We start from the raw sequence: 67,320 nt of genomic DNA on the forward strand, positions 1-67,320 counted from the left end.
TTTTATTTCTATTAATTCCTTTTAACATTTCAAGAAGGAATTTACATCCAAAATGTAGTGAAAATTCCGTTTTTACATGCATTGACTAATTTAAATAATAAAATGATATTCTTTATTAATTTTGTTATTTGTAAAAAATAAACAATAACAAAATAAATAAATATTTTATACAATCAAATAAAAACTTTAAGAAAGATATATAATGATACTTGGCACTACTAATTTTACTCAAATCATAAATAACAAATAATACAAATAATGAAATAAAAGTGATAAAAATGAAAATAATGAAATGGTAATATGAAAAATGATGCCTAAGGAAACGGATAAAAAAAAATTAAAGAAAAAGTAATATAAAAAATAACAATAATCAAAATTTATGGACACTATTCACAATCCCAAAAAAAAAAAAAGAAAAAAAAAAAAATAAAAGCAGGGTCAAGGCTGGCGGCATTGGCTACAGTGCCAATGGCGCCAGGTTGACTCCGGAGTTTCTTGGCGCCTTCAGCAGGCTTCGTTCGGTATTTACTGTAGCATAAATAATATAAAATATTAATGGGTCCCATTTATTTTACAACTTTTTATAAAAATATATCTAAAATCATTTTAACATCCAAACATATTTTAAACTCACTTTAAGTGGACCCCACTAAACTCATTCAACAATCTCAACTCATTACTATTCATAAAAAACTCAACTCATTTCAACTCCTCTCAACATCCAAACGCAACCTAAGTTTGGTTTGAACAGTAAGATCATGAGATGAAATTATTTTAAATGAATTTAAAAAAATATTATTTTTTAATATTATTATTATTTTAAAATTTAAAAAGGTTAAATTATTTATTATATTTTATATTTTATATAAAAATTAAAAAAAAATATAATAATAAGATGAAATAAGATCGTTTTTCTATTTAAACAAACCTAAATCTAATTAATCACATGTTCCTATATAGAAAGGTTAAATAATCATGGAAAGGTGGTCCAATAGCCGGTGAAAGTGGTATCAAGGCATTAGCGGGATAAACAAAGATAAGTATGAGGCACCATAACTATGACTTTCTTATCAACTTTTGGATCACAATCTCCAATTTTATTATTTTCTTAACTAGTGTGGATCTCTCTCTTTAGTGGACGTTAACACGTTTTAATTTGGAAGTAAAAAACTAATAAAAGACGGAGAAATCAGATCCCACACTTTCTAGTTATAAACTCATTAATATTACAAAAACAGAACCAAAAGTGACATGATGATCTTCTGAGGATCTTGCTAAGCTTGCTTGGGTTTTGAGCTCAAATCTACTTCCTTTAAGATGCGAGATCTCCTCAATTTATCGTTTCCACTTGTAGTATATATAAGACTGATTTTCTTCTCAACTTGAGGTGATGATGAAAGGTGATATTAAGGATCAGACTTTGTTTCCCTAATTAACGTCGCACATGAAACCCAACGACCCAGAGCCCTGCTCGACAAAATTTGTCCAAAAGCGTAGTACTGGTGAAGTATTTTACTAAATGCATGGGCATTTCATAGTACATTCATATATACAAAGAAAATCTAAAGAAGAGATCAATACTCGTTGGACTTTTGTGGGTTTGGATCATGATCAGGTTTTCTATTGAAATTAAATACAAAGAGTGCTCAGCAAAAGCAAAACAATAATATATATATATATAGTACACAAATCCATGAACATTACATAGGAATTAAAATTGCATAATTTGACCCATTTAATCTTCATAATTATAGGTTCACTAATATCAGTGGATATAATATATAGTTTATATATATATATATATATATATATATAAGCAAGTTTCATTAGCTTAAAGCATAACATGAGATTTTGTAGCTGTTTAATCATACAATAATAGGGGATCTTTACCACTATGAAAATCTAAAACACATTGAGGAATCCAATTTAGGGGTATGCTTCCATACACTTGGTTAGAAGCTGTCCATTGCGCCAAGTTGTGCGCACATCGATTATGAGATTGATAAATTTTTTTTGTAGTCCACTAATCAAAGTTGCTTAGCAGGTGTTGAATGTCTCTAGTGGTTGACTGCATTGTCGAGTTTGTTGCAACTTAAGGATTGTTAATGGCTAGTATTGCTTGAGCCGAATCGCCTTCAATGATGATCCTCTTAAGACCTCTTTTTGCTCCCTCGTTTGCTGCCATTAGTGCCGCTAATGCTTCTCCTACATTGGGATTTGCATTGTGGATGAATTCTGCTTGTTCAAACATTGGAGTGCCCTTGTCAGATCTGCATAAGGTAGCTATGGAGCTTCCATTTTGCTGATAGCTACATCGAATGAGAGTGAGAAAACTCTTGCGGGTGGGGGTTGCCAATCAGGTTCCTGTTGGGCAAATTTTGTACTCCATGCTGTGAGGTGAATTTTTGTGACCTTTGTTACAAACCAGTTAATGGAGGGACAAGGAGCACTATGAGTGATTTGGTTCTTGAGGAACCAAAAATTATCCATGGCAAGGACAACAAAGATTTGAAAGGAATGGGTGTTTTTATGGGGTATTCCTAGCTTCTTTGTGGGGTTAAGGATGACTGAGACCCAGCTATGAATGAGAAGATTTGTAAAAATTGTGTTGTTTATTGGTCATCTAGCTTGTCTCCATAGTAATCTTGAAAAATGGCAATTGAAAAACAAGTGGGAAAGGTTTTCTTTCTCAGTTTTGCACAATGGACAGAGATCTTGATTTTCCTCCATTTGGATGAATCTTTTAAGATTTGCCTTTGTGGAGAGAATTTGATGCATGACTTTCCAGAGGAAATGTTTTAATCGATCTTGGATTTTTATTTTCCACAATTTTTTCCAAATTTCATCAGGGAAATCCATTTGATTGTGGTTTTGGGAGTGGACAAGAGCTGTATAAGCTAATTTAACTAAAAAATTTCCTGAAGAGTAATGAATCTATTTGATTTTGTCTTCAATGAAGGAGAAGTTGAAGGTAGAAAGTGGGATTTTTTGAATGGCATTGACTGAGTCAGGTGAGAAGAGAGCCTGGAGTAAAATTATGTTCAATCTTCTTGGCTCTTCTAAGGTTAATTTTGCCACTTTCATTTTAGGTTCCATGTTGGTGATGTTTGAATTAGAGAGAGGTGTAAGGGTTGGCAAACTTGGGATCTAAGGGTCAGTTCACACTCTTGTAGCTGTTCCATTATTGATTTGAATGCAGCTACTACTCTTAACAAAGTCTCTTTGTTTTAAGAGACCTTTCCAAAACCCGGAATCTGGGTTTAATTCTTGCTTCAAAGAATGAGGTGTTTTTCAAGTATTTACTGGTCAAGAAATTTTTTCATAGACTACTATTGTTGTCTAGCAGTGACCAGGCAAATTTGAAATGAGGGCTTTATTGAAGAAGGAGAACTTTTTGAGACCCAAACCTCCTAAGGATTTTGGCATCCATATAGAGCTCCAGGCTTTTGGGGTGAATTTTTGTGTGTTGTGATTATCGTGACCCCACCAGAAATTACGACAAGAGTTATCCATCTTTTTTGAGATTGAGGCAAGTATCCAAATAGTGGACATAGTGTAAGAGGGGATGGCATTTACCACTGAGCGGATGAGGGTAGTTTTACTTGCTTGAGAAAGGATTTTTTATTTCCAACCTTAGAGTCTTCTTTGTATTTTTTCTTGAATCTATTGAAAGAATTATTTTTTTCCACTCCAAAGTAAAGAGGAAGACTAAGATATCTCAGTTTGGGTGGAGAGACTTTGTAATTTAGGATCTCTTTTATTCCACGGATGGTGAGGCTTGTGGTATTACAGCTGAAGTGGATTAAGGATTTTCCATGGTTAATTCTTTGGCCAAACCAAGAAGTGTAAGTGTCAAGGTAATGTGCAAAAGCTTGGACATTTTGTGTGCTTGCCTTTCCAAAGAGGATACGATCTTTGGCAAAGAGGAGATGTGACACTGAAAGACCCCTTCTAGAGAAACTAATACCCTGAATATTATTAGTCATTTCTTCTCTAAGGATTAGTCTTGAAAGCACTTCACTTCCAAGTATAAATAGGAAAGGAGACAGGGTCGCCTTATCTTATTCCTCGTGAGGGACATAGGAAACTAGTGGGAGAGCCATTAATAATGATAGAGTAAGAGATTGTGGATATGCATTCTTTGATCCAATTGACCCATGTTTGATTGAAGCCAAGAGCCTTGAAGATTGCTAAAATGAAGGACCATTCCATGTAGCCGAAGGCCTTTTCCATATTTATTTTAATAGCCATTAGACTTTTTCTTCCTTGTTTATTTTTTAGGCTATGAAAAATTTCTTGGGCCATGATTGTATTCTCTTGATTTAGTCTACCAGGGATAAAAGCCATTTGGAAAGGAGATATTATGTTTGGCAGAATGGTTTTGAGTGTGTTAGCGAGGATCTTTGCAATTATTTTGTAATAGACATTCGAGAGGCTAATCGGACGGAAATGATGAGGGACAGTAGGGTTGTCAATTTTTGGGATGAGAATAATGTTAGTATGGTTCCATTCTTTAAGCAGTTTGCCCTGAGTAAAAAAATTATTTATGGCTGCCAGGATGTCCTTTTTTATCACTTCCTAGTATAATTTATAAAAGAGCCTTGTGAAACCATCTGGCCTCAGGGCTTTGGTGGGAGGGTTTGAGCAACTACACTCAGAATCTCTTCCTCAGAAGGAATTTTCAAGTTCTTCTGGAAAGTCAGGGTTTGAAGTTTTGAAAATTTTGTTGAAGTGGTCCTGAAAGGTTAGTTGAATGCTCTTGGGGTCCGAGGTCCATTGCCTTGGTCCTAGTTTGATGCAATCAATTTTATTTTTTCTCCTTCTTATGGAAGTTGAGGCATGAAAAATTTTTGGGTTAAGGTCTGTTGTGGTAAGCCAAGTGACCCTGAATTTTTGGCGCCAAAGAGATTCTTCTTTTCTCAAGAGCTCATCCAAGTTTTCCTATAGGTTCTCTTCCCTTATTATATTATTATGATCAGGGGGTTGGCTTTGAATTTTTGCAAGAGAGCTGTTGATTTGTTGATTTCTTTGATCCCAGTTTGGATGTGGCCAAAGCATGTTTTATTCCATTGTTTTAGGGCCAGTTTTGTAGCTTTCAACTTCTTTGTTAGGACATAGGCTGGGGTACCAATAACGTTCATATTTCAAACTCTTTTAACAACCTCAACACTGGAAGAATCTCTGATCCAAAATTCCTCAAATTTAAAAGACTTTGGATTGTTTTGAGAGCTACTAGTGTCAAGAATTATGGGAGAATGATCAGAGGCAAATCTTGTGAGAATTTTGATTGATGCATTGAGAAATAAATTGTTCCATTGGAGGTTCATGATGCCACTCCCTAGTCTTTCTCGTATGTTGTGGGAACCGTGTCTATTGTTGGACCAAGTAAATTTGGAACCCGAAAAACCCAAATCTATCAAACCATGATTATTCATATAAAGTTGAAGACCTGAAGGGTTTGATGTATTTGCTACGGGTCTTCCCCCTACCTTTTCAGATTGATTTAAGACAATTAAAATCCCCCATTGCTAATATTAGACCCGGGTAGGCTTCTATTATGGAGTTGAGTCTATCCCAGAAATGATTTTTTTTTAAAGTTTTGGGCAAGGCAATAAACTAGATTCAGCAACCAATGGTTGTGGTAAAGATCAGAATACACCAACATAGATAATATATTACAGGAAACAAGAACAACATCAATATCTATACCAGCACGCCATATGAACAAAAGACCTCCCTATTTCCCATATGGGGGAAAATGTACATACTGGGAAAAACCTAGTCTATTTACAATAGGGGTAGTATTAGCATGTGTCACTAGAGTTTCAGAAAGAAAAATTGCATTTGGATTGTGTGTCCTAATGCTGGCCTTCAAACTTCTTATTGCACGGGGCCGGCCTAAGCCTTGACAATTCCATGTGAGCAGCGTCATGGGTGAGCTAGTGGTAGATTGGACCCTACCACTTCGGCCATTGGATTAAGAGGGAACAAATTCATAGTCTGAGATGCAAAGTTGTTACTCGGGCTTTCGTGGTCTGTCTTCTTGTACGGGTTGAACCTGCTGCTCTTCAAGAAACGGATTGCAACTTTTTTTTTTTTTTCGCTTCTTTCTTCACTTTGCACGTTATTTCCGTGTTTTCCTGAGTCTCATTTTGCTTGCTCTCTGAATTGATTTCGCTTACTTGTGGGATTTGAAGCAGATTGACTGGGTTTTGGTCTTCTTCGGTTACACTCATTGCATAACTCAGTAGACATTTCTTGATGGGATTGGATGTAGCTCTAGCTCCAATTTCTTTAGATGATGAACTCTTCCTCTTTTTTTATTTTTGGAGTTTCAGTTTGTGGAATTTCTGAGGTGGGTGACGACGGAAGGGTTATTGGCTGTTTTTGTTTTTGGGTTAACTCGGTGAGGTCTTCGTTTGGACTGACGAAGGGGTTGACTAGTTGTTCCTGAGCTGGGTTTATGTCGTGTGTGAATGGACATGGTTGGAATGGTGGTGTGATGATTGTCGGTTGGTCATGTTTGGTATTTGTTGGATGGGTTGGAGTAGAGTTTTGAGGGATTGGGTTGAAAGCAAGACAGGCCCTACCCGATGGGCTCACAAGGAGGGAAACATTGTGTTTAAGGAGCTGAGTGTTTGTTGGGCTAGACTAGATTGGGTTGAGGATTGGGCCTGTGTTGGTTTGGAATTTGGTTATCATATGTTTAAAGATGGATGATTCTGGCTCTTTTGGTGGGGACACTTTAGTATTTTGCATAGGGCCTTGATAGTTGCCTAGAGTATTTAAATGTTTCAGAATGTAGGAATTGCTGCGGTGATTGAGAAATTTATATCAATTTTTTTCCTATTGCCTGTGCCACTTGTTCGAAGGGGATTGGGGTATTTACTGAGAGAGGGGAATTGATTTGACTCTGTGAAGTTTCTGAGTGCTGGCTGGATATTTGTAGGGCTTTAAGTGATGTGTCCACTTTTCGGCTTTCATTAAGATCTACAGGAAAATTTGTCTAGTACCTCATAAGGATGACACCTGTCCTTTCTGGTCTGCATGGAGAAATTTTTTTGCATGGTTGTGTTTCAGGAAAATGATGAACAGTATCCTCCCAGGTGTGTAAGCAATGACTACCACTGGTTAGTTGACTTGGAAAAAAGCTTTTGACAATGCTAGGTGGTTCACTGATTTTTTCTTTCCCTTTTGTTTGAGCTTCAGTTTCTTTTTCTGGATTTTTCCTGAGGTCCCTTTGCTCTCTGATTTTGATAAGGGGAAGGGAAGCTGGGGGTTGAAAAAGCTGTGGCTCAATTTGTGCAGGTGCTCCCATAACTTCATCAGCATTGTAGGTTCTCCTTGAGGATTGTCCTTAAGCTTTCATGCTTTGATCATAAGGTAGATCTGTGATATTTTCCGAATAGATGGTGCAGGATTGGTGGATGAGGCCTAGACACCCACACATGTAGCAAAATTTCGAGAGGTGTTTATATTTGAATGATATCTTTGTCGGAGTTCTGTGGGCTCTTGGCATCAAGAAGCCGTCGATAAGTGGCTTTGTGGTGTCTATTTTGACCCTAATCCTCAGAAACTTTTTAACTATGATGACATATGCTGTTATGGGGTCTATTTCCAGCAGCTTTCCCATTATACTGCCAATTTTTTCTGCATTGCGCCAAGACATTATTTCCAATGGCAAACTATGTATCTGCACCCAGAATGTTGAAAATTGGAGGTCTATTGCATTTAAGCTAAGACCTGGATGCCATTCTTTCAAAATCATATGGTATCCTTTGAAATTCTAAGGTCTTTGGGAGAACACTCGATTTTTGTCTTGTGGAGTTGGGAAGGTGAAAATGTAGGTATTGATGCCTAGATCTTCTATGATGTTATGAAACTCCAAACAACTTTTATGATGGTGTGGAATGTGTGCTTTTTCAATGGTTTTGAAACTATCAGTTTACCTATGAGAGCATAACTGGAGATTGTCTCTGCAACTTCTGTTGATGGTTCAAGAGTGATGTTGTCCCATGAGAGGGCCTATGTTTGGGATATAAGGAGATTGAGTTAGATGGGTCTTGTTTCATGATGGTGTCTTACGTTGAAAGATAGGGAAGGGTTGGACCGGTTGGTGTCTTACGTTGATAAGAGTTATGGTCTGGGAAGTTATGAGGGAGGGAGGAGGAAGATGGAAGGTAAGAGTTATGGTCTGGGAAGTTATGAGGGAGGGAGGAGGAAGATGGAAGGTAGGTAGGAGATGGGTCTAGAGAGAGGACTACAAAGAGGAGATAGAAACTCATCTAAAGAGAGAGCTAGTCTTATGTTGGTGGATAGAATATATAGTTAACCATAATAAAAGGCTTTACACACACACATATATACAAGCTTCATGTTTTTGCGTTTTTTTTTTTTTTTCCACATAATTAAGGGCTCATTTGGACATTTAAAATATTTCAGAATATCTGCGAATAGTAGTAAAATGATTTGAGTTAAGATGTTTTTTTATTGAGTTTTGGAAAATGAGAGAGAAAAAAAGTTTAATAAAAATATTATAAAGTTAAAAAATTATTTAAATCTTATTTTTTAATATTATTTTTGTTTTGAAATTTGAAAATTTTGTATTATTTTTTGTATTTTATTTAGAAATTTAGAAAAATTATAATGATTAGCTAATGATTAGATGAGAAAGTTGAATACATAGAATTGAAAAGTATTTTATGTTTGAGTGATATTGTTTGGAAATGAAATATTTGAGAATACCTAAAAATATGTCCTCTATTCCCAAACCAGCCCTAATTAGTTTCATATATATATATATATATATATATGCAACATACAGATAGATCACCATTAATTTAATATCGAGTTTAATTGTATTAGGAGAAGTTTTAGTCGTGGTTATACACGAATCACTAAGATTTCTTCTAAGATATAAAGTATACAAAACGCATCAGTACTTCAAATTAACGTTCTCTATTGCATTTTGATGAATTAAAAAAAAAATGCAAATTAATTGTTAGAGAAGAAAAAATGGATGCACGTATGAGCTGCATGTGTAGGTCATGACCAAAGTGTTTTACTGGAATTTCTTTCGTTTAATTTTTTCATAATATTTATAGGGATATTTGAATGTAAGGATAACTACCACTACATAATGATTTTGTATTAATAATTTTATATCAGATTAATTTGTTTTCCAAGTCTTTCATATTTATATCACATACCATTAATGTTTGCTGTGCTAATTGTCAGATATATATATATATATATATATATATATATTGTATTAGCAACGTCAGGATGTCATTTCATTAAAATACTGAAAATTTTAAATTAAAAACACAAAAAATAAAAATAAAAACTTTGAAACGAGATCGTTCAGATCATCTCCATATATAGGTCATGAGCTAATCATGATAATGACATGAAGGCAGCTTATAAGGCAGGGATCGGAGGGATAAGCTAGGGCGGGGCATGCATGCAGCATGCGACTCTCAGATTCTAGTCCAACCCTTCAAGTTTCTGAAGAGGCATATTTAAATGGGATTTCTCTACTTTAATTTGACAATCTTTGAGTCAATCTCATAGGATCCACTTCCATCTTTTTGTATAAATTTTTAAAGCATAAAGATCAAAGTGGTACAAAAACGATCTAGCTGGCCACCTGGGTGAGATTGATATACATATTTATCCTCAAATAAAAAAAAAAAAAAAAACAATATTATCACCCTCCTAATTCCAATGTGCAAACACTATATACATCCCCCAAAGGCCGAAGTCTCCAACCCACAGCACATAAGTTAATTTCTTCACCAACGTCAAACAAACCCTCATCTCTTCAATTCATTTTCTCTGATCTCAAATGGGTGCTCCTGATCTGCAGTTTTCTTCTCTTAGCTGTAAATTAAGTATCATTCAAGCAAAAAACGTGGAATTCAAGTCCAAGGGTACCCTCTTTGTTAGATGCTATCTTTCTGCAGGAAACAGCAAAAGAATTCGGCTTAACAGCCGAGAAATCTCCTGCAGGTCCTTCCTCTCTTGGAACGAGTCCTTTTTGTTGGATTGCTTTGGTACCCAAGACTCCATGGGAGACCTAATGCAAGAAAACTTGGTTTTCGAGCTCCGGTGGAGGAACAAAGTGCCTGTTCTTGGGAGAATCGTTAGATCCAAACTCTTGGGGAGGGGAGAGATTCCATGGAAAGAAGTCTTCAAGTCACCAATGATGGAAATGGAGAAGTTCTACTGGGTCACGATGATTCCCACGAGTGGAGAAGTGCTTGTTGAAGATGTCGAGCTACCTAAGTTGCAAGTGGGGATGAAAGTTCAAGTTACTGCAATGGCGGAAAAGGATAGAAGGAGAATAATCAATGGGAAGGCTAAGAAATGGGACGATTGTGGGTGTGGGTACAAAGATGGTCGCGGTTGTAGTTGTCGAGATTACGATGTTTTTGCACTAGCGGCTGCTTTGGAGGCGTTTTAGCCTATAATTTTAGGCGCAGTGGAAGTTGGCATGCAATAACAAATGTAAAGGGATTGGTGTCGACATTTGCATGGAATTTTGTACATAGAGATATCTATAATATTACAACTCTTGAAGAAAGGAAATGGAGTTGAGTGTTGTCATTTACTCTACTTTTTACAGGGCCAGGCAATTTCTTATGAGATTTGTCATCATACAATTCCTCCTTGTTCTGATTTTCTAGGCAATATATAACAAAAGAAAAAAAACATAAGGAGTTTTCATCTCCTACTATATATAATTGGTGCATGTCTTGTACAGTGGCCAAGGATATAATTATTCCAAAATTTTCATACTACGTACCTCGAAAGACCCGAAGAACAACGTCGTACAAATCACATATAATTCTTCATGTTGGCACGTTTGGATGTTAAATTAAGTTGAATTGAGTTGAGTTGAATTGAATTGAGATAAAAGTTGAATAAAATATTATTTTTATTTTAGTATTTGAAAATTTTGAATTGTTTATTATATTTTATATTAAAATTTAAAAAAATTATAATGATTAGTTGAGATGGATTTGACATCCAAATTCGTTATAAATCTAAAGTATATATAAAGCAGATCTCGTGACAGTCAAATATACAGCACTAACTTACCCGAAGTACGAAAAGAAAATGGAAATTATACAGTAAGTCGGCTAGAAATGTGCAATCAATACTTAAAAACAAGAGCAAAAAATTAACATCGGCAACAAAAGCTGCTTAATTTATTATACAGAGTTCTTCAAGTGAAATGAAAGAAATCAAGCCACATCAGAGCCACGTACAATTTTGGATCGATGGCACAACTTAAGCAGATAAGCAATCAAGTGTTGGCAAATAAATTATTTATTTTCTGTGTCTGAGTGCGGACGGTGGATACGGCATTAAGTGTACGTAGCCCAATACTGTTGTGACCAAGGGTCGTTTTAGATATATATATGGCCCCTTCAAGAATCTGGAGGTGGCCGTGTGTTAATTTGGTATGATCCTGACATGATCCCGTAAATTCATTTCATGCAATACAAAGCTTAAATATTTTTCTTTTTATATACTGTGCAGGATAAGGATCCCATGCAGTACAAAATATAGAGTATTTTAATGATCATTTTGTCAATATAATATGGAATCATGACCAAAATATATATTATTTTATACTAATATATAGTAAAATAGAGATCATCTTATTTCCAAAGCAAATGTAACTGCAGGTTGATCTAATCCATGGATCTACCACTGGTTTTAGTATGTTTTTTTAGTTCTTTTTTTATATAGATTTTTTTAATAATTTTAAATATTTTAAAAAAATAAAAAAATTCATAATATCATTAAAAAATACTTTTTTAATCACAAAGTAAAATAAAAAAAATTATTTTTTTACTTTACTTCGTGATTAAGGAATTATTTTTTAATAATTATTTTTTTATTTTATGATTAAGGAAGTATTTTTTAATAATGTTCTAAATTTATTTTATTTTTTTAAAATATTAAAAAATATTAAAAAATCTCTATAAAAAATAACTAAAAAAATATATATGTTAAAGCCAGCTACCAACGATGGCTCTAGCAGTACTCATATAAAAAAAAAAGAGAATATCAGAGTTGTTAGGCCTACAAAAAGGTAGTTTCAAGAATTTTTATCGAAAAGTGTAAAATATATATAAATCCTTTTAATTGTTTTAAAAAAATTACAAACTTATTTAGAAATATTTTAATGAGATTTCTCCATATTTTAATAGGATTTCTCTATTATAATTGATAATTTTTATGCTGTACTTTCACTCATTTGCTTGCTAATGCTAACTGCAACAATGAAAAAGATTGTGCCATGTATTAGCTAATTATTAGGTAATTTCAAAGCATGAATGAGATAATCCTATCATACACATGGTAGTAGTGTTAAAGCTGTAGGCCAGATTGCCAGTTACTTGTGAGCATCATCCACACGTCAGATGAACCAGCTTGGGCCATGCGAGTGATTATGTGAGCCACTCGGAGTTACAAAAACCATGTCATTTTGTGCACGGTTCACGAGCACTGCCAAACTTGTCGCTGGGGAGCATATCATTTCTCGAGAACATAGATCCCAAGATAAAGATCATTACCCAAAAACAGCAATAGTTGACAATCTTTTCTGATGCCTAGCAGGCTTCAGTGCCTAAGCAAGCAATGGCATATTGTGGTTCTTCAGTCATCAACGGCATACATATCATCAAAACACGCGAGAGACGAGGGAATATAAAACAGAATCATCAAAACAAATGGATTAAGAGAAAACAAACAGCATCATATAAAACAGAAATCCCAGTTTGTTTTGTTCACACGAAAACTCCAGTAATTAGTAAGAGAACAAGAGACCGCTCGGGTCCGAAATTACATCACGCATCCAAATCAAAGACGACTTATTGCACCCAACACAAACTACATTCACAGGGAACATAAAAACACACATCTAAAAGCAAAGACACTCTCATCGCAAGAAATGAAACATCATTCATACCAGGCTTTCACTCGAACCAGCAGCCAGCCATTCCTCATGCATCCTCCACATGTCCAATCAATGCCAGAAGCATCTTCTCATACTCTCCAGAAGCGTCTTTGGCAATTGCACGATCCAGAGGAATGCTATTCCTCCTATAGTATTCTTCTTTGATCCGTTCCATGTCAACCTCCACTCGCGTGGCCACCACTCTTGTAAGAGCCCATTCATCTGTCCCCATCTTGTTTATTCCCAGCCTTAGAACCTCCTCAAAATATTTTGCAGAGTAGGTTAAGCACTGAATTGCTGCTCTCAGTAATTTCAGGTACTCATCTTCAGGATCAGCCTCCAAGTCCTGCAAAATAGATGCCCATCATCAGTTTGAATAGCAGCAGATTAGCATTCAGCATCTTCAGCAGCCTAATCCTTCTGAAGTTGTCTACAAGCACACATCTAGGTAGTCAGAACGGAAAAGTACGATTCAAAATTTTATCTCCAAAGAATTTGGAAACTAAAATCAGAATGCTGCATTTAAACTTGACACATCCTAGTGACAGCACATGTATATAATAGATGTTAAATACCTTGGTGATAACATTTCCAAACTCATTGTTATAGTGATTCAGTGTCGCATTCAGCTGTGCTTTACTCCTTGTAGTCAGAATTCTGATGAGCTCCTCATGACTGTAAGATTTCTCAGAGATCTTCTCATGAAGTATCTTTGCCTCCGATTTTGCCAATATCATGTTCACTTCATCCCCCTCATATCGGAATGAACTCACAAGGGGAACCAAAAGCTGTGATGGAAGCAGCAGTAATCAATCAGCCAATGAATATATTGCAGTCATAGGAAATATATACTGGAGTTTTTAGGTTGGAATGAAGAAATGCTACCGACAAAGCGAAATAAAGGGGTATAAAAAAGTAACATAATCACAATTTTTAGTTCCTTGTGATAACTAGCAGCCATACCTTCTCCACGGTTCATACCAACCAGTAGTCTCTGTCGGCACGCTTATGTGCTCAACACATTACACATATATTAACATTATGTGAGAGATTTTGCATTAGTTCTATTCTTCTAATGCCACCAAGGTACAAATGATGTAATAGACCGATTTAGTATAAAAGGGTGGCAAACGGGATCCCTGATTGCTTGGAAGAGAGAAGTTTTTGTGATTTCTAAGGATTTTAAGGGATTCCTGTTGTAACCTTGACTAATCTTTTTAGAGTATAAGCCCAAATGTGACTGGAGTTCTCATTGAGTTGTTACAAATGGTATCAACCTTGGGACCTGTGGGTTAGAAGCCCACATTACACTCCCCATATTGAATATAGGAGGGTTGTGAATTAGATCACATATTACTTGGAAGGGAAAAGTTGTACCCTTTTATAATAATTCCAAGGAGCTCAAATTGACTAGTACTTCTGACATACAAGTCCAAATGTAGTTTGAAATCTTTTCAGGTGATTACAAAAGATGCATTAGTCCAGTGAGAGTTTTCTTCTGCAAGTTTTAAACTAGAAAACTGGTGCGTAAAGACGCTATGCACATGATATACAGAGATAAGCCTACTATATTAGGGGAACAAAATGAAATAATACATTTTTTTTTTATAAGTAACAAAATGAAATAATACATAATCTGATTCAATGTCCAGCAACTTGAATTAAATTACTGACAGCTACGGGTTTAAGGATGTACCTTGCGAAAATCTCCAGATGTATGATATGCAACATCCTCTTCAAGAGATTTCTTAAAACGAGCATGATATGCCTGCCTTACCAAAAAGAGGTCATGAGAAGACCTAGTACAAGCAATTTCCACGAGAACCCAATTGTTGGAAGTCAACCTCTTGGTTGCTTCATTAGCCAAAAAAGCATCACGCTCCGCAGGATCCAGAGTCCATAGCAGTATAATCCTCTGCTTGATGCAAAGAAAATGAGCGAGAGAATGCATTAGCCTAACAATTCCCCTCCTACTCAACTCAAGGGTACAATAAAAACTAGGCCAAGCCTCTCTTGGCACGATCATTTATTCTGCTGTATAAAACGACTGCTTAAATAACATTATCGTTTGAACAGATGAAAGACACATCAAAACCTGACCTCAAAGTCACTTGAAAGTTCTTTGTCTAGTGCTTTCAGAAGATCTTCCCCATAAGTTTCAGTATAGACCTGCCTGATCAACTTCCTCTGAGCTGCATTCCTATGAGCCAAGATGGATACGATCAAGTCCTCATTGGTTCCCCATCCTACAACATATTATGTGGGCAGCTTATTATAAATCTATCCAAGATATTGAGGAATTGCTTACATTAACTAAGTGAACAATTAAACAAAGGGAAATTTATCATCGGAAAGATTAGAATTCTTGACTCAGCGATTTAGAGTGAACCAGAAAATATTCCCTAAGTTGACAAGGGAATGATCATACATCTTGTACAACTAACCGATGCAAACAATGCTGTATCCAAACTATGTAGAACAGATATAAAGAACGGTTCCTTAGACGCGTCTGTTTGATCTACTTTCTAGATTCTCCGGACCAACAAAAATTTGATGATGACCAAAAAGAAACAACGCATCACGATCATTAACGGATCGGATTTAGAAAACTAAAAGCAATTATATAACAAGAAACCAAGAACAGAATTCAGCAAAGAGGAAAATTTTGAAAGCAGATCATATGTAGATGATTAAGACGATATGATAATAGGAAAAACTGATCAACAGCGAAAATCACAGAGATAATCACTATCAGAATCACTAGCAAACACGTGGATTGGACATAAAGTCAGATTGAACTGAGAACCTTGAAAAGCCTTTCGTAGCTGCTCGGCGTCCTCGGATGGTGAAGGAACCACTTCTGGCACTCTAAGGGTCGCCATTCTCTCTCTCTCTCTAATGTGATGACTTCGGTTTTTCTGTGAGCTTCGCCTTTAGTCTTTATAGTGCAATGAATAAATATTTGACAAAAAGCAACAAAATGGATAACTTTTAAAAGGAGAAATCATGGAACTGTCCGTTACTCCATGAATTCTCACCTGTTTTCGGCCGTGGATTGAGGTGTGACATTTTCTACCGTGCATAGTTGGTATATTATGGACCTTATACCATATGCATATGGCCACGTACTAGTAGCACTTCCAGAGCAAGACAGCTCATGATATTAGCTACCTCACTGTTCAATTTGTACTGCTTTTAGTTTTATAGTGCTTGACTAACGTTAAGGTCTCGTTTTGTAATTTATCTCAATTTATTTTAATTCATTTTATCTTATCATTATAATTTTTTTAATTTTTTACACAAAATATAATAAATAATTCAACTTTTTCAAATTTCAAAATAATTTTTTCAAATTTTCACACAAAATATATTAAATAATTTAACTTTTATTCTACTATTCACAAATCATATTAACTCATCTCAACTCATCTCTAAATCCAAACCATTCCTAAATATAATCTTAGAGTAGGTAAATACAAAAATTTTATATACAGTTATTTTTATGTATTCTTTATACATTATATTGATGTGATTGGCTGTATTATTTTTTTAAAAAATATAATTAAAATAATACAACCAATTACTTCAATAGAATGCATAAAAAATACGTAAAAATAACTGTATATAGCAGAATTCATATAAATAACATGCACTCTATTTGAAAAAGTTAGAGTTTGTTATTAAAAAAATAATTTTTTTATGTGAATCTTAGATTTACTTTATGAATAATGTTAAATACAATTTTAAAATCTGTAAATTTCACACACTGTATTTGAAATAAAGTAGAACGCACTCACATTTATTCAATTTAATTTTCTTAGAAAGATAACCATCAAAATAGCTTATATTTTGTACAGAATGGTGCATATTCACCATTTTAAGTAAAATTGTAGGATATGTTTTCATTTTGTAGATCACTACATTTATGCCTCCCGGCCTTTACCAGTCCGTCGGTGACTCGGTGATATTGGAATACTTAATAAATATTGAATGTCATAAATTATATACGTTTTTTTATTTTATTTTAGGAAATCAGAAATTAGTTTTAGATTCCTTATAGCAATAAATTTATTTGAAATCCAAACCATTCTTTTCAAACTTAGTATATAGAGATTTTGTGGCATTAACATCAACCAATCAGTTTTCACTTGTGCTAAAGACGATAAATATTATATTAATATGATAAATAATTAGTTATTATATACATACCTTATTCATTATAAAAAGAAATGGTACATCTTTCCTTTGTAGTAGTAAAGGAGAATGTTAAGTTGTGAATTTTAAAAAATAGAATAAATCGTCGTCACCACATTTATAGTGGAAGAAAAGAGAAATTTTATTTGCAGTCTCTAAATAGAGACTGTATGTGCAAGTCATTCATTAAATGAAAAAAAGTACCATTTTAATAAAGATATTATTGTAATTTTAAAAAAAAATTTAAAGATAAAATTAATTAGGTTTGCAATGTAGTTCTCATTTAAGGACTGTACGTAGCATTACTCGGAAGAAAATTGTTGTAACGTGAAAATATAAAAGTTTATGAATATATATATATATATATTTATATATATATATATGAGCCCGTGCACCTGCCTTAGAGGATAGCATCTCACCATAACATTCCAGAATAAAATCCCAACGGAATGCAAACATCAATTCTAACCAATAGGATTACTTTAACATATTCTAGAGAACTTGTGAAATCCTATAAATACTAAATAGTACTCAGTTGTGTGTAAGAAATATGGTTAGGAAATCAGTATTACGTCCTCTATGTACATTCCATTTGATGAATTCTAATTGATGAATTTTATCGAATATCTTGTGTGCACTGCCTTTTACTCTCTGTTTTAGTTTATTTAACATGGTATCAGCAGCCCGATAGGCCCTACGTCCACCTTCTTCTCTCTGATTCATCATGGCACCACCCAAACACTCTTCGCCTAATCCTTCTATCACTAATACTGCAGCTCAATTCATCACCATTAAACTATCCACCAATAACTATCTTCTATGGCATGCTCAAATAACTACATTTCTTAAAACTATCCACCGATAACTATCTTCTATGACATGCTCAAATAACTACATTTCTTAAAGGAAATCAACTATTTGGGTATGTCGATGGAACCTTACCCATGCCTCCCAAAACCATCAATGATGCTCCCAACCCAGAATATACTTCCTGGAACCTCCAAGATCAATTAATCATGTCTGCTATTTACTCCTCTCTCACTTATACAGTGCTCTCCCATATATTGGATTGCACTACTTCTCGTCAAATATGGCAAACTCTCCATGGTCTCTGTTTGGCACAGTCCACAGCTCACCTTATGCACACGAAATTTCAATTGGCCACACTCAAAAAAGGATTCGACTCTATTTCTATGTATTTTCACAAGGCTAAGGCTCTGTCGGCTTCTCTCAATGCCGCAGGCCATCCCCTTCCTGAATCAAAATTTATCATCAATCTTTTGACTGGCTTAGGGACAGATTTTGAGTTGGTGGTATCCTCCATTACCACTCGACCAGGTCCCCTTTCCACTTCTCAGGTTTACAGTTTCCTTGTAAATCATGAGTCACGTCTTAATCACCAAACCCAATCCCTTCTCTCTACTGCTTCTTTCTCGGCTAATTCCACCACTACACGTTCCACAAACCAGTTCTCTACTACTCCACCTAATCGAAGTCGTGGTTGTGGCTTTCGGCGAGGTCAGGGTGGTCACTCCTTCAATCCAATCTCTCCCAATTTCTTTCCTCCTCAACACACAAATTGTCCTACAGGTTAGCTTTGTAACCGCGTTGGCCACACTATTGTCTCTTGTTATCATCGTTTTGATCATGCATATCAGTCCCCCTTCCCTCATCTTTTGCTACTAATTTTACGAATTTTTCAAATCCCTCTGCTTCTTCTAATAGTTGGTTTCCAGATACAGCTGCCTCCACTCACTTCACGTCTGATTTCTCTAAGCTCAATCTGGATTCCTCTCCCTATCAGGGACCTGATCAAGTAACCATTGGTGATGGCTCCTCTCTGGCTATTCAGAACTCTGGATCTGGCTTACTCCCAACAGCTTCTGGCAAATTTCTCATTCGTCAATTACTTCATGTTCCATTAATTTCTAGAAATTTATTATATGTCCGTCAATTTTGTTTAGACAATTCTGTTTTCTTTGAATTTAACTCATCTGGTTTCTTTGTGAAGGATTTACATTCCCAGGAGGTACTTCTTCAAGGCCCCGTTAAGAATGGTCTGTATGTTCTTCCAGATAATTAGGCCATCTCTCTTTCTTCTCAGCATGCTTTCATTGGCAAACGAACCTCACCAAATATCTAGCATTCCCAACTTGGTCCCTCTTCCCGTATCACCTCTTTCACTATACGGCATTACATCCTTCCTGTCAACAGCACCTCTACTCAGTCCCCTTGCTCGGCATGTCTCCAAACTAAATCTCACGCTCTACCTCATCCACCCTCATCTTCTCGTTCTACATTTCCTTTTCAGTTATTATTTTTAGATGTTTGGGGACCTGTGCCTGTGCTATCCTCTAGTGGTTTTCGATTTTACCTTTCTATTGTTGATGATTTTACCAAATACATTTGACTTTTTCCATTACATGCAAAATCTGATGTCTCTACAATTTTTCTATTTTTTGTTAAATATGTGAGCAATACATTTTCAAAAAATATAATTAACATCCAATCTGATTGGGGTGGCGAGTTCCGCCCCTTTCATGCCATTTTGCAAAAGCTTGGAATTTCTCACAGAATTACATGTCCATACTCTCATGCCCAAAATGGCAGTATTGAAAGATGTCATTGCCAATAGTTGAGACTGGTCTTTCTCTTCTAACCCAGTCTTCAATGCCTACCAAATATTGGGTTGACGCCTTCCAAACTGCAGTTTTTTTTATTAATCGAATGTTCACTCCTATTCTTCCTTTCATTTCCCCATTTTAAGCTCTTTTTAAATCTCTCCCTGATTATACATTTTTACGTATTTTTTGTTCGGCCTATTAGCCCAATCAATCTTTGTCCTTTTAATCGTCACAAATTAGATATAAGATCTCAACTATGTGTATTTTTAGGATACACTTCTAATCACAAAGGATATAATTGTTTGCATATCCCCCCCGGTAAAATTTACATCTTGCGTGATGTCTGTTTTGATGAAAATGTTTTTCCCTTCACCTCCTTTACTGATTTTTCCCATCAGGCCTCCTCTCCTACGATCTCACATAATCCATTGAGTCTCCACTTCCCTCCCACCACAGGCCACTCTTACTTCCTCTCCTCACCCCACGGCCCAATCCAATCCACTAGATAATTCTTCACCGTCTACCTTAGATGCTTTCACTCCCTCACAAACTCAAGCCCATGAGTCTTCTTCTTCTAACCCTACCCGCCCGATAGACTCTCCTGAAATTTCTCCTTCCAGTTCATCTCCCACGCTGTCACTCCCGTCTCCTTTAACTTCCATTCCTCACGCTGCCTCTTCAAATCCTATTCTTCCTTCTTCCTCCAATAATCATCACATGATTACCCGGTCTAAAACCCAAGTCATTTGACCTCTACGACGCCACGATGGGACCATTCCTTGGCCACCATCGAAACACTCTGCATCTCTAACCGAAGCCTCCCCCATCCCTGATGAACCCATCTCGTACACAGACACTTCCAAATTCACTGTCTGGTGTGCTGCCATGGCTAGTGAGTTTGAAGCTCTCCTAAAAAATCAAACTTGGATCCTCGTCCCCCCTCACCCGAATCAAAATCTCCTAGGCTCTAAGTGGGTTCTTAAGACCAAGCGGCTTGCTGATAGAACCATTGAGCGACGCAAGACTCGTCTTGTCGTAAAAGGGTTTCATCAACAAGCCGGGCTTGACTACTCGGAAACATTCAGCCTTGTAGTCAAGCTGGTTACCGTGCGCCTATTGATCTCCATTGCAGTGACCAGACGATGGCCCCTTCATCAGCTAGACATACAAAATGCTTTCTTGCACGAGGACTTAGAGGAGGATGTCTACATGCAACAACCAACTGGGTTTGTTAATTCTGATTTCCCTCATTATGTTTGTAAATTGAAAAAATCCATTTATGGTTTGAAACAAGCCCATAGGGCTTGGTTTTCAAAGCTTAGTTCGAAACTCATAGATCTTGATTTTCGTCCTTCACTTTTTGATTCTTCATTATTTATTTTTACCTCTGCTACTGCCTCCATTTATGTGTTAGTTTACATAGATGATATCATTGTTACTGCCTCAGATTCTTCTCTTATTTTTGACTTTATCTCCTCTCTGTCCAAATTTTTCCCAATAAAGGATCTCAGTTTTCTTTATTTTTTCTGGGTATTCATGTCAATCGAACAGCTACGGGTCTTTTTCTCTCACAATCTCGCTATATTTCTTATCTCTTAACTCGGACTAATATGCATGAGTCAAAACCAGTGTCCACACCAATGTCATCCTCGTCTAAACTCTCTGCACTTGACGGATCCTCTTTTGAAGATCCTCTACTTTACAGAAGCGTTGTTGGTAGTCTACAATATTTGTCCTTCACTCGTCTTGACATTTTATTTGTTGTTAATAAAGTCTGTCAGTACATGCACTCTCCCCACAATTCTCATTCGCAAGCAATCAAACACATACTGCGTTATCTCCGCCTCACCACCTCCTTTGGCCTCTTCTTCTCATCTACTTCTACCTTTAAACTCACTACCTTTTCAGATGCTGATTGGGTTGGTTGTCATGATGATCGGAAGTTGACATGTGGTTTTTGTGTTTATTTTGGGTCTCATTTAGTGTCATGGGGTTCCAAGAAACAACCAACAATAGCCCGATCCTCCACCGAAGTAGAATATAAATCCGTTGCAAACACTGCTTGTAAACTTTTGTGGATACAATCTTTGTTGAAAGAATTATGGGTTTTTATTTCTAATGCCCCAGCCTTGTTATGTGATAATATTGGCGCGACTTACCTTTCGGATAATCCCGTCTTACACTCAAGAACTAAGCATGTGGATCTTGATTATCATTTTGTATGGGATCGTGTCGCTAACAAAACTCTCACTGTTTCTTTTGTTCCAAGTAAAGAACAGATTGTAGATATTCTCACTAAGCCACTCTCTTCAGCACACTTTGCACTCTTACGTTCAAGCCCCACTATTCACCCTGTGCCGCTTGAAGCGTGAGGGAATATTAGAGCCTGTGCACCTGCCTTAGAGGATAGCATCTCACCATAACATTCTAGAATAAAATCCCAACCGAATGCAAGCATCAATTATGACCAATAGGATTACTTTAGCATATTCTAGAGAAGTTGTGAAATCCTATAAATACTGAATAGTACTCAGCTGTGTGTAAGAAATATGGTTAGAAAATCAGTATTATGTCCTCTGTGTACATTTCATTTGATGAATTCTAATTGATGAATTTTATCGAATATGTTGTGTGCACTGCCTTTTACTCTCTGTTTTAGTTTATTTAACAATATATATATATATATATATTTACTTGTGTTATACAAATATACTAAAAAAGATGAGATTTGCATATGTTGACTACTTGTGGCAAATTAAAGGAAAACAAAAATAGAGAGAAACAAACTATAGGATGAACGATAATAATAAATACGTACCCTTTTTCTTCTTGAAAAAAATGATTATCTTCTCTTTGACATCCCTAGATTTTATTATTATTCTATTTCTCTCTTGTTTTTAACTACATCGTTAGATATTATATAATACTTTGCATTATATTTTTATGGTTCTACGCAATTATCATTTAATCGCTATTCTTGTAACACAGTACAGGCTGCGAGACTAAAATTTTATTTTAGTAGAATATAAATTTTTATTAGGATTGTTAATTACATTAAAATCTTTTAATATTTTATGGACAAATTCAAATCTATTTATTTGGTAATTGGCCCGAAAAGTTATGGGACAAATTTTGGAAACTTGGCCAATATACATATACATATATATATATATATATATGTTATACACATATCTCTTTATATATATAAAGAGGCTAACAAACGACAATTCTTGTTTTAACAGTTTTAATTGTTTTTCCGTTAAAAGTTATTCTCATCCGTTAAATGGCTGTATTTCAAATTTGATGCCCATTTATTGGGTCTTTTTCGCCATCCGTTAAATGGCTGTAATTAAAATTTGATGATTCCCATTTATTGGATCTTTTACACCCACTCATTGAAATTATCTCTATTTATCAGTTCCTGACGATACATCTGCATACACATCATTATGAGATTCATTGTATTTACATCTGCCGATACAAATCTCCAATTAATAATTACATATTAAAAAAAATACAAATACATAAAATTTAAAGAATAACACAATGCATAAAATACTCTTCTTAGTCGAAGAAATTCTCTCTGTTTCTCCTTGAGTTTGTATTCATCTTTGTGCTGTTGGAAGCTACTAGAGATTTACATATTCAAATTTTGCTGGATTTGAGGTAATCTTCCGTATATTTATCAATCTTATGTCAACTATTTGAAAGAAAAAAATCATGTTCTGACCTCAAGATCTACAACTGCATATGCAGTTTATCTTTCTTCTATGCTCTGTTTCTCTCAAATCAGGTGTCTGGAAGCACTGTAGTGATGCTAAAGTTTGAAGGAAACATTGAAAATGTCAGTCTAAGCACCTTTTGTGTGTTTATAGTATATCTATAGTCTAGCTATGTTTTGTGTTTATAGTTCATATAAAGGATACCAACAACCAGATATGAACCTAGAAAAGAGGAAAACCATGTGCATACTGTGAGTAGTATGCTTGTGATTTCAAAAGACATTTAGGAAAACAAAACAACATAGAATTAAAAAGAAAATCACAGCAAACACGACCCATATAGGTTCTTTGTAAGAAAACGACATAACTTGTGTTTTTTGTTGTTGACAAGTATATAAATGCAGGATCTGTATAGACAAATAGATAAATAAATTTACAGAAAATTCTAACAGCACAAGATTCAAAATTCTAGAGTTATTTAATTGTAACAAACAATTCTAGAGTTATTTACATACAATATGCCGCTTCTAATTTAAAATTTTGAATGATCATAAAGTGCTAACTAACCATAGGATTAAATACCACCATAATAGAATGGGAAGATCATTCCATAAAAGTAACCACAATCCATACTCATTGTTTTGGGTCAAAACTCTCAACCACAAGGTCCTCCAACAGATCTTAGATTTGTGTGTATTGTCAAAAAATATTTAGAAACGAGCACACAGAGGTAATCGATATGCATAGTGAAACAATACATAATACAAGTCCTAATACAAAGGTATTACTCTTCCGACACATACCTTGAGCTATGGTTTAACCAATGCCATATGTCATAAATATAATCTGTATGTATTGAAAACAAATAAAAAATTAGAAACAAACACAAAGATAGAGAGGAAGCACGTCAGGAATAGCAAACCAATATACATGAGGCGGGAAAAAAAAAACATATTTGAAACATGAGTTTGCTAAAACCAGAGAAGATAAAAAATATGCATTAGCTGGAAAATAAAAAACATATCTGAAGGATGAGCCTTCAGATCTGTTAGATTTAAAAATTCCTTTAGAAAATCAGAAAAAAAAAAAAAAAAATTTTGGTTTTTACAGATAAGGAAAAAAGACAAACCAACACCCATCAGGCAAAAAACAAATAAATAAAAAAATCTTACATCTGAAAGATGAGGCTTCATGTTCCTAAAAACAGAGGATCTCTCTCTCCACCAAGAGTCACTCCACGAAAGCCCAATTCACCCAGCCAAAACCTCACTGCCACTTATGTGACCCTCGAGACACCATAGCCATGTCCAAATCCATTAACAAAATAATACATAAATACATAAACAAAATAATACATAAATACAAAAACGTGGAGAGAGAGAGAGAGAGAGTACCAAGGAGAGTGGATCAGCATGATGGGGGAGAGAGAAAGATGGGTTCTGGCTTCTGCTGAGGGTAAAAGCACAAGCGGCTTACAAAGGAGTAGTGGTGGTTTGGAGTTTCATCTAGCAGCGCTGGAAGAGATGGTGCTGACAAGGGGATGGCCTCACGGTGGCTGAGTTGAGCTGAGCAGTAGCTATTTGGAGGAGGGTTACGGTGGTTCTCGACTCTGGGTTCTGAGGGCCAGCTTTGGGTGAGGACAAAGTCAGGTGGCTTGTAGCGACGCGGCTGTCCGTGAGGCTTGGGAGGTGTTGTCGTGGCTGAGGAGATCGGGAGGGATGAGAAATCTAGAGAGAGAGAAAGAGGCCAGGTTCTATACATAGCTTGCGAGTAGAGGATCAGACGGATAGAATTCACTATCTATGTATTTTCTCGAGTGGAGTGGACAACCAGGATGTGATTTTTATAACTTCTCATTTCTTTTAAAATTGAATTCCAATATTAATTTTGAAAATTTCTATTAATTCTTTTAATTATTTCAATTTTGTAGCTTGAATCTCATATGTTTGACTATGTGAGGTTGATTTGTCCAAGACGAATGTCAGAAAATATCAGAAATTATTGAAGATAAACCAGTAATACTTGGAACAAAAATATCTGTTCGATCAAAAAACGGTATTTATAATAATTAAGCAGCTTAGTTTTTTTTCCATATTATATATGTCTGCATTAATATTGATCTCAATTTCAACAAATGATTGTCTCTGTCATCACGTCCGTCAAGTACCTTTACAATCAATCTTCTTCTTCCTGAGGCAGCTACAATGAAGAAATGGTAATTCTCGAAAATTAAAGATTACATATTAATGCATTTATATTAGAGTTAATTATGCGATCTATGTAATTTATCTACATATTTCATTTCTTTATATTATTCTTCATTTCTAAATTTTAAGGGCGGATAATAATGATTTGATAATTAAAAGTATCATTGCAAGAAACTTGACATACCCATCTGCTCCTCTGTCATCTGTTGGTATTCGAGAAATTGTGAAGAATTGCGATATTGCAGAATTGATGAAGGGTTTGCAACCCATGGATGTAAATATTATTTTATTAGTAATAAATTAAAATATTTACACAAATATTCATTCTAAAAATTGATTATGATTTAATGTAGAAACTAAAATTCTGGATCGAGGCGAAGATAAATGTGATTGACTTGGACCAAGTATTTTATTACATGTCATGTGTTGGCTATAATAAAGGAACTAGATATAAGTATAATGAAAGCTTCGTTTGTATATATTGCAAAAGTCAAGGGGTTTGCAAACCACGGTATGTATCTTACAATTTAAATTTACAATCAATATCTAATTTAATTTAGAATTTAACAATATTCAAATTTAAAATAATATATTCAATGCATTTAAAGTGCTAGGGCATATGTTGAACTGGACGATAATACTGGAAAGATAGTTGCTATTATGTTTGGTGAAATAGCAAAAGAAGCATTTGATTGTTCAGCAATTAAGTTGATGAAACATTCTGAAGATGTATCTTTTAAAATTTTTATTCAAAAGTTGAGTTTGGTTATAATGAGTTAATTAAAAACGAAATTGAGTTTTAATTAATTATGTAAAACTATTTAATTTTTTTTTAGGAACATTAGCCATATATTAAAAGTGTTGTGGATAAATTATCAACAAAAACTTAGAAGATTCAAGTTTATGCAGATCCAGAAAAACTGAAGGAGAAAAAACATAAGCATTATAATGTCCTCTCTATTGAGATAATGCAAGATGAGAAAAATGCTGAAACGTCATCCTAGAATCAAAATTATCTCAAATAACTTTCATAAGACTATGGACGACGTTTATTTATAAGACCATGTTATAGCTTCAATTAATACTCTTCTTTTGCTTGTGATGTTAATTTATATGACATAAACATTACATCTTTATTTAGTTAAACCAAAAAATTATGTCCTTATTAATAAAAAATTAATTCTTTAAAAAAATAAAATATAAACTAAGCAAACGTGCATTGCACATTGCCTTTACCTAGTATATGTATATATATATATATATATCTTTATATATATAAAGTGGCTATCTAACGAAAATTCTTATTTTAATAGATTTTTTTATTTTCTGTTAACTTTTCATGTATTCCATTAACCCCCGTTAATTCTGTTTGTATGGTAAAATCAAAAGTTGTGTGTAGAGTTACTGGAATGCCTGTTGAATATACCACAGATATATTGACCCTTCGACTTCACCGATGATCTGCAACATGTCGGAACACCAAACGTCTCCTCCATCAACAGTGTGAATGCCAAGAATCACCAGGTTTACTATGCACCAGGTTTACTATGCCTGCCATTTATTTCTTTCATCATCATAAATTTTTGGTACACAGACGGATTGAGGCAAGTTTCTTTTGCTGTTTATAAGAAGTTTGTGTGTCGTCTCTAGTTAAGGTTTGCTATGCCTACCGTTTCTTTCTTTCATCCTCATAAATTTTTGGTACATTAACGGACTGAGGCAACTTTTTTTTCCTGTGTATTATTCGAGGCCGATTCTAACAAAAACCCAGTTGAAAGATAAATTTTTTACAAGTTTACAGAAACAGAGTCAATCCCCGATGTTCGATCATCCTCATCGATTAAGGATGAACTTCCTTACATAGACTAAGAGGCTGTCGTCGACTTTAACCAGAACGGACGAGACCACTGTGCAGCACCCTACACATATGAAAACAGCACCCTCAACCTCACAAAAAGCCCCTGTTTCCTGCACAAAAAACAGAGCAAGTTACGAATACCCTATGGTAATTTTTTTTACAGGAAACTGGTTTGGACTTGCCCATTTTGAAGCGATGGGATGTGCCCCGGGAATGGCAAATTGTTTCCTTGACTTCGCTTGCTTGCGGATTAAGGTTTCATTTTTCCCCTTTGTGTGCTCGGAATATTCAGTGGAAATTCAGGCTGTTCCCTGTAGTGCACGATTGCCAAACGCTCATCAGGAAGATTTTGTTGTTTGGGTTACCTTTTAAAGTCGTCAGTTACTGCTGTAAATACTTTGGAGTGTGATGGACAGTGTCAAATGGTCTCATTCAGTCTGGTTTTTCAAAGATTCGAGCACAGGATATCAAGGTTCTGAGATTACTTGAATTTCCACGTTTACAACTTGTGGCAAGAGAGGTATAGAATAAGAATGCATCAGAATGAATTAAGGGTACTGCCTCTGTAGATCTCAAAGCTGTTGAGCCAGCGAGAATAGCAGCCGGAAGACCGTAATTCGATTGTTGGGTTATTGCTAGGGTTTATGCGGTTACTTCCGTTTTCCACTATGCGAAGTGTCACTGTTGGTTCAATTTGGTTTCGGCATTGCACCGATTAGCTTTCTTGTTTTTTGGATAGGATTTCTATTCAACCCATAAAAACAAAGCAAAGTTCAAAAGGCCAAACATCAACCAAAGAAGTCCTGATTACACTAATCAATTTATCATGTTTTGAAGCTTTTGCCCAAAGCTACTGCAGTAAGATCATGAAATCATGAGATTCACAATTTAAATTTAAAAGGCTTTACAATAATGTTGTTAGAAATCTATCTACGGGTAATTGCATTTTTCACCCTTAAAACTATAATCTATTTTGCATTTTGCACCTGAAATTATTAAAAGTTAAGATATGAAGATTATAAATGAACAAAAAAAATATGATCAAGTGACATCATTTTAATAGTCATATTTAGGATTGGCTGGTGGAGCACCACCACCTACCCCACGTTGTCCGGCATTTTCCTTGCTGGAGCGGGGTCCCCATCCGCAGATGGGAGTTGTGTGGGCAAATACCCACGAACCAGAGGCTAGGCCCTAACCTGCCCAGCCCAACCCACATATATATTAAAAAATTTTTTTTAATAAAATGACGTTGTTTTATCTAAGAATTTATTTATTTTTAAATAAAACGACGTAAACAATATCGTTTCAGAATGAGGCTTTAAATTAAAACCTAACTCTCTCTCTCTCTCTCTCTCTAGTACGTCTCCTAAAGGTGAGTTTGGTTACCAAACTCATCTCAACTCATCTCAACTCATCATTACAACTTTTTCAAATTTCAATACAAAATATAATAAACAATTCAACTTTTTCAAATTTTAAAATAATAATAATATTAAAAAATTAATATTCTAACAATATTTTATCATCTCAACTCAATTCAATTCAACTCACTTTAACATCCAAACACAATCTAAGTCTACTCTCTCCTCTTCTTCTCATCTTCGTCCTCTTCTTTTTCAACTTCTCCACATCCTCCTTTACTTTTTCTTCCCCTCCTTGAAGCCACAAATGGCCATAGAACCACGACCCCAAATGGCTTTGCAAATCCACGACCATGAATGGTCGTGGTTCTTTGAATCTTTGCTCAGATCTGCAACGTAAAAGAAAAGGAACCACTTTTCTCAGATATGATGTTATTAACTTGTTTTGGTTGTTTTGTATTTTTTGTAGTTTTCCAATTTGTTGTGGATGGATTTGTGATTCTATGGATTTTATGTTTTTTGGTGTTTTTCGCCTTGGGTGGGCGCGGTGGGGCGTCCAGGGGACACAAAATAGACCAGAAAAATAATAAATAAATAATATAGCATTTGTACCAACATTTAGCAAATAGAATGAACATTTGAAAGCTTTGAAGATACTACTACAGCACAGAAGGAAGATTAAATCCTGGAGTACCTTAACTTCAGAGCCTTCATATGCCCAATTTGGTGAGAAATCAATTATGCTGAAAAGCTGATCCTGGGATAGAGAGGGACCAAGAATATAGTTATCCAAGTGCACTTGAGAAGAAATACTGGATCCATCAACGCTGCTTTCACTCGCAACACTATCCCAATAGGCCCCAGAACTGGACTGCATATGTGACTCATTTACATCTCCGAGTTCCTTACTCATCCACCGATTGAAACTGTCAAGCTTCTTCAGACCTTCTTCTGACAGAGAGCCATCTAATAGAGGTTTTATGGCAAAAGAGTAGTTGGCCATCTTGTTCTCTCGATCGGATTTCAGATAATCTTCGTGTTCTGCGTTTGAAAGCTGTACTTGGAGGTTATTTTGGATAGGATGATTTTCTAGGTTATCATTATCTGCAAAGCAAGGCTCAATAGATTTGAGCAGATTGGCTCGGATGGCATCTTCATGAAATTTGGAAGTGACTTCAGATGCTAATTCTGTCTGCACAACCCGATCCAAGAGCAACTGGCTTTCAGAAGTCTGTTTTTAAGAAAAAGCAAAACACAATTAGTTGGAGTTGACAAGAAACAGCAGCTAACGTTTAGCCCAACATACAAGTACATACTCTATTAGATAGTCAAAATCCAAACCACTGCATTTACAACAAAATTTCTGACTTTAAGTTACTGTCAGCATCTTCAATCTGCAACTACTAGTTCATTATTAACTAAGAGCAGCTACATTACCATCACAATTTTATACATGAAGAGAAACAGAGACAATTCAAATACTTGAATGAGTAGACATTTTGTGATCTAGCACAAAATGCTTGCTTAACTAACATGGGAAGTATAACTACCAAATTATCCAAGTTTTGTGACAGATCATGCGTGGGTATCAAATCTTTATAGATATGCAACATCTTTACACCTTGACAAATCTTAAATAGACAAACATCACAAGTTGAAAGAGGTAATGCAACTTCACATATTATAGTTATGGACTGCCTCACGTGCCTTCCAACATATTAAAGAGGTCTCACATGCCTTCCAAAGTTGCTTTTTTCATAAGGACTGCCTCTCTTGAGAAAATCTTAACGTTGTACAATTTAAGGAAACATGGTATTATAGTTATGGATTGGTGTTTCGTGTGTAAGAAGCATGGAGAAACCGTGGATCATTTACTTTTGCATTGTGAGGTGGCAAGGGCTTAGTGGAATGGTATTTTTTGCAGAACGCTTGGGTGAAGCCTTTGTGAGTGGCTGATCTTCTTGCATGTTGGAACAGGCTTCATGGTTGTTCTCAAGTGGATGCGGCTTGGAAGAAGGTTCCTTTGGGTCTTGCATGGTGCATTTGGATGGAAACGAATGAGCGGTGTTTTAATGATAAGGAGCATTCTTTGGAGGAACTCTGAAACTTTATTGTGCACTCTTTATTGCTTTGGTTTTCTGCTTTAGTGATTAATGGAGCTTCTGCTCATGATTTTCTGTTGTCACTTTCTGTTTCTTATATTGTATTTAGGAGTTTTCTTTTGTATACTTCCTGTGTACAAGGGTTTCACCTATACATTCACTTCTAATAAAATTACTTCTTACTTATATATACATATATATGTAAAAAAAAACTTCACATATTAATGTCAATGAGGCATCACTATTGTTTTGTTAGGGGGGAACCACAATTTTTGTTTTGCAAGTAAAAAATTTCAATTAAAAGTGCAAAAGTTGCAACCTAAGTGCACATGATGCATACAAGAGAAAGACCTATGTAGAAGTAGAAAAAGATATAAGAAAATCACAGGGACCACCACAATTTAAGACCAGAAGAAGGTCAATTTTCTCTTGAGCTTGCCTCCTCGCTTCCAAATATTATTTAGAAATAAATAAAATCGGTATTACTTGTACCCAAAGCATCTCTGTTGTAGTAAGAAAAAAATGTTGGAGTTGTCAAATGGAAGTAACCATAGTATCAGGAAAAAAAAAAAATCTAGAAACTATTGCGAACATATAATTCTGAGTAATAACACAAAACGCTGCCATACTATATCTCTAGATGAAATCCCAGCTCATCTTGTAACATAAAAACAATAAAGATTTTGCAAATTTAAAGTGATCCTTGAGAGCAACCCTGATGAAATGCCCGAAAATATTTTAGCAATATTATAAATACTTCACGCCGATTAGATATACTATAAATTGTATATAACTCTGTACCTGCCACTCTTCTTGGACCTGCAGGTGATTCCCAAACTCCTGGATTTCAAGGTTGCTAGTGAAAAGTTGCCCCAGTATCTGGTTTTCTTGTTTAGAAAGGACTCCAATGGTATCAGGTTGTGTTTCTGGAAATGATGGCTGTAAAGGGACAGCTTCACCACCAGAAGTACCATTTCCCAATATATCATCCCACAACGCAAAATCAAGGTGTTTTGATTCAGGATTGTTGCTGTCTTTCACTTTATCTGCTAGAGTGAGAGAGACAAAATCTACCCTAGAAATGGCTGACAACTTTCCTTGAAAATCTCCTGTCAACAGTTTAGAGTATTATGATGAAGTTGGTATGGCATGAGTATCAGCTAACAAACACTAATATTAAGATTCTCTATGCGTCAATGATGAAAATATATAGAATGATGAATTTAAATAAGCTTACTTGAACTTGATGCATCAAAATAAGGATTAGCAAGTCCGGCATTAATCTTCTCCACCATGGACTGTTGTGATTCAAGGAAACAGTGGAGTCCAGAGCTTGCTTGGTGATTGTATGCTGCATATATAACATTAAGTTGCAAATATATAAATAATGAAAATTTAGAACTTGCTGACAATGAACAATCAAGGCATACACCATCCTCAAACCTGTATAAAATCTTCTTTATGAAGTAACACTAGCAGTTTTTTATTATAAACTGAGGCATGTCTGACAAATCTACCTGATTCAGTGTCTTCATAATCTGATGCCTGAACACTGTTCAGGCTTGTTGTATCTGTAGTTTGTGAAGGCACTCGGTAATTATTTAGATGAAAATTAGAAGCCCCAGAGCTATCAATCTCAGAGTTGGGTAAAATGTCTTCAGTTTCTTGGGAATAGGGAATAGCTTCCTCAGTCTCTTTAATGCGGTTAAAATTTGTCCTATTGCCCTGATCAAGTTGTGAAACATAAAAAGGGCAAAAATCCAATGTTATGAGATGTGCTTCAACAGGAGCAAATCTTCAATTCAAGGCCATGGTTTTTATCATGTCAAAGACCTTATCTAAGGTATCAAAATTATCATGCACTACTGAAAAGCTCTTATTTATTGAAAAGCTAAGCCTTCCAGTTTATCCATCTATGACTAATTTTTTATAGGTAATATGTTGCAACAAAAGTAGGAGAGAGAGGATAGAGTCTTACCTTTACTTCCCGATAGTGGACAAGAACTATGTGTGAGAGGTCACTGCAGTATTAGGTAAGAAACCCCCAACCATAAGCCATGCTAGAAATAGAAACTATAAGGAAGTAAAATGGCAATTACTTAAAGTGAACAAATACGAATATCAGGTGCTCAAGACTGGTTGATAACTAGAACCAGAGCTATCTTACTCATCACATACCCTTAAGACCAAGGAGCACAGATATAAATCATTGTTTGGGGAGAGGGGGGGAGGCAAAAGAAAAAAATTTGAGAAAACTAAAAAGATACAAAAACAGAAACAAAAAGAAATGGTAACAAGTCTAGAGGCTTGGTAATTGTAGGATGGATTACCTTTCCGTTTTACTTTCCCGCTTGACGTGAATGCACAACCTGGCACACTAACCTTATTTGTTTTTCTACTTTTTGAAGTCTGTAACAAAGCCAGCCCATTTTACTGTTTTACCCATTCCCTCCCACAACTTTGCATGCAAAAAGAATCCTCGCTTAACCGTCACGCCAACCGGTCCCCAAGGATGTGAAGACCCACTCCGCTAAACCTCTCTCCTCTGCAAGCACCGCCTATAGACCACCGTAAACCACTCAGTTAAGTCCCTTTCTAGTTTCTTGCTCCTCAAAACATAGCAATCCCGCACGACTCCCACTGCTGTGAACGGTGAAGTCCAGCAACAGCAGCCCACGTAAGCGACACCCCCTCAACCACAGACAGCTCCTCCACCATCTTTACGTAAACTAGGGCAGCAAAAAGAACCAATGGAGACCTACCCTATGTGGCTAGCAGAAGCCAGACCACCGCAAGCTGCCGAGCTTTCTCCTGCAAGACCGAAATGGTCAGGGAAGCACAGCTTGCTTGCAGCCTTATACCGTCGCCTACACCACCGCGACTCTCCACCACAACTCCGCAAACTATACTCAAACGCACACTCTGTTTTCACACCACAAAACAGAGCAACGTCGCAGCCCTTGCCTAGCTGCAAACCACAAACGAACCCAACCGTAAACCACGCCATCTCCTCCCTCTGCGATCACCTAGATCGCAGCCCAGACAACACGGGTCCTGCGTCCGCAGCGAAACCAACTCCATTGCACAACTCCATACACACTCGGCAACATTTCGGTATAAATATCAAGCCATAACTTGTCGTGCCTCCACAAACCGCCAACCCCACGTTTTCGTTGACCCATACTCCTCCGCTGGTCAAGCTCTCTCTCTCACAATCTCTCTCTCATGCATTGCAAGTATATTACGGGTGAGGGCAGATTACTTGAGTTGAGAGTTGTACTCACATGTCTTAAAGTTGGTCATGAATTTATGTTTAGACTGGACTTAATATGTCTATTTTTTTGGGTTAAGACCATGTATTTGCATGGATGATACGACCTTGCATAGGTGATAATATAAGACCAATTTACGAAGCAAATACGAATTTTTTTTTTATGAGAATAAAGAACTTCATATATTAATGGTGAGCTAATTCAGTCAATACAACAGAATGAATACATCCAGGAACAAAATGAGCTAACTTGGTACAAGAGGTTCGAAGAGAGTTCATTCATGCTGCTAAATTTTATTTATTAGGTGGCGAGTGTGATGCGGAACAAAACCGAAGGTTTCCCCCGCGACCCGCCTTCTCCAAAAAAAGCATTCACCCACCCGTTTGACGGTTTGAGTCTGTATGCGAAGACGCAGGCGCACAGCTCGCCCAACTTCTACCCTACCGAATAACCATAACAACCCGTGACTTTTTGAGTCTTACCAATCCCCATCAATCTCCCGTGAACCCCAGCCCCGCCTTCCATTTTCCTTTTCCACTGCACGCTATTTTAGTGGATCGATTCGATATGGCCACTACTCATCAAAGAAAATCCACAAAACTTGTCCATAAAAGCAAGCTCCAACACCTTCCTGTTTTCTAAGCCATCCACACTTCTTGTAATTTCCATGGCCTGCATCTTCTTTGTCTCCCTTGTCCTTTTTCTTTCCCTCTCTCCCGGTGCCGTCAAACCCAGTCCTGATGCTCCCTCCTCCGTCTCTCCCGCGATCCGCCAGGCCTGCAAGGCCACTCGCTTCCCTAGCCAATGCGAGACCTCTTTGACCCAATCCAACCACGTGCCCCCCAACCCCACTCCTCTCCAGCTCATCCAGTCCGCCATCTGGGTCTCCTCCCAGAACCTCCACACCGCCCAATCCATGGTCAAGTCCATCAAGGACTCCTCCGCGGGGAATGCGAACCTCACCGCGGCCGCCAAAAGCTGCACGGAGGCCCTCAGCAACTCCGAGTACCGGGTCTCTCGGACTACCGAAGACGCACTGCCACATGGAAGGATCAAGGATGCGAGAATCTGGTTGAGCGCCTCCTTGCAATACCAACAAGGTTGCTGGTCCGCGCTCAAGTTAGTGAACGACACCCAGATGGTGAACTCGACGATGTCGCTTCTGGACTCGTTGGCTGGGCTCACGAGTAATGCGCTGAGCATGGTGTTCTCATACGATATTTACGGGAACGAGACTGGGTCGTGGGCCCCGCCCAAGACCGAGCGGGACCAATTCTGGGAGGGAACTGGCGGCTCTGGGTCGGATTTTCGGGGCGGCTTCCCGTCGAAGCTAACGGCGGACGCGACCGTGTGTAAGGACGGGAGTGGCGGGTGCTACAAGACGGTGCAGGAGGCAGTGAACGCCACACCTGATAACGCCGGGCAACGGAAGTTTGTGATACATATAAAGGAGGGGGTATACGATGAAATCGTCAGAATCCCGTTAGAGAAGAAGAACGTGGTGTTTTTAGGAGACGGGATGGGCAAAACGGTCATTACGGGGTCGTTGAACGTCGGCATGCCTGGGCTTTCGACATACCACACAGCTACAGTTGGTAAGTCTTCCTTGTTATTGTTTTGTCTTTTCTTTTTGGATATATGTTTTTATTTTCAAGGTTGTGGATGGAGTCAATAAATACTGTTGGGGAGGTGCTCATGATAAATTATTCTAGTTGATTTTACAGCCTTTTGCACTTAGGTTTTCACTTCGGGGCTTGCAAACGGTACGTAAGCTGGCTGTTTATTCGGTTTTATGTGGAATAAAAAATAAATAAATAAAAGGCAAAAAAGAAAAATAAGTAAAATAAGACCTCTCTCTTTCTCTCTCTCTTTTTAATTCCCATGGCGGTTGGACTTTGTAGCATTCGAAGATTGGTCCATAGCACTCCCCATAAGTGATTCTAAAGGAAGCAGACTGAAATAGAGACATGCCCACAAAAGAACCCTCCAAGATAGTGGCGGGGGAAGGCAATTTTGTATCAAAGAGCAACCTTGGAGGAAGTTCCGAGCACTTGGTGGTGAGGTTGGTGAGAGTGGTGTAGGGCCTGGGCTTGCCTGGCTCTTCTTCCCAACGAAATGGGACTGAGGCTGAGGAGTGGAGTAGTGGGGTTTGCATCACGGAAGGATCTGTTGATTGCATCATGGGTGGGACTGAAAGGAGTGGAGGCTTTAGAATGGAGCTTGCCTCTCCCGCGGTTCCCATGTCTCTCTCTCTCTCTCTCTCTCTCTCTCTCTCTCTCTCTCTCTCTCTCTCTTTCCCTCTTTGGGTGCTTTTCAGTGTTCCCCATCTTAGACACATGCACTCATAGAACTAGTCCAAAAGCCTAAACCTAGAATCAATAAAAGTTAGAGAAACTTCATAGGCTCAGATCGAGAGCTCTTTCAACCTTGAGTTTGCCTTCACTCCCTTAAATCCGATGCTAAATATCAAAATGTTAGAAAGCAAAACAAAATCTAGTCTTTTAGTTACTTTGTGCTCAACTGCAAATAAAGAAACACCGAAAAAGAAGAAAGAAAAATAGTAATTGAAGTTTGTTTAGAATGGTGGCAGTCTACTTATACGAAGAGAGAGAGAGAGAGGTCGGTTGGAGGAGAAAGGAGCGAGGAGAGGGAGGGATGACAACTTAAAATTCCGAAAGAGAGAGAGAAATTAAGAGAGAGAAGGAAAAATGAAAATACACTGACGTGGCTATGCTGATTGTAAGCCGTTTACACCATGTGCTTGCAAGTAGCATTTATCCTTAGGTTTTTCCATCAGTTTGTCACCTTACATTATATGCATTCCGTACCAAATAAAGTTTATGATTAATGCCCAAGACAATTAAGTTCTTGAGTCACTATTTTAACCATTGACTTGGGTTAATCCCTTCTTGTTCTAGAGTTGCTTTGAAAAAAAATTCCATTCTTGTTCCTTATGTTTGAATCATTTTGGAACAGGTGTTCTTGGTGATGGATTCATGGCCAACGGCCTCACAATCCAGAACACGGCTGGTCCTAATGCACACCAAGCAGTGGCCTTCAGATCAGACAGTGATCTATCCGTCATTGAGAACTGCGAATTCTTAGGCAATCAAGATACACTTTATCCTCGTGCCCTCCGCCAATTCTACAAATCATGCCGCATCCAAGGAAATGTGGATTTCATTTTTGGAAACTCAGCATCAATTTTTCAAGACTGTCATATCTTAGTCTCCCCTCGACAAGAAGATCCAGCAAAGGGCGAGCAAAATGCTATCACTGCACATAGCAGAAACGACCCTGCACAATCCACAGGTTTTGTTTTTCAGAATTGCTTGATAAATGGCACCGAGGAATACATGGTACTGTATCATAACAATCCCAAAGTACACCGTAATTATTTAGGGAGGCCATGGAAGGAGTACTCAAGGACAGTTTTTATAAACTGTAACTTGGAAGCTCTTATTACACCAGAAGGCTGGATGCCATGGGATGGTGATTTTGCATTGAAAACACTCTATTATGGGGAATTTGGGAATTCTGGACCAGGCTCTAATTTTTCCCAAAGAGTAACCTGGAGTAGCCAAATCCCGATAGATCACATACTCACATATTCTGTCGAGAAGTTTATCCAAGGAGATGAGTGGATTCCATCTTCTTCGTAATTAGCTTCAATTTTTGCAAAAATATTGGCCGAAATGTGTCTGGAGCTCAACAATATTGGGAGATTCCAAATTTTCGACTACATTTGATCTCCATTCATATGTGGTATCTCTTCATAGTGGGGCTCTTATGCTTGAGCATGTTTCTAGTCTTCTCTCTCTTGGCATCTGTTTTGTAACTCTAGGGGAGGTAGATGAGGGTTGGATGGGTGTAATTTCTACTTCGTCGTATAAAATAAAACTTATTTATTTATTCTTTTTTAAATTTCCACAGGGTCACTGTTACTCATTGAATTTTGATGTTGGAGGTTGCCACCTACAAAGTCGCACATTGAACAAACGTAAAAGAGAGAACAATGACATAGACAATACCGAATAACATGGACTTTTTCAATGCTAGTAATGATACAAAGGCATTGGCATTTGGCCATCAATTTCTTGACTTGCAAGATACGTGAAACTTGAGAGAATAATAATCCACAGGCCTTTAGCATAAGTGAAATTCAATTGAAATCATTATTAATGTCAAAAACTTTGACAACGTGAAATTTCATTCACTACCTTTCTAGAGAAATATGGTGTTACATTTCCCCTTTAATATGTGTAACGCCCTTGCAAGGCTATGTTTTGACACACTTACATTCCACACTATTAAATGATCAGCTTGAGTTTAATATCATTTGTGATAACATAAGAAAAGTTCAAACTACACCGAGGCTTATATTCGGAACAACAAGTTAAAAGTTAGAATTCTAGCTTTATTGTAGTCGTTATAAATGTCAACAAGTTATTCCTAAATATTGTACGATTTTATTCACTACTCATCTAGTTATATGAGGTGTTACATTTATGGCTTAGGAAATTATTACCTAGCTGCTGTTTTTTGGGTTCATGCTACCAAACAATGCTACATTATCAAACAACCTCATTGTAGTCGGAAACCAATGAATATGACACCTTTTTTAAAGGTTTGGTATGCCTCACCTTCTACTAATTATTATTATTTTCATTGTTATTAGTATCATCACAATGGCAATATCATAAAAAATGTAAACCGATAGAGGGGAAGAATCTTAGCAAATGCCTCGAGCCAAATTTGACAAAGCTACATATAAAAATAAAAAATAAAAAAAAAATCCTAAAAAATAGATTAGAAGGATCTTGTGAAGTATTTTCTAAACCCAAACTCCAAGAGAGTGGTTATGGTGGTTGATGGGAAGCAGTCTAAACAATGAGCTATTTTTTAGGGCCAACGACTTGTATTGTGTTGTACAGCTGTGCTGCGGTGATTGTTGATACTTTGTGGTTGTTAGTTTGAGGTAGATGGTTGTAGTTATATACATATGATATTTGCAATCTCTAGTGTTTGCAAGTTTTGTATACTCTTTTCAAAAAATATGGGTAAATTTAGAACCTATATGAAAAATAAATTTTTTAATGATAGATACCAATTTTTTCTTAAAGAGTGTGTGGAACTTACATTTCTTAAAATTGTATATAATATTACTCTTAATAAAATAGAACCAATCAAACTTTGGAAAGTACTTGAGACTCATAGATTTTTTAGAAATGATAGTTGTAGTCGTGGAGTGACATGGAAAGAAACAATTTGTTATGTAGCATGAATGCTCTTTTGTGAGATTGTGACTGACATTTTGTCTATTGGACAACCCTTATACTCTTGACATAGTGTGAGACAAACCAATTTCATGTCTCTTGAGGTTTGATAAAATGCTTATAAAAGAAGCGACTGTAGTGTTAACCATCAAACTATGAGGGAAATGACCTCAAGTAAAGATACAGAACGGGGATGAGCCAGGTAGAATTTCCACTAATGAGATGGTTAATGATTTTGAAGTTACAAATTTGAGGTTTCAATTGTTTAAACTTTTGTAGCGGATTATAATTATGAATGGATCAAGTTTTCCAACCACTTTGCATAAACATTACAAGTTTGCACATTAGCCTAGGCTTCTGCAATGCCTACACGCTGCACCATAGTTAATAGCATTAATTCGATAGTGGCTCATTGAGAACTGCGAATTCTTAGGCAATCAAGATACACTCTATGCTACTCCCTTCACCAATTCTACAAATTATGCTGCATCCAGGCAAACGTGGATTTCATTTTTGGAAACTCAGCATCAGTTTTTGAAGACTGCCAGATCTTAGTCTGTCCCGGCAAGTAGATCTAGCAAAGGGCGAGGAAAATACTGTCACTTCACATAGCACAAATGACCCTGCACAATCCACAAGTTTTGTTTTTTAGAATTGCTTGATAAATGGCACCATGGAATACATGGTACTGTATCATAACAATCCCAAAGTACACATTAATTATTTAGGGAGGCCATGGAAGCTGTACTCAAGGCTAGTTTTTATACACTGCAACTTAGAAGTTCTTATTACACCAGAAGACTGAATACCATGGGATGACGATTTTGCATTGAAAACACTCTATTATGGGGAATTTTGGAATTTTGGACCAGGCTCCAATTTGTCCCAGAGGGTAACATGGAGTAGCCAAATCCCGACAGGGCACAAACTCACATATTCTGTCTAGAATTTTATCCAAGGAGATGAGTGGATTCCATCTTCTCAGTAATTAGCTTCAAATTTTGCAGAAATATTGGTCGTAATGTGTTCGGAACTCAACAATATTGAGAGATTCCAAATTTTCTGCTACATTTGATCTCCATCCATATGTGGTATCTCTTCACAGTAGGGCTCTTATGCTTGAGCATGTTTCCAGTCTTCTCTCTCCTGGCATTTGTTGTGTAACTTTGGGGGAGGTAGATGAGAATTGGATGGGTGTAATTTCTACTTTGTCGTATAAAATAAAACCTGTTTATTTTTTCATTTTTATAAATTTCCACAGGATCACTGTCACTCATTGAATTTTGATGTTGGAGGTTGTCACCCACGAAGTCGCACATTGAACAAATGTAAAAGAGAGAAAAATGACACAAACAATACCAAATAACATGGACTTTTTCAATGCTAGTTATGATTCAAAGGCATTGGCATCAATTTCTTGACTTTCAAGATATGTGAAACTCGAGAGAATAATAATCCACATGCCTTTAGCATAAGTGAGATTCAATTGAAATCATTATTAATCTCAAGAACTCTCTCTTTGACAACGTGAAATTTCATTCACTACCTTTCTAGAGAAATATGGTGTTACATTTCCCCTCTAATATGTGTAACACCCTTCGAGGGTATGTTTTGATGCACTTACACTCCACACTATAAAATGATCAATTTGAGTTTAATATCATTTGTGATAACATAAGAAAAGTTCAAACTATGTCAAGGCTTATATCCTAAACAATAAGTTAAAAGTTAGAATTCCAGCGTTATTGAAGTTGTTATAAATGTCAACAGAATTCTCATCGACAACGAAAGCTCCGCAGACATACTGTTCTGGGAAGCTTTAGTCAAAATGGGAATCGAAACTTCCTTGCTGGTGGCCGTCCCCATACCCTTGAAAGGCTTCTTTGGAGGCATCGTTCAGCCAGTGAGAACCATCACCTTGTCTGTCCTGGTGGGAAGTGCCCCATGCGTGGTTCCCATTATGGTCAACTTCCTAGTGGTGAAAACTCCATCAGCCTACAATGCCATCATAGGAAGACCCACCCTCAACTGTTTAAAGGTCGTCACGTCGACTTATTACCTCAAAATGAATTTCCCAACTTCCCAGGAGGTGGGAGAGGCTTGAGGGGAACAAGTGTCGGCAATGAAGTGCCATGTGCAGGAGTTGAAGCAAAAAGATGAAGAACCTGCCCGGGACTGCACCAAGGGGACGAAATAGGCCGGACAACGCTAGAAAAACAACGGCAAGCTCTTATCCATGATTTGCCTGGCCTAGTTTCAAGGGGGGAAGGAATAGGGCAAGGCTTTCAAGGCAATTCAGAACATCGGCTCTAAGATCTCGCCTTACAAGTACAGCACCAACAAATAAAAACAGAATACAGTTAACAAGATACACAGCGACAAAGTCATCAACAACTTACCTCCCGCTAGTCACCACAGGGAAATGTAAGCTTGAGTGTTGCCTTGTCCCTCCTGCGAGGGAGAGCTGGTCAGTTGATGGCAGCCTGAAAACAAAACATACCTTTTTTGCGAACATCAATAGGGAAAGGTCGGCCTAAGGGTGGCCTTATCCCTCCAGCGGACGAGAGCGGGACTAGCATACGGCCCTCCCGAATACATTACCCTGACCTCCGTTGCAAAAGAGTGTGGGATCGGCGCCGGACTGACCCAACACTTACCTTCCCTATGATATCAACGAGCAGGAGGGGATCCAGTAACAAACTGCCTGAACAACTTACCTCCCCGAGGGACATTATAGGGAAAGGTTGGCCTGGGTGGCCTTATCCCTCTAGTGGAGGAGAGCGGGACCGGCATATAGCCTTCTCGAATAAATTACCCCGACTCCTGTCACGGCGAAGAGCCGTCAACCTATTGCCACCCGAACTTACCTCCCCACTGGGTACCACAGGGAAATGTAGGCCTTAAGATTGTCTTATCCCTCCCGCGATGGATTGCGGGTAGTTCTCTGCTATCCGACGTCAGAGATTTTTACCTTTCTCCTATGTGTCAACAAGCGGGAGCGGGTACAGAAACATATTGCTTGAAAACTTACCTCCCTGCGGGACACTATAGGGAAAGGTCGGCCCGAGGGTGGCCTTATACCTTTCGTAGAGGATAACGGGACCCGCATACGGCCCTCTAGAATACTTACCCAGACTTCCACTACGACTGCGAGTGAAGAGTGAGTCTAGCACCAGCCTAGCAAAAAGAATTACTCTTTCATATCATGTCAACGAGCGAGAGTGGATCCAGTTACAAACCGGCATACAACCCTCCCGAATCAATTAGCCCGATTCTCATCACGAAAAATAAGTGAACTGCTCTATTGGCAGCTCGAAGAAGTTACCTCCTTTGGGAAGAGAAAGGGGCAGGCTAGCTTGAGGTAGCTCGACCCCATCCCAATGGAGAGCAGGTTTGAGTCTTACAACTACCAAAAGAAAGGAAGCTTCAAAGAAAAGAAGTAAAGAGAAGCCGCACAAAGCCTAGACAAACAAAAAACATACAGAGAAGGTACAATCGGGTACACATATTTACTTTATCACTCAATGCAGAATTACAAAAAAAAAATGGGGAAAGCAACAGGAGTACAAGAAGAAATACAGCAAGGAAAGCACGAAGACAACACAAAAAATAAAATATGAAAGCGGTACAGCAAGCAAGGCATAGAAAACTACAGTGCAGGGTTAGCTGAAAATAATATGCGAGAAGTACACGGTCTAATACACAAAATCATTTTATTAACTTTACTACAATGCGAAAGGCAGGTTACATCATGAAGTCAAATTATAAGGGAAGAGTTACATCTCAAAGCCGCTTGAAACCACTGAACTACAAAGGATAATTCGCACTGGGAACCTCATGCATTCCAAGGAACCGCCTGCAGTGCCATCGACTCCACACACACACATATGAGAGAAAAGTCAAGGGAAGGATTTGAGACTGCAAACCCTACTGAGATTGTCTCAACAGCCATGAATGAAGAGCACATAATCATAGAGCTGGTGGAGTCAACCCTACAGGTGCGACCTAGGTCGAAGATCTCCACCATTACGACGTGTCGATAACACCAGAAAATGCCAACTGACCGCCAAAGATACGATATGTTGTACGGTTGCATAGGACTAGAGGAGGAGGAATGTTCTGGTGAAGAGGCGCTCTCGAGTGCAAAGAAACCAGACAGTAAACGGCAGTCACCTCCTGGGAAAGCCACGACAAAGACAGCGCCAAGAACCAGAGCGCCCCAGGGGCCAACCTCAATGAAGGATTTCGACTGAATTGAAGAGATTCTCATATCAAGATAAGCAAAATTGAAGAGGGAGGCGGCCGCCACGGCGACGAGGCTGTTCACCAATGCAACAAAAGCACTTCTCCACTGCAAAGAACCAGGTGGCGAGTTCGGTTGTAGAGAAACTTTTGAAGTGGGGCCTCGTAAGCAAAAAAGGCAAGAACGAGGAAGCATAATAAGCAAAAGGGCGGGAACAAAAACGAAGGGTCTGGAGCTCCATCAGCAAAGTGGGTGGCTCCACCTTCTAACACAAACGCCACCACCACTGGCGGCGACCTAACTCCATTGGAGGATTTGTCGCCCACTAGGGTGAGAAGAGTACATCATGGCAAGGATGAACATGAAAACGATATGAAGGAACTTCGAAAAAAGAGAAAGGCAGAAGTGATTATGATGAAAAATTTAATTGGGAAAGGGGTCCTTATAATGCAAGGCGGGCTTTGACCTACTCATCATCATAAATTCTCCAATCACCACCGAGTGCCACATATCCTCCCTCCAGATGATCAGAATTCCTTGGTTACCGCAACCGCCATAGCACGTATCTGTTGATGTGATGGGCATAGTTAATGCCAATAAAGAAAGGAGCCATAACTCAGAAACTGAAGGGATGCCGTTTAATGATGAAACGTAATTGGCGAAGTGTAGCCACATACGTAAAAAAAAAAAAAATGATGTGGCTATCGGGGTGACCAAACTTCGGCCGAATGACCCATACCAGCCGCAACAGTTGAATGCTTCAGTTTGTTCCCTTAAAACTTATCTAAATACTATTTCACTAATGTAATTATTGCCTGCAGTATAAAAATCAGTTGATCCCAGTCAATAGAGCCAACTCCACTAAGGGGGAACCCTGTCAACAACTTCCCTCCCACGGTGAGACTTAAGGGGAAGGTAGGCCTAAAATGTTGATTTGTCCCACTTGCAAAAGAATGCAGGCCAGCCCCTGACCGGATGAGAAGCAAAACCTCCACTAGCAGAATCTTCCCCTGCAAGGTGAAGGACGCCAGCAGCGTAGGACGGAAAGAAAATGAAGGCACGATAAACACGGCCACCAGAGCAATAATCGCGGAAATAACGAGTGTTTAAGGGGCGACAACCCGCGGAGGAGAAACAAGCTCAGCTTGAACAACCAGCGGGGTAGGCGAGAGAGTCACGAACAAGGAAGAAAGGGAAGGCAAGCAAAGGCAAGTGCATTATGAGTAAAATATCTGTATTAACTAGTATATCTCTGTGTACAAGCCGCTAGACGATAAAGTGCAGACGCATGTTCAAAAAGTAAAAAGAAAAAAAAAAGGGAAGGTACAACAAGGCTAGGTACAACAAGGCTCAAAAAGATCTTATATTTCGACGCCAGGAGTCATGGCCCCAACAACGGCAGAAGTAGGATTGCCCAACTCAACGGCCTTGGAGACAAGGCCGACTGGATCCCCCGACGTCCGTAATGGCATGAAACCGGTCAGCATGTCGCTTTTCCCTAGATCGTGGTTGCATTCAAAGGACACCTTGTTGGTTGGGATATCATTAGGCGCAAGTCACTGAATATACTAGGCAAAAGATCTTGAATGCAGCTTTGGGCTTTGGAGCAGAAATGACCGCATCGACTTGAAAGCTTTATTGACCTCTTGCCCCCACACCTTATCGCAGAGAGTCGGGAACCATCTTAGCTGCTTATGTAAGAAAAGGTTGGCATCTTAGAGGCTTGTGCACAATTGCTCAACCCGGTCAACTTCCCCCTACAACTACTTTTTCTTTGACTGTTCTAGGGAGAGGTCGGCCTAGAGATTGTGATTGATCTGTTCCAGTTGGGTTTTCTTCTCCTCCCACTTTTTCTTGGGCTTCCAAAGACGACGCTCCGACCTTGTCAACGTCTTACGCTCTTTTGACAAGTCCTATCTCAGCTCCTCGAGTTCGGACTTTAGCCATTCATTCTGTTCCTTGTGGCTTTAAGCACGATCCAAACACCCCAAAGCAGCCGCCTCCTAATCGTCCACAATAAAATCTGCAAGCTGTGAAGTGCCCTGATGACACAAAAGTAATGTTAAGAAGAGAAAGAGAACAGAGACAAGAGAATGAGAGGAAAAAAGCAGTCAAACCTCATGAAAGAAGGATGATAGGCATTCGACAACCCGCCCCACAACATCATCTCGGCTCCCTTCCATGGCCAGTTGAGACAAGGAAGGGAGGATCTCCTCAAGATTGGCAAACTTAGAAAACTCCTTGGGGACCTCGGAGGGAGCAGCCAGGTCATCACTTAAACGCCCCATGGGAGGGCCAATAGTAGCATCCGGAAGAGAGTCGCCACCTGCAAGGAGCACCGCTTGAGCAGGCAGGTCGACAACTGGGACCCTCAGACCAGCATCAGTTGGGGCTGAAGAATCTGCAATAAAAACGTCAGACTCTCGAAGATCTCAACATTGGGGGGGACTGACCTCACATGCAACCTTTTGCACCCGCATGGGGATCTGAAAAAGCTTCCCTTCCCTCACTGGCCTCCTCACGGGAGAGATCCTCGGCAGTCGAGTCAGACGAGAAAGGGGGAGAGACCTAAGAAGTAGAATGCTGCCCCTCTCAGAGAGGAGAGGATGCAAAAATATTCTCGAGGAGGTTGCCCATGTCAACCTTAACCCCGGGTGCATCTTGAATCATCATCACCAAAGAAGGTACCGTGGGAGGACTGGCCACCTGTTAGACCGTTATGACCATAGCAAAGGCCAACTTGGTAATCAAATGACCAACCTCCAAAGATACCGCTTCCTGCTCCAAAAGGACCTGAACTCCGGGAAGGGGTCTGTCCTCAGCAGACCTTGTGGGATTGCTTCCTTTTATTTGAGAAAAGAAGGCTCGAGGTGCGCTTTCAGAGTAGGGCAGCTTGCAGCCGCTCAGTCAGCGACCTATCACTAGAAGAAAGGTGCCCCAAGGGAGGCAAGGAACTCTCCAGACTTTCCTTAGAAATGAGAACCTTGGAGCAGACGCCATCAGGATGTTTCTACACCCACTCCCGCACAATCACGAGGCGCGTTGATTAGTAAGGAGTGGCTATTGGATGAACGACCTTATCCTCCAGAACTGTTCCCCAATCTGTATATATGGGGAACTCTCGGCGGCCCACTTGACCCACCAAGAACTCCCAACCATGGCCCGAGAAAAAGAAAAACTTAAGGGAGCAGTCTTTTACCTTGCGATACCATTATTCCAAAGTAACCAAGGCATGGGACGCCTTGAAACTGCAGACATTACCTTTTAAGCGAAGCACCCTGTGCGCTAGTAGAAACTCGTGACTAGAAATGTCAACATCCTCTGGGTAGGATTCCAACAATGCCCATCGCCAGATGATGCTGTAACAGATCAATAACCTCTAGGCATTCAGATGCAGTTGTGAAGGGCCCAATCCCAGGCGGTCCAAAAGTTTGCAGATGGGTCAAGGAAAGGGCAGTCTCAAACCACACAAAAACATGGAAGGATATAGGGCTACTTTGCTGGAATGGCCATCGGAGTCAACAACACCCTCACTCGGGCCTGGGACTTCAAAGGCGACGGTTTCTGGCACTCGACATGTGGAGGCCAAGGAGGCCAGTACGGATTTATTGGTGGACGAGCGCCACCCACTCCCCAAAAACACTGGACTAGCGTCTGCAGAAATGCTGGGTTGAATGGGCTTTTCAGGGGCCATCACTGCCAAAGGGCAAAGAAGCGAAGAAAATGATTGGAAAGAAGGAGAGTAAAAAAGACAAGAATGGCGAGACAATTGTAGAGGAATGAAAAGCAGGCCAGGACCCACTCCACATTTTATAAAAAAAAGGCAACGGGAAGGCTCCCACAAATCGTCGTAACTGGGGTACACACCGCTTTAGTTTTCGGGAATGCAGTTCACAGAGCGACATCCATGCGAAGAGTCGCCTGACACCTCTTCATTAATGAGCTTAAGAAGGTGTGATGAAAAGATGAGCCCATCATGAGGGAGCATCATCAGAAGTAGCCAACTCATAGAAGCCCCCCTCCGGACAACTGAAAGCCTTAAAACAATATTTGGCCTTAGGAGGAGGGTGAGGCAATTCACAATAAAAATTCCCACCACCTATGAGAATTAGCGGGGTAACTGTACGAGAGATTTCCTCCCCTACCCAAGGCCCAGGAGGCCCAGCCAAGCCAAACCCAAGACAAAAGGGGAAAGACCTGGCCTGCTAAGAGAACCCCCTATACACGACCTGAGAAAGGAGATAGTGCAATAGGAGATGTGACTCGTCGGGACTTGATGGTCTGAGATCCCTCGGGTAATGTCCAAACATCAAGTGCCCACCCACTTGGTAGGCGCAACATGTGGAGGATCATCAATCTACTGACAAGGAAAGTATGGACAGACCAGGGGAATAGTAGAACAAGGGAAGAAGGTTGGAGAACCACGCCTCATTTAATGGCACTGTAGCCCGGGCGTCACACCACATTAATTGAACCGTCACCGGACCACGCCACATTTAAAGAATCTGACGAAATGAACAGTACGAGGACTCCAGATCCCATAGCAACATACCTGATTTGCTCATCGAATATCTAGTATAAATAGCTAATCCCAGGTACGAGAATTCTCTCTGATTTTTGAAGTTTCCTCACTTATTTACTACACTCCAAAAACATTTACTGACTTTGGCATCAAAGGCTCCCCAACTCCAAGGCCGCCCTCTCAAGCCACATTCATCCTTCTCCTTACAGAGCCCATTGTAAAGACCTGAGTTGTTTGGAGCCTGGTCCAAGGGTGTGCGAAACACGACATCAGCAGTAAATTTATATCATTGTGTAACTCTGGGGGAGGTAGATGAGTATTGGATGGGTTTAATTTCTACTCCATCGTATAAAATAAAACTTTTTTTTTTTTTATAAATTTCCCCTAGGTCACTGTCACTCATTGAAATTTCATGTTGGAGGTTGCCACCCACTAAGTCACACGTTTAACAAGCATAAAAGAGAGAAAAATGACACAAACAATACCGAATAACATGGACTTTTTCAATGCTAGTAATGGTACAAAGGCATTAGCATTTGGCTATCAATTTCTTGACTTGCAGGATATGTGCAGTTGCAACAAGAAGTCCAATTTCACGGCATGCGCTCTTAATAGCTTGCCGACAAGGTTAAGGTTCCCTTAAAACGGTTTATTGCTCATTTTGTATGGCTCATTTCACTTTTTACTCTCTCAACATCCTCAATGGATTAGTTAAAAGCTAAATCCATCACATATTTAGCTATTAGATCCCAAATATCATCACAACGGATTAGCTAAAATCTAAATATTTGAACTTTAGCTACAGTGAACACAAAAATCATTTCTAAATTTGCTAGTTACTGTAAATACACCAAATGTATATTTTATCATTTATCTCTCTCTCTGCTTTCATGTCTGCTTTCAAATTGAATGAAAGTAATATTACTAGGTGATGTTTAGGGGGTACTGCTTCAAGTAAATTAACCATTTAGGGGCATGGATTCAAGTAAATTAACTATTTTCAAGTAAATTTCTATATTTTCTAAGTAACTATTAATGCACGGCTTCAGTTTACTCATAAAAAAAAAAAAAAAAAACCATTAATGCATGGCTCATATGTTGGGGGGCCTCACATGGTACCAGACTCTCTTTTTTGTTTAGACTATGATTACTAATTAACATAATTTAATTAGAATATGATTACTAATTAATATATAAATGGTAAAATATGATAAAATAAAATCAATAAAATTAAATATGTTTTTAATTATTAATTACTCATTATTATATAATGAATAAATAGATAATTCAATGTAGGGATTTGATATGAATAGCAAAAGTCAAATTCATCTTATATAATTTTATTGTTATATAAAGAGAAAATAGTTATTCGAATGTGGGGACTTATGTGAATGGAATAACCAAAAGCCGAACTCATTTTACATTCATCAAAAGTGTACTTTAGTTTTGACTAGTGTATTGAGGATGCTTAAGGGAGACTTAAATTCAAGCAATAACTCGAGAGAATCTTTTTACTGCCAATAATATCCTCCTTTTGATATGATTATCCATGTCCATATGCCAAATAGGACCATGCTTGGGAGAGGTGACATGGGAGTAGGACTGAACAAAAAAGCTGCCTGATTTCTAATTTCGTTTTTCCGGGCTGACCTGACCCAATTAGCTTCCGAATCGGGACCGGAATTACCCGACCCGTTTAAAAATAGCCGGTTATTAGCCGATACCTGAATTGAGCACTGTGCCACTCATCACCCCAATATCTTCTTCTTCCATTCTTCAGATCATTTCCCATAGGCAAAGCCGATTCTGAATCAGCAAGAAGGTGGTAGTCATACTACTTCTCCATCCATGGCTTCTGAAGAGAAATGACTAACCGATCGAGTTCAATGGGGAGAGACATGTACACTTCTAGGCTGTAAAAGATAACTGCATCATTGCCGGAGGCTTGCATGAAGAAGTTGACACCAATTGTAGCTATAAGAATTTGGCAGATGGGTCGAGATGGAGTTAACAGAAGTTCTTTCCAAACACCTTGCCCATGCCAGTTGCTTGAAGAAGAAGAAGTAGAAACATGGCTGGAGAAAGAAGTGACTTTCACTATGTCTGCAAGTCTGAATTCAGCTTCCTCTTTAGTTTCCGATATTTTAATCAAAACCTGCTTTTGAGAGAATCCACCAAGATCTCTTTTTGGGTTGATGAAAGACCATCATCTATCCATGTTTGGGATTTTTACTTTTTATTTTCTTTTGAGAATTCAATGTCCAGATTTGACCCAAATGAAGTATTTGAGAATTAATTATACTGATGTCGGGTCAAGTAATCGGCCAAACGGTTAAACGGCTAAACGAAACAATCCTATTTCGGGTCAGGTCAGAAATTGAATTTTTCGGGTTGGGTCGAGTCGAATAATAGCCCTACATGGGAGAATTGCGTGACTCAATGGGTACTTTTAATTGCGTTGCTTGTATAATCATCGACCATCATTGAGGCCATAACTTGAAAGCATGATGAGCATCTTCTTCTTTGATAAATAACTTCTGGGATTGGGAGCTTGAAGTATGGGTCTTTGAAAACCTAGGTAGGTTTGGGGGCTTAGATGAGATAAAAAATTCTCATCTAATCTCATCTCATCTCATCCCATCTTATTTCCAAACATAATTCAAATACAAAATTTTTAAACTAATCATTACAACATTTTCAAACTTTCAAATAAAAAATAATTTTAACTTTTTCAAATACCGAAACAAAAATAATATTATAAAACTATATTATTACAATATTTTAACTTTATAATATTTTTTATTCAACTTTTTCTCTCTCCTTTCCTAAAATCTAAAAAATACTCAATTCAAACTATCTAACTACTATTCATAAATTATCTTATTACTATTAACAAAATTCTCATCTCATCTTACTACTATTTACAAATTATCTTAGTGAGGATGTAAAACTTGTATCAAACTCTACTTATAGTGAATTTTATACTTTAGACTTGTAATGGATTTAGCACCAAGAACCACCATTTGAGAGAAGAGGTTCCGACCATATATATAGTTAGGATTGAAAAATGCATCTAGCATCTATTAAAATAGATTCATATAAATTGTATTTTATCGTTTGAGATCTGTCACGGAAAGCAATAGCGATGATATTATGAACATTTTACATGGCTTATTTCAATGTTACAAGAATCTATTGACCACAAATGAAAAGGTGGGGGGAGTTAAAAAAAAATGGTTATAATTATATGGTAAGATCAATAGTTAAAGATATCTATCATCCTTTTTTTTTTTATGAAAAATGGCCAAAATTAAGCCTTCATATTCCTAAACCCTCTTTACAAAAAAAAAAGAAAAAGTAAATAAAAAACAAAAGAAAAGAGAGATGATAGTGTGAATACTAAACTAGTTAGAAAAAAAATAATTAATTACACTAGTGTGAATTGCATTGGAACACTCTGGTGCACCATTTTTATAAGCAAACTGTTGGCAAAAGTATTTAAGTTCGTGAAATAAGATTTAAAAAAAAAAAAAAGAAAAAGAAAAAAGAGAGAGAGAGACCACTGCCAATTGCCAAAACTTGGAATAATGATATATCATCATATGTGCTGTGCGCCGCGCAGCAAGTTCATGCAGGAGAGAGATCACGAGGCTACTGCGACTAGACAAGGTTAATCTGCCTTACTTGTTGAGATGGAGTTGAAGTCTGTTTGTGATTTCTTCGAGTATTTTGAGTCACCAGAGAAGTATAAGGGGAAGATGACTAGGGAAAATTTAATAGCTCAAACTCCTCAAAACCATTGAGCAAACTTCGTAGAAAACACATTTTTATTATTTCTAACACTTTGTGGTACACTTAACTTATCTGTACGTAATAACTACTATTGACTTCTCTAGTTTTTTTTTTTTTAGTAAGTTATTAAGAGGGGACGTTTTTGTGGGGGGATTAGAACTCGTCATCTTATTATCCTCTTTCTCTGTATTTTGTTTATAATAATTTGCATTGTCAGGCGCATGATACATCACTTGGAATCATGAAAAGTCCAAACAGAGCATTCCCCCAGCCGTTTGACGGTTTGAGTTTGTATACGAAGACGCAGGCGCACAGCTCGCTCAACTTCTCCCCTACCGAATAACCATAACAACCCGTGACTTTTTGAGTCTTACCAATCCCCATCAATCTCCCGTGAACCCAGCCCCACCTTCCATTTTCCTTTTCCACTGCACGCTATTTTAGTGGATCGATTCGATATGGCCACTACTCATCAAAGAAAATCCACAAAACTTGTCCATAAAAGCAAGCTCCAACACCTTCCTGTTTTCTAAGCCATCCACACTTCTTGTAATTTCCATGGCCTGCATCTTCTTTGTCTCCCTTGTCCTTTTTCTTTCCCTCTCTCCCGGTGCCGTCAAACCCAATCCTGATGCTCCCTCCTCCATCTCTCCCGCGATCCGCCAGGCCTGCAAGGCCACTCGCTTCCCTATCCCATGCGAGACCTCTTTGACCCAATCCAACCAAGTGCCCCCCAACCCCACCCCTCTCCAGCTCATCCAGTCCGCTATCTGGGTCTCCTCCCAGAACCTCCACACTGCCCAATCCATGGTCAAGTCCATCCTGGACTCCTCCGCCGGGAATGTGAACCGCACCTCGGCCGCCAAAAACTGCTTGGAGTCCCTCACAAGCTCCGAGTACCGGATCTCTCGGACTACCGAAGACGCACTGCCACATGGCAGGATCAAGGATGCGAGAATCTGGATGAGCGCCTCCTTGCTCTACCAACAAGATTGCTGGTCCGCGCTCAAGTACGCGAACGATACCCAGATGGTGAACTCGACTATGTCGTTTCTGGACTCGTTAGTTGGGCTCACGAGTAACGCGCTGAGCATGGTGGTCTCGTACAGTATTCACGGGAACGAGACCGGGTCGTGGGCCCCGCCCAAGACCGAGCGGGACCGGTTCTGGGAGAGAGCCGGCGGCTCTGGGTCAGATTTCCAGGGCGGCTTCCCGTCGAAACTAAAGGCGGATGCTACCGTGTGTAAGGACGGGAGTGGCGGGTGCTACAAGACGGTGCAGGAGGCAGTGAATGCCGCACCTCATAACGCCGGGGAACGGAAGTTCGTGATACGTATAAAGGAGGGGGTATACGAGGAAACCGTCAGAATCCCATTAGAGAAGAAGAACGTGGTGTTTTTAGGAGACGGGATGGGCAAAACGGTCATTACGGGGTCGTTGAACGTTGGCCAGCCCGGGATTTGGACATACAACACAGCCACAGTTGGTAAGTCTTTTGAATGCATATTACTTTATTGTGTTTGTCTTTTCTTTTTGGATATGTGTTTTTATTTTCAAGGTTGTGGATGGAGTCAATAAATACTGTTGGGGAGCTGCTCATGTTAGGTTTTACGGCTTCTTGCACTTAGGTTTTTCCATCAGTTTGTCACCTTACATTTTATGCATTCTGTACCAAATAAAGCTTATGATTATTTTAACCATCGACTTGTGCACCCTCCCCTGTCTCACGATGTTCAGCTGTATTTCACTGAACAATCAATGCGTTTGATGTTTATTTAAACATTTGCAATCACAAGTCCATCCTTCCAGCTTTTGTCATCATGTAGAGCCCATGTGAAATGAAATTGGGTTGCAAACTTATTCACAGTTAACTATTTAGTAGCAAGAGTTTAGGAAAAAGGGCTAATTAGTACTAAAAACAAAAGATAAAATGTTGACTACAATTGTAGATGACTTCTTTTATGAAGTGGTAGAAGAAGTCCTTGAGAGAACAGATGTTAGGAAGCTGTAAAATTTATGAGTTTGAGCTTTGCTTTGTTAATCCCTTCTTGTTCTTGAGTTGCTTTGAAAAAAAATTCCCTTCTTCTTCTTATGTTTGAATCATTTTGGAATAGCTGTTCTTGGCGATGGATTTATGGCTAGCGGCCTCACAATCCAAAACACGGCTGGTCCTGATAAACACCAAGCAGTGGCCTTCAGATCAGACAGTGATCTATCCATCATCGAGAACTGCGAATTCTTAGGCCATCAAGATACACTCTATGCTCGCTCCCTTCGCCAATTCTACAAATCATGCCGCATCCAGGGAAATGTGGACTTTATTTTTGGAAACTCAGCATCAGTTTTTCAAGACTGCCAGATCTTAATCTGCCCCCGGCAAGTAGATCCAGCAAAGGGCGAGAAAAATACTATCACTGCACATAGCAGAAATGACCCTGCACAATCCACAGGTTTTGTTTTTCGAAATTGTTTGATAAATGGCACCAAGGAATACATGGCACTGTATCATAACAATCCCAAAGTACACCTTAATTATTTGGGGAGGCCATGGAAGTTGTACTCGAGGACAGTTTTCATACACTGTAACTTAGAAGCTCTTATTACACCAGAAGGCTGGATGCCATGGGATGGCGATTTTGCATTGACAACACTCTATTATGGGGAATTTGGGAATTCTGGACCAGGCTCTAATGTATCCAAGAGAGTAACCTGGAGTAACCAGATCCCGACAGGGCACATACACACATATTCCGTCGAGAATTTTATCCAAGGAGATGAGTGGATTCCATCTTCTCATTAATTTGCTTCAAATTTTGCAAAAATATTGGCCGTAATGTGTCTGGAACTCAACAATATTGGGAGATTCCAAATCATTGGCTACATTTGATCTCCCTCCATGTGGTATCTCTTTCCTGGCATCTGTTGTGTAACTATGGGAGAGGTAGATGAGAATTGGATGGGTGTAATTTCTATTTCGTCATATAAAATAAAATTTGTTTATTTTTTTAGTTATTTTATAAATTTCTACAAGGTCACTGTCATTCATTGAATTTTGATTTTGGAAGTTGCCACCCTCTAAGTCGCACGATGAACAAACATAAAAGAGAGAAAAATGGCACAAACAATACCGAATAACATGGACTTTTTCAATGCTAGTAATGTTACAAAGGCATTGGCATCTGGCCATCAATTTCTTGACTTGCAGGATACATGCAGTAGCAACAAGAAGCCCAATTTCACGGCACACGCTAAGACTCGTTTGTTTTCAAAAAACTTCTCAACTCATCTCATCTTATCTAATTATTATAACTTTTCAAATTTTTATACAAAATAAAATAAATAATTCAACTTTTTCAAATCTCAAAATAAAAATAATATTAAAAGTATATATTCTAACAATATTTATTCAACTTTTAACTGTAATCTCAACTGATCTTATCTTATCTCATCTCAATTCATCTGCAAAAATAAACGAAACCTTAATAGCTTGCCAGCAAGGTTAAGGTTCCCTTAAAATGGTTTATTGCTCATTTGGTATGCCTCATTTCACTTTGAAAAAGTCTATTTACAACCGGCCAGGGGAACCGCGGGGACACCGCGTCCCACGTGGCCGATTGTTTTAGGGAAGAAAAAAAAGTTATCTTAAATCGAAGAACTTCAAAACGCAATTCTCATTCTATTCCGGCCATCTATGGAACCGAGTGGCCGGTTTCTTGCCCACTTCAAAACGTTGTTCTCATTCTTGTTTGCAATATCACCTTTACGATCCAGACTTAGTTTTTCACAGTCGTCACATGCTTCAGAAGCATGACAACAACATCCTGTGATATTCTTGCAGCTTCTATTTTCGGGTGATGGATAATTGTCTCTGTCTCATGCTCAAGCCGCTTAACATTTGCACCTAAATCTCCACTGCTCTCTGCAAGTTTCCTCTGGAACTCACGCTTTATTTGGACCCGATATTCAGTAAAACTGAAGAAGCCGTCCACAGCAATGATGACGACGACCGGTCGTTCGAACATGGGCCTACAGAAGATAGTTCTGATCTCTCCTCAACTTGGAAAATTCCCCGACGGTGTGTTAGAAAAGCTGAGGTGACGGCATCTTCGCTGAGGAGACGGGAAGTACTACTACTAATATGAGAACAAAAGTCTGGAACTTTCGACGGTGTTTGCTTTTTTGAAGAGGGAAATTTTCTGTGATGAGAAGCTAAAATCCATTTTCAATGGGAAAGTCGCAGTTGGGTTTCAAGAAATCACCAAGTTGTTGTCCATCCATTTTGTGAAGTCTGGCTGATGTTTAGGCTTTTGTGAACCTTTGTTGCCGAGTGCTCTGCTACTCATGGAAGGGAGAAGAAAAGTCTGGAGCTTTGCTTTATTTTGTCCTTTTCTTTGCTTTTACCTTTTTGCCTTTCTGTTTTGTTTTTTTTTTTTCACTTGCCACGTACAACCGGTTGCATCCCGTTTGCGCATGCCGGTTGTACGTAGCAAAACTGTTTCACTTTTTACTCTCTCTTAGGCGCCTTAAATTCAAGCAACAACTTGAGAGAATCTTTTTACTGCCAATAATATCCTCCTTTTGATATGATTATCCATCTCCATATACCAAATAGGACCATGCTTGGGAGAGGTGACATGGGAGAATTGCGTGACTCAATGGGTATTTTTAATGGGGTTGCTTGTATAGTCACGGTTAAACTCTTGACAATAATAGGTTTAAGGTAATATATTAATTCATATTTTTTTTTAAAATTACTCAAAATTAAATGTGAAACTCTTATATATATATATATATTTTGGGGTGAGGGTGTCGAACTCATAATCTCCATTTTAGAGATATGGGTCTTGTGCCATCAGGCAACATGCCCTTAGCATAAGTGAAACTCAATTGAAATCATTATTAATGTCAAGAACTCTCTCTTTGATAACTTAATTTCATTCGCTACCTTTCTTAATAAATATGGTGTTACATTTCCCCTCTAATATGTGTAACGCCCTTGCGAGGTTATGTTTTGACGCACTTACATTCCATACTATAAAATGATCAGTTTGACTTTAATATCATTTGTAATAACATAACAATAGTTCAAACTATGCCAAGGCTTATATCCCAAACAACAAGTTAAAAGTTAGAATTCCAGCATTATTGAAATCGATATAAATGTCAACAAGTTCTTCTTCCTAAATATTGTGCGATTTTATTCACTACTCATACAATTATATGAGGTGTTACATTTATGGCCTAGGAAATTATTACCTAGCAGTTGTTTTTTGGGTTCATGGCAACAAACAATGCTACATTATCAAACAACCTCATTGTAGTCGGAAAACCAATGAATATGACACCTTTTCTAAATGTTTTTTTTTCTCAGCAAGTAAAATATTTAGAGTGCATGGAGTATCGTGTGAGTCATGTTTATCATGAAGGAAATGATGTGGCTGATTTTCTAGCCAAGAGAGGTGCAAGGGGTTCTAACATGGATTGGTACAATAATAGTAATCTTCTGCCTAGCTAGTTAGTATCTAATAGTGACGATCCTGACGATGATCCTTACATATATGATACTAAATATAGTTGGAATAACCACATTAATAGTTGTATTGACAGTTATTTTCGTTCTCAAATTTGTATTGATAGTTACATTTTAAGTGGTATTGTCAATTATAGTGACAGTTACATTTATAGTTACATTTTTTATGAAAGCATAACTAGTAGTGAAAACCAGAGTTCAAGTATAAAACCGAGCCTGGATGATAGTGATTTAACTATAACAGAAACAGAAAGTTCTAATGATCTAGATGTGACTCCAAAATACAAGCATTTGTGGGTTCAATGCGAAAATTGTTATGGATTAGGTCTTCTTAGAATGGATAGAATTGGTCTTCCTTCTTTGTGCTTTTTGTAGATTCTATCCCAAATACGGTTTTTTGGTCTTACTCCATCTGATGTTTCTATCATTTTTTGCATGTGTGGTTTTTTCTTCTTGTAGGTTTTGGTTTTGGTTTGGATTTGTTTTTGTTTTTGGTTTTCTATTTTTGAACATTTAGTTTTGTAGTTTGTTGTTTGTCGCTCTTGATGTATGGGAGTTGGTTTTTATTTTGCTTATTTGTAACTCCCCGGCGTCTAAAATTGTAACCACAGTTTTCTTCCGCCACAAGTGAGGACTATCAATAAAATTTGAATACCTTCCTCTTTCTAAAAAAAAAAAGTAAAATATTTATAGATAAACTAACAGATTACAAGATACAAGTTCTAAAGGGGTAGGAGTCCCCTACAATCTTTCTAAAACCAACAGATACATCATGAATATAAGAAAAAATAGATCTAGAGCCAAGGCTCTCACACATTTATCGCCAGGGGAAGCCGCTTGAAGCGGTTTTAATATAGTATGATAAACAGACTATAATACTGCAGCTAGTAACCGTAGTGAAGAGTTGTGTGCTATATCTTGTTGGTCTGGGTTGGCTGGAATAGACTTTCACATCCACTTTAACTTGATGCTTGGTTAGGGGAAGCGGAAACATAAGAACGTAGCAACCAGGGGATGCATCGATACATCAACATGGGACTTTCACTGTCTACTATGGCGCATGTGGTTCATGTGCCACTCTAGGAAATAAAGTAGTGGTCAGACCTGAGAGATCCAAATCTACTAATCCTAGTGATGCCGCGTGTGACGGCGACAGGCTCTGACCACTACTTTCCAAGATACAACTTCTAAAGGGGTGGGAGTCCCATACAGTCTTTCCAAAACCAACAAATACATCACGAAAATAAAAAAAAAATGGATCTAGAGCCAAACGTTTGGCTCTCACCCATTTCCAACCAGGAGAAGCTGCTTGAAGCGGTTTTAATATAGTCTGATAAACAAACTATAATACTGAGGCTAGAAGCCGTAGTGAAGAGTTGTGTGCTATACATCTTGTTGGTCTGGGTTGTTTGGAAGAGACTTTCACATCCACTTTCACTTGATCATTGGTTAGGGAAAGCGGGAACATAAGAACGTAGCAACCGGAGGATGCGTTGATACACCGGCATAGGACCTTCACTATCTGTAGTGGCGCGTGTGGTTCACATGCCACTCTAGGAAATAAGGTGGTGGTCAGATCTGAGAGATCCAAAGCTACTAGTCCTAGGGGTGTCACACGTGACGGCGGCAGACTCTCTCTGGTGCAACAGCACGTGAAACTCATGCACGGTATGAGCCGCGTGTGAGACTCACGCGCCGCTCTTTTGAGCAGTTTTCTTCTACCATCTAATAGATAGGCAGCGGGTTAGGTGGTGGTAGTCGTAGGTGGCCTATAGGTAGGATCGGCACATCTTGATGTAACAACTGGCCCAGCCAAGCCACTTTACAAAATCATTGGATTTATAGTTATGAAAAATCATTTAGGATTATGAGTAAATTTTTTTTTGGAGAGAGTTTGGGCTGAAGATGTTTTTGGCGGATTATAATTTTTCAATGGGTTTGATAATTAGGTTTTAAAATCTTTAATGGACCAAGTAGATGTTCATTAGGAAAATTTATGGGATAAGTGTATTTTTATAGATTGAATCGAGGTCCAGAACTTAAGGTAAAAGCCCATGCAATAAGCCCTTACATGATCCAAGACGTGGGCCAAGTATTTTTTTTTTTTTTTAAGACTTAAGAGCCCAGCCCATGGGACTCCGTTGCACAGTTTACGTCCCTTTTGTTCCGTTTTCATGCAGTCTCTCCATCCTTTCCCTCTAGGTTTTTATTTCTTTATTATATATATATATATATATATATTATATACATATGCTAAGCATCCTCAACCCTAGAATTGTGTCGCTCGTCCTCTTCTTAGAATATCAAACTGAGACCTCCACTTCAGCCACCTCACCACCTTCAAGTAGACATAACCTAGCTCACATGAAACCGTCGTCACCTACACCGAGCACAATTGACGCCAGCCACTGAAAAACCACCAATGGAAACACTTTATTCTGCTTCTCCAAAAACCAAAAAATCCCACATCTTGAAACCGTCACCTCCACACCTCCGAAGAACCACCCACGAACTTCCCTGTTTTCCTACACCCAAAATAGAGCCAAGTGTTTTCAGGTTAGAGATTTTGCATACTACAATGAGGTGATTAATGAGAGTTAAGGTTTTAGAATTCGTGTAGGTGCTGGATCATGACGTTGAGGAAATAATTTTATGAGTTGTTTTCATGACGATTGAGGTTTTAAATTCTGTGGGCTCATTCTGTAGATCTTACAAAATGATTTGATAAGATTGAAGGTTTAGGTTTTGGAAGGAATGTTAGATTCTGGAGGTATATTGTTACTACGTTTGCGAGTACATTTTTGGTAGTTTTATAATTTCTAAGTAGATCATATATATATTTTTGTTTTATGATTTCAATTAGTTGCATATGTTTTTATGAACTCTATATTTTGAAACATTTATTAGAAAGATCCAAGTTCTTAGGTTGTCACCAAATTGTCAATTGCGAAATATTTTCGAATTTGAATGCGACTAAGAATGAAAGAGTATAAATGAGTGTGCATGGATTTAGAAGACAAGAAAGCAAGTTGGTACCAAAGTGTGGTAAGAGTCATCTTTGTAGTTATTAAAATAGATTAGACTCCTAGTTTTAAACACTTTTGGCAAAATCATTAGAGTGCCCAGCAAAAGCATGGTTTTTGATAATATGATTTTGAGAGTAAACTTCCTGAAGCTTGGAAATTTGTTAACTTGAGACCACTTAGGACTTGAATCTTGTGGCCATAGACTTTCAGTTTTTTAGGATTATTAAGAACTTTCAACTTTTAGAAATCATGAGTTGAATATCTTCATGAATCATGTATGAGTCGAACGGTTAAGGACTGTGAAGAGGGTATCTCGATATTAGTACGAGTTTATTTCATTATGTGGAGGGTTCGGAATTATTACTAGGCTTTTAAGGGCATGGTTAAGGTTAATATTTTTAGACTTGATCTAGGTCCCAGAATGCATGAAGAAGGAAACTATGTGTAAGAATGGGTATACAAAGAGGGGTTTGAAGTATTTAAAACATAGGTGAGAATAGTCGAAGGTTAGAGTCTCATAACATTACGTTTTTTTATTTTTATTATTTATTAAAGAGTTAGGGTCACCTGTCCACTAGTGACCCCTCCCCAATTTTATTAATAACCCTCACTTGTGGCGGAGGAAAACTGTGGTTACAAAAACAAGCATATGGGGTACAAACGAAAACCCAGAATACGGGAAACACCAAGCCAGAAAAAAAAAACTAACATAACCAAGAAAACAAACAAAAAACAACAGACATCCGAAACTAACTAAGACGCAAAGACGGCAACCCAGAGTAATCCATGCGGATAAGACCACGCAACGCACGGGGGGGTCTCCAGTAATTGTGAGACAACTAAATCTTTACCAGAAGCCCCATGTTTGGCTAACCAATCTGCAACTTTATTTCCCTCACGAAAAACATGATGGAGAGAGCAGGTCATAGAGGTCATAATGTCCATAATTTCCTCCCAGAAATCCTCCAGGTACCACACCCCACATCTATTGCTCCTCCACCAGGAAATAACAGTCATAGAGTCAAGTTCGATATGCACATAATTTAGAGATAAGGATTTACAAACCTTGAGTCCATGAAGAAGAGCTAAACGTTCTATCCAATTATTAGAACCTATACCAATGAAGGAGGAAAAAGCATGAATTAGCTTTCCATTATTATTTCTAATGATCCCACCTATACCCGAGGCACCAGGGTTACCCAAACTATTGCCATCTATGTTAAGCTTGACCCATCCCGCCGAAGGACGTTGCCAAGTGATAATTTTGAAACTCCGAATTGGGGTAAGAACGGGTTGGACATGCAAACTTCCCAATACCTGCAAATCAAAACTAGAAATGTGAGAACTAGCATGCATATCACAACAGAGAAGACTAATCCACCGACGAACAGAGTGAATAATTTCGGAGATAGATTCAAAGCGACCCTCCATACGCGCCAAACAGCGCCTCCGCCAGATTCTCCAAGTGATAATCACTGGGAGAATTCCCACAATAATGCCAACTTGAGACGCAATAGTCGTGCGATGAAACCACATCTTCACTGTGTCTTTCCAATTTCGGCCTACCGGGATCCCAAATATTATTAGCAATATCACCTGCAAAAAGAACATGATTTTGGTCCTCAAAGTGACCATTAGCACAACAATCACAACGAGAGGTAATAGGGATGCCAATACGTCGAAGATGATGATCGACACTAAGGGCCATATACCAAGCTTTCCACATAAGAGAAGACATTTTAAGAGGGAGACTCTTATGCCAAATCCAAGAGTGCCCCTCAATAGTATCACCTTTAATGCGGACACAATCCCAAGCCGACTTAGTGGAAAACAAACCATTATCATTTTTGGTCCAAATCAGAACATCCAAACCCGGCTTAGCCTTGCAAATATCCTCTAAAATACCATCAAATTGATCCAGCCCCACTAACTGACGAATAAAATTCACATCCCAATCATTATTTAATTTGCAATCCTTCACTTGAAGATTGGGATGCCCCACTATATTCATATCATTACTTAAAGGACATCTGTCTCTCCATTTATCATACCAGAAAAAAACCTTACCATCCTTAAGACACCATTTAAAATTATCCAAGACCAAAGGGTGGGATTTAACAATCATTTTCCAGAACCTAGTACCCTTAGTAGGATCAACCAGGGCCCAAGGTTTCAAACCCACATACTTACTCTTAAAAAAATTAGCCATTACCTTGAATAAGATTCCAAGCAAATCTGGCATGAAGGGCTTTCTGCATATCATCGAGGTTTCTAAGAGCCAAACCGTCTTCCTCCACAGGACGGCAGATAGAATTCCAGGCCACCCATTTTTTCTTACCTTTGCCATTCTTCTCCCCCCAAAAGAAAGCACTCATCATCCGATGAATGGTATTAATAGTAAATTGAGGGACCTGAAGGACAACAAAAAGATGAAGCGCCATACTAGAAATAATGTGATGAAGTAAGATAAGACGGCCACCCGTCGAAAGGAATCTCATCTTCCACCCCGAAATTTTCTTTTGAATATTAGCAAGCATATCTTCAAGATGTACCTGTTTGAGATGACCCAAAATAATAGGCACTCCAAGATATTTGAAAGGGAAAGATCCTTCTGAAAATTCAGTCTTCCGTAATAATAAGCTTTTACCAGCTAGAGAGATTTTTTGGGAGCAGAAAATGGCAGATTTAGAGTGATTGATACACTGACCCGACCAACTCTCTTATTTATGGAGCACAAATAAAATCTCCCTTATGGCTTGAGAGCTACCATTAGAAAAAATCATTACATCATCAGCATACATAAGATGAGAAATTCTGGGCGTACCTCGGGCCTGGGAGAATTGACCAAATTTTTGAGCCTCCACACTTTGCTTGATCAATCTAGAGAGAATTTCTTGAAAAATAATAAAGAGATAAGGAGAAAGAGGATCACCTTGACGTATACCGCGGCCAGCTTGAAAGAAACCTTTAATAGTGCTATTCATCATAATATAATACCAAGGGGTCGAGATGCATGTTCTGATAAGATCACAAAAATTAGAGGAAAAACCAAACAACGAAGAACCTCCAGAAGAAACATCCAATCCACACGATCATAGGCTTTAGCCATGTCCAATTTAATCATGATATTACCACCATGGGCCTTTTTATTAATGGAGTGGATCATTTCCTGCGTGATACTAATATTTTCAAAGATACTTCTCCCTGGATTGAAAGTGCCTTGTTCTCACGAAATCATTCTTGAGAGGAGCCCTGTTAGACGATTAACAATGATATTGGAGCATATTTTATAGAGCACCGAACAAAGGCTGATTGGCCTAAATTTATCAAAACTAGAAGGAGTATCAACCTTTGGAATTAAGACCAGAAAGGATGCAGTGAAAAATCTTGGGAGATGTTTAGAATTAAAAAAATCAGAAACGGCTTCCAAGACATCCTCTTTCACAATATCCCAACAACTTTTGAAAAAGCCCGAACTAAAACCATCAGGTCCCGGAGAGCTATTAGAAGGAATAGAAGACAGAGTAGAAGACACTTCATTCATAGAAGGCACCTCACACAACATCGAGTTGTCAGAATCAGAGATAATAGGAGAGATAAGAGTCGATAAATCAGGTAACATTCTGGTCTGCGTGCCCTGCAAAAAAGAAGAAAAGAAATCCACAACTCCCTGATGAATACTCTCCGGCGAATTAAAAACCATGTCATTCGATGATCTCATGTACACCACGTTTTGATGCCACTTATTAGCAAGGCAGGCATGAAAAAATTTAGTGTTACGGTCACCCTCCATATGCCATTTTAACTTAGACATTTGAGCCAATCTAGTATCTTCACGACGGAGCCAATTATCCAATTCCGCGGAGGCAGCCATAAGATCCCGCTCAGTAGATTCATCCCAATTTTGCAGAAGTTTCTTATCAATCTCCTCAATTTGCTGCTCAAGAGAATTAATATGCATATTAGTATGACCGAAAATCTGTTTATTCCATTCACACAAGGCGACCTTAGTGTTCTTCAATTTAAAAGCCAATTTTGTGAGCCCATGTCCATCAAAAGTAGCGGACCAAGCATGCCGAACGCGCAACAAGAATTGAGAATGATCCGCCCACATTTGTTGAAAACGAAAAGGCGAAGGGCCATAAGAAGAAGGGTCCATCTTGAACTCAATAACCATGGGAGAATGATCAGAAGTGGTTCGTGGCAAGTAAGAACAAACCGCATTCGGAAAATACGAGAGCAAAGAGAAATCCATAAGAGCTCGATCTAGCTTCGCCCAAGACCGAGCAAGACCCGACTGCCCATTACACCAAGAAAAAATTATGCCCTTAGACTTCATCTCAACCAATCCACCTTAGTGGATCCAATCATTGAAATCTGCCATCGCCGCATTTGATCTAGGAGATCCATCCCTTTCTCCGAATTATTCTGAATTTAAAATCCCCAGCAAAGAGACAAGGTGCCGACCCCATAGCCTGAGAGCTAAGATCCTCCCACATAATTTTTCTATCATACATACTACACTTAGCATAGATGATAGTACATAAAAACTGAAAAGACCCTGTGTTAACCCGAAGAGAGACAAACTGCAAGTTAGACCTCACCACTTGAATATCAAGAGAATTGGCCCAAAAAATCCAGATTTTACCGCCAACATCCACATTTGAAGTAAAGGAATCAAAATGTAGATAATGTTGCAACCGGATAGCTTTGTCCACGTTTTGAAAAGGTTCCAGTACCGCAACCAATTGAGGTTTGAACTTGAAAACTAAATTCTTTAGTCTTCGACGAGAGGTACCAATGCCACGGACATTCCAAACAATAATCGAATTATTCATAAAGATAAGGTAGAGGGACGGGTAATGACCCGAGTGGAGCTTCTAACTTTCTCAAATTTTTTTTTTATATTTTTTCTTTACCTATTTATCTTCAGATTCCAAATGGTAATCCTTAAACTGAGGTAGCACATCTGGAGGGATATCAGGGTCCGGCTCAGAAGCAATATCGTCAGGATAGTTGCCAAGATTTTCCTTGAGACTCTCGGTAACTAAACAGTGTTCATTGTCCTCCATTGTAATAATAGCAGAGTCCTCCAATATCAGAGGAGAGAGCGTTTCAACATTAAAAGAAAAGATGTTATTTTGGTTCATAAGAGCACCTGCATCCTCACTTGGCTCTAGCACTCCTCCATCAACATGGGCATTGATCTCCATAGAATTCCCCAGTCTAGAGTATGGTTCCAAATTGTTACCAAGCGGTTCCAGAATAGCACCAACTGGCTTCGGTAACTCACCAACTGTTTTTTCGGACTCAGTCTCAGGGGGAATAGACACGGGAATTATCGCACCACCCTCTTTATTATCAAACCTAGATCCACCAGGTTCATTATCCCCTTTCATACGTTCATGGTCGTGTTCCCCATGTTTAGTTTTTCCTGCATCCTCACTTGGCACAACGGGTTCATCGGACTCTATTTCGGGAGGGATAAACAGAGGGTTGTTTATCGCACCACCCTCTTTCTTATTAGAACTGGTTCCACCCGGTTCATGATCTTCTTTTTTAAATCCCCGGTTTTGTTCCTCCTGCTTAGGTTTTCCTGCACGACAAGTCTTAGAATTATGACCCTGCACTCTGCATTTTCCACAATACGCCGGCAACGTCTCGAAATAGAAAATCTGAAGGAAGGATTCTTGATAAAAGTTGGGAGGTAATCCGGGAAGTAAAATCCACACAGGAACATTAGAAGGTTCATGTTCCTTGTTGAAATCAGGAGACCAGTGGAAAGCACGGTAAGCCACTCCATTCACTTCACAGGATTCACGGGACAATGCTTTCACAAAATCTGCTTCCGTAGCCATTCTGACGAAGACGTTGCGGGGCAATTTCATAGAGGAGACCACTGGGGTAGATGACAAACCCCACCGACTAGTGATGAAGGCACGAATAGCATCCAACGAGGGACGTTGTCGAAGGAACTTGATCACAATAGAAAAGCAGAATGGCTCCGCAGATCGGTTGATTTCTTCTTTGGAGAACTGGAAAAAAACTTCACCTTCCATTACTTTAGGAGCACGAGGGGCTACTGTGATTTCAGGGAGGGGTTGCGGCACCGCAAATGCCATTTCGGCAAATGTTGGAAGGCTAGAAGAGTGGCCATCCACAGCTGCCATGCAGCCACAGCAGAACAGGGCCCAGGGAAACCAGGAAACCCTAACAGAGCACGTAAAGGGCAATTTCATCCAGTGCAAAGATTTTTTCACATAACATTATGTTTGGCATAATTATCAAGGATTATAATAGGCTTGGAATGAGTATGAGAAATTGAGTATTTTAGACTTTGCTTTAGGGGCAACAAATTTTGAGGACAAATTTTTTTTTAAGAAGGGGAGGATGTAATACCTGGCCCAGCCAAGCCACTTTACAAAATCTTTGGATTTATAGTTATGAAAAATCATTTGGGATTATGAGTAAAGTTTTTTGGAGAGAGTTTGGGCCAAAGATGTTTTTGGCTGATTAGAATTTTTCAATGGGTTTGATAATTAGGTTTTGAAATCTTTAATGGACCAAGTAGATGTTCAATATGAAAATTTATGGGATAAGTGTATTTTTATAGAT

General features: G+C 38.4%; 4 protein-coding genes, 1 long non-coding RNA gene and 1 pseudogene across 5 annotated transcripts; 4 read left to right on the plus strand and 2 right to left on the minus strand.

Moving 5' to 3' along the window:
* The first annotated feature begins 9,847 nt into the window (after window positions 1–9,847).
* Window positions 9,848–10,465, plus strand: LOC109013280. Its single transcript, XM_018995318.2, has one exon. It carries the CDS (start codon window positions 9,848–9,850, stop codon window positions 10,463–10,465), a length of 618 nt encoding a protein of 205 aa, XP_018850863.2.
* A 2,286-nt stretch (window positions 10,466–12,751) lies between these two features.
* Window positions 12,752–16,178, minus strand: LOC109013228 (annexin D2-like). Its single transcript, XM_018995242.2, has 5 exons — window positions 15,780–16,178; window positions 15,074–15,219; window positions 14,670–14,888; window positions 13,549–13,761; window positions 12,752–13,319 (listed from the first exon to the last, which is right to left on the minus strand). The coding sequence occupies exons 1-5, from the start codon at window positions 15,853–15,855 to the stop codon at window positions 13,020–13,022; spliced, it is 954 nt and encodes a 317-aa protein (XP_018850787.1). The 5' UTR covers window positions 15,856–16,178; the 3' UTR covers window positions 12,752–13,019.
* A 15,703-nt stretch (window positions 16,179–31,881) lies between these two features.
* Window positions 31,882–33,133, minus strand: LOC118349862. Its single transcript, XR_004802808.1, has 4 exons — window positions 33,023–33,133; window positions 32,562–32,769; window positions 32,282–32,395; window positions 31,882–32,153 (listed from the first exon to the last, which is right to left on the minus strand). It is a non-coding gene; the product is annotated as an uncharacterized LOC118349862 (long non-coding RNA).
* Window positions 33,134–34,706: 1,573 nt separating this feature from the next.
* On the plus strand, window positions 34,707–38,269 carry LOC109010612 (probable pectinesterase/pectinesterase inhibitor 51). Its single transcript, XM_018991491.2, has 2 exons — window positions 34,707–35,911; window positions 37,293–38,269. Exons 1-2 carry the CDS (start codon window positions 34,984–34,986, stop codon window positions 37,976–37,978), a joined length of 1,614 nt encoding a protein of 537 aa, XP_018847036.2. The 5' UTR covers window positions 34,707–34,983; the 3' UTR covers window positions 37,979–38,269.
* Window positions 38,270–39,785: 1,516 nt separating this feature from the next.
* Window positions 39,786–41,696, plus strand: LOC109021796 (annotated as a pseudogene).
* A 10,876-nt stretch (window positions 41,697–52,572) lies between these two features.
* On the plus strand, window positions 52,573–55,161 carry LOC109021794 (probable pectinesterase/pectinesterase inhibitor 51). The gene is made up of 2 exons (XM_019004514.2): window positions 52,573–53,635; window positions 54,264–55,161. The coding sequence occupies exons 1-2, from the start codon at window positions 52,708–52,710 to the stop codon at window positions 54,947–54,949; spliced, it is 1,614 nt and encodes a 537-aa protein (XP_018860059.1). The 5' UTR covers window positions 52,573–52,707; the 3' UTR covers window positions 54,950–55,161.
* Window positions 55,162–67,320: the final 12,159 nt, after the last annotated feature.

The sequence above is a fragment of the Juglans regia genome, chromosome 1 (genome assembly GCF_001411555.2).
Source record: "Juglans regia cultivar Chandler chromosome 1, Walnut 2.0, whole genome shotgun sequence".
NCBI lineage: Eukaryota > Viridiplantae > Streptophyta > Magnoliopsida > Fagales > Juglandaceae > Juglans > Juglans regia.

Coding starts and splice junctions, on each gene's coding strand:
- LOC109013228 (XM_018995242.2), bottom strand. CDS start 15,855: ATGGCGACCCTTAGAGTGCCAGAAGTGGTTCCTTCACCATCCGAGGAC. Junction 14,889..15,073: donor AACTTTCAAGTGACTTTGAG/GTCAGGTTTTGA, acceptor TGCATCAAGCAG/AGGATTATACTGCTATGGAC. Junction 13,320..13,548: donor TTGGAAATGTTATCACCAAG/GTATTTAACATC, acceptor TCTATTTTGCAG/GACTTGGAGGCTGATCCTGA.
- LOC109013280 (XM_018995318.2), top strand. CDS start 9,848: ATGGGTGCTCCTGATCTGCAGTTTTCTTCTCTTAGCTGTAAATTAAGT.
- LOC109021794 (XM_019004514.2), top strand. CDS start 52,708: ATGGCCTGCATCTTCTTTGTCTCCCTTGTCCTTTTTCTTTCCCTCTCT. Junction 53,636..54,263: donor ATACAACACAGCCACAGTTG/GTAAGTCTTTTG, acceptor ATTTTGGAATAG/CTGTTCTTGGCGATGGATTT.
- LOC109010612 (XM_018991491.2), top strand. CDS start 34,984: ATGGCCTGCATCTTCTTTGTCTCCCTTGTCCTTTTTCTTTCCCTCTCT. Junction 35,912..37,292: donor ATACCACACAGCTACAGTTG/GTAAGTCTTCCT, acceptor ATTTTGGAACAG/GTGTTCTTGGTGATGGATTC.